General features: G+C 39.1%; 1 protein-coding gene and 1 non-coding gene across 3 annotated transcripts; both read left to right on the top strand.

Moving 5' to 3' along the window:
- Positions 1-2,489: 2,489 nt before the first annotated feature.
- On the top strand, positions 2,490-39,357 carry LOC115283860 (nuclear RNA export factor 2-like). Of its 2 annotated transcripts, none has more exons than XM_029930305.1 (22): positions 2,490-2,560; positions 3,956-4,053; positions 29,760-29,943; positions 30,174-30,327; positions 30,617-30,700; positions 30,816-30,920; positions 31,037-31,117; positions 31,237-31,306; positions 31,453-31,541; positions 31,658-31,765; positions 31,943-32,052; positions 33,888-33,924; positions 34,315-34,380; positions 34,466-34,521; positions 34,667-34,774; positions 34,894-34,952; positions 35,066-35,181; positions 35,274-35,316; positions 35,873-35,945; positions 36,457-36,639; positions 38,896-38,956; positions 39,094-39,357. In XM_029930305.1, the coding sequence occupies exons 2-22, from the start codon at positions 3,984-3,986 to the stop codon at positions 39,136-39,138; spliced, it is 1,902 nt and encodes a 633-aa protein (XP_029786165.1). In that variant the 5' UTR covers positions 2,490-2,560; positions 3,956-3,983; the 3' UTR covers positions 39,139-39,357. The 2 variants fall into 2 exon arrangements, with proteins under 2 accessions (XP_029786165.1, XP_029786164.1); XM_029930304.1 differs by lacking the exon at positions 2,490-2,560 and adding an exon at positions 3,114-3,167.
- Positions 20,332-20,438, top strand: LOC115284451. The gene has a single exon (XR_003905205.1). It is a non-coding gene; the product is annotated as a U6 spliceosomal RNA (small nuclear RNA).
- Positions 39,358-63,164: the final 23,807 nt, after the last annotated feature.

Below are 63,164 nucleotides of genomic sequence, written 5' to 3'. Positions count from 1 at the left end.
TATAGATGTTTATCACAGGCTTATCCCCCTCCCCAATGTATGTCAGAGAGTACTGACGGGCACCCATTGATGTAATTAAAAATTTTTTAATCCAAAAACATTCTTGGTAGACATTTCAGAGAAAAAAATAAATGATATGACTGTTAGGTCTGACAGGACAAAACCTGACTCTTATGAAGAAAAACTATAATTAGAACTATAGTGTTTGTCTTTTGGTGAAAGAACTTGAACTTAATCACCATCAACATGTGTAATTCTCATTTGAGCATAGGGCAGGCTAGATGTAATTCTTCTGTGTCTTAGACTGTAATCCATTCATCTCTAGGTAATTATAGAAACAAAGGTTGGGACAAGCATCAGGTCTTGATGTCAGATTCCATCCTGTGACTGTATACAGATGCTTCCTAAATCCAATTGGAAGTTTTATAATAGGTTTTATTTTAACTATGTATCTCGATGTTCATAATCTGCCTTTACATGTGTTCCATAAACAATTTTTCAGAATTATCTACAGAACACCAATTTGCAGAAATACAGTCACTCAAAAAATCACAAATTCCTTCAGTAATCTTAGAACTACAAACACACAGTCTGTTGTCCTATAAAATATTCAAATTTAACCATGGTGCAACATTTGGTCTGTTAAATTTTCTTCAGTTTATTTATGTAACTATGCTACATTACAAGGACTCAGCAAAATAATTCCATTGCTTGTATAGCATTAAGTTTGCCTAAGTCAGCAAACTGGAAATATTATATCAAATTGACATGGTTATACATACAAACTTTCAGTTTTACACAAATCAGCAAAAAAGGCATGGGTATTCATAAAACTGCAAAAAACTACATTAAATGTTCTTCTTCCCCTTTCTATGTTCTTTCTAGGAAAGCTCAAAGTATAAATAGAATGAAATCTAATTAAGATTCCACTAATTTTTACTTTTTGTAATTCAGGCAAGTGCCAGTGATGTTTAAACTCTGTAATATTTCTCTTTTGAGTATTTATTTAAAAGAAGGAGATATTTTCAACTAGCATCTAGCATTTTATACCACCTATTATATAAGCAAATATCTCATATATTAATACATTTCTATTTCTATGTTAAAATAAATCTAAGAGCTTTAATTAGCTTCAGTTTTCTTTGATTAGTTCTAATAACTTATAGTACTTGAAATTATTTAAGTGGCATTTCCTCCACTATCTCAACTTTTCAGAAACAGGATGGCTTTAGGGTTACTCTGAATAAGAAAGATTGAATTAATATTAATTTTCTTTAGAGAATCTGGTGGGTGATCAGAACACAAAGTCTGGATTGAGAGTGCCTGGGAACAATCCCTGGTTTGACACCTATAAATTCGATTTTTTTTAACGTTTATTTACCTGTAATCACTCCTTAGGCTTTTGAAGTAATCCCTATAATATGACAGTTGTTATGGTTTTATGGAGGACCTATTTAATTGCTATGTATTAACTTATGTGTTAAATTTCATATATTTAATAAGATAGGGTGCTTGGGTGGCTCAGTCGGTTAAGCCCCGGACTTCAGCCCAGGTCATGATCTCATGGTTTGTGGGTTTGAACCCCGTGTCAGGCTCTGTGCAGATAGCTCAGAGCCTGGAGCCTGTTCCAGATTCTGTGTCTCCCTCTCTCTGTGCCCCTTCCCCACTCATGGTCTGTTTCTCTCTGTATCAATAATAAACATAAAAAAATTTCATATATTATTAGAAAAATAAAATAGAATTAGCATATTAAAGAAGGGATAAGGCAGGTAAAGCCCAAGCTTTTGTACTGAGGAAGGTCACTTGGCATCACCACTATTACTAGGGAGCCCAAGAATGTGGGCAATCAGATCTCCAGGTCTCATGAAGAGAATGGTCTTCTGAAATATGCAGATTGTGAGAAGCTAACTGACATTGTGCCCAACTGTCACAAAGCAGTGATACTTGTGGATTCCTAAAGCTGTGGTCATGTGAATGCTGTCATCATGTGGACACTACATTTATGTGGCAAGCCCAAACCTAGCGGTAATATCAATACCATGGACTTCTACACCCTGAGTTTACCTGGTCTCTCTGGACCAGTTGCCAGTATGATCATGTGGTAGATTGAGCTCTTCAAGTCACTACAACATCGTAGACTCCTAAATCCTGCCTATCGTGTGTATTCTTCCTGTCATGTGACCCTGACTAGCTAATGGCGTGTGGAAGCCTCAGCTCTGGAAGTCATGTGGGTACCCTCCTTCTGATGGTAATATGGAATGCTATGTTCACACGTCAGGTTCAGTTGTCTGTATCACACAAGTTGATGGACTACCAAACTCCGCAGATCAGCAGCCATGTTGCTCTTACCATCACGTGACAGGCAAAGCCCTTGCAGTCACGTGAAGACTCCAGCTATCCAATCGCTGTCGGTCACGTATATCCGATGGTCACGTGTGCCAAATCGTCACGCGTGCCTCAGCTTTCTCAGTCACGCGAAAGTCGTCGAGGGTTCCTGAACCTGAGGTCGCTTAGATCTTTCCGCTAAGTGGACTCTGCCAGTCAAGACCGTGGAAATCAGGTAGACCTCAACAGCTGTGGGTTACGCGGATCCCGCAGTCATGTGATTTCCCCCTACAGTTGGGTGTGAGTGTGTGTGCTTTTAAGTGTTTGAAGAGTCTCCTGAAGTGTTACGAAACTTAGCTTTCTGACAAATCAGACCTATATGTGCAGACTTTTTAAATTGTGGTTTGGGGGCGCCTGGGTAGTTCAGTCAGATGAGCGTCCGGCTTCAGCTCAGGACATGATCTCACGGTTCGCGGGTTTGAGGCGCGCGTCCGGCTCTGTGCCGACAACTACCTCAGAGCCTGGAGCTGCTTCAGATTCTGACTCTCCCTACCTCTCTCTCTGACCCTCCCTCCCTCTCTCTCTGACCCTCCCTCCCTCTCTCTCTGACCCTCCCCTGCTTGTGCTCTCTTTGTCTCTCAAAACTTAAAAAAAAAAAAAAAAAAAAAAACTACGTAAAATTGCATTCTGACAAAGGGGAAACTTTCAAGGGACTCTGATTCAGGTACCGGCTTTTCCACCAACTTGTATACCCTGCCGTGGCAAGAAGTACTTGGGTAGGTGCGGCAGCAGCAAATACTACATGTTTACTTGGAGAATTGGCACGAAAGGATGTGGTAGAGGTTCGTGAACTTCCCTCAATGTCCGGCCTCTAGAAACGCGGCGCCATCTCTTTCCCCTTTCTCTTCCCCACCCCCACACCAAAGCTGTATTCTTGATACGTGTTAACTGTCTGTGCAGTATAATGGCTTTGTCTGCCTTCCTCTGACCATAGTGTTATCAAGGACTCCAGAGGCCTTCTAAAATGCTAATTTGTATAACAGACAAATCTGATTTTAGTTTCTGTCTGTTACTTGCTTCACTAGAAAAGAGGGAAGAAGACTTTTTAAAGAATTGGTCATTTTTTTCAATAAAAGTGTGAAAGTTCAACTATACTCACAAAAATGTTTTTAAGTGTGAAAGTAGCCATTATATGAAGTATCAAAATATATTTCTTATATTTATTTTGTAGTTCAGCAGTTTCTCAAACTACACATTGTGCACATATAATTTTGTGCTATTACTTTCTAAATGGCTTAAACTAACCTAACCAGACACTATTAGCTTCTAATTTTCGCCCTGATTTTCTATCCATTGCTTCTTAGACTCCTTGAAAACCCGCGCCCTCCCTCCTTTCCTTCATGTGGAAAAAATTGTCATTTTATTTAAGAAAAGCATATTAAGTAAAATTACAGGTGATACATTTCATAAAGACAGTGTAGGTGTTAGTGAATGAGTAAAATTCACCAAATAAAGGATTATGTTTACATTTATGGAGTTTTAAAATATTGTTTGATAGATGGTTAAGGAATATTTTCATGTGTAATATTTTTATTATATTATATCCACTTCATGTTTTCTCTCATTTCAGCACTCCCAAGTTTGATCTATAAAACACTATGTCTCAAAGACAGCAACAACAAAAAAGTATTGTTCCATTAAAGAAGTGTGAGACATACAGAAAGGAAGGTAAAAGAATTTTTATATTGTCATATTTTTAGGATAACTATGATAATATGCAATTTGAGTATCAGAGAGGTAGTGTGAGCCCATTCAGGCTGCTATAACAGAACATCATGGAGTTTACAAGAGGAAGGGTTGCAAAGTGAGCCAATTCATAGTATATTTTACAGAACCAAGTCTTTTTGCTATTATAAATTATATATTACTATGAAATATTTTCTGTTTGTTATAATTCTTTTGTGTATATTAGTATTACATCCAATAAATTGGATAATCTCTATTCTTATAATTTTCTGTAGACTTGAGTTTTTTAGGAAGATGGTTTTGTTTCTTCACTATTACGCATTTTAATAATTTATGTATACATGTCTGTATGTATTTATTTTGGTTTATGGCACTCACTCACTGCCTAAGAAATGCAGCAAGATGTTGAACAGAACTAATTATATGAGTCATCTTTACCTCTTGATTTAATATGGAATGCTTTTAATGTTTCACTATCATGTATGGTGTTTGTTGTAGTTTAAAAACAAACAAAACAAACCTGTTATTATTTTAAAGAAATATCTCTCTATTCTTGGCTAGCTAATAATTGTTGCTTAATCTTGATTGGTTATTGAATTTAATGGTATGGTTTTTTTCCCCTGAAGCCTTTGTGATGATTATCCTTTTCCTGCTCCTCTATCTTATTAATGTGTTGGATTATATTATGGATCTCCTAATGTTAATCCAACACTGCAAGCTTGGGATAAACACAACTTTATAATGTTGTATTATCTGTTTTAGCCATTGCTGGATTTGGTTTGCTACTATTTCTAACTTTTGCATTTCTATAGCTAATTAGGATTGAAAAGCAATTTTGTCTTTTTGTGCATTTTTTGTCAAGAATCCTCTTTCTATTAAAAATGAATACTCTTTAGGGGTGCCTGGGTGGCTCAGTCAGTTGTGTATCCAACTTTGGCTCAGGTCATGATCTTGCATTCATGGATTCGAGCCCGGCAGCAGGCTCTGTGCCTGGAGCCCATTTCGGATTCTGTTTCTCTCTCTCTCTCTCTCTCTCTCTCTCTCTGTCCCTCCCCTGCTCATGCTCTGTCTCTCTCTGTCCCTCAAATAAATAAAATAAAATGTTAAATAAATTTTAAAAGAATACTCTTTATATTATTATTTTCTATTCAATTTAAAAGAATAATATTTTATGACATGTGAAAATTTGAAATTCTATATGTCCATGGCATACATAAAGTTACATTAGAGCATGGCTTTTGGCAAACAGCAGCAGATTTGACTAGCTCCATCAACGACTAAAAAGCCTGCAAAGCCTCAAATATTTATGAACTGATCCTTTCCAGAATAGTTTGTTGAACTCTGGCTTAAGAGTAAGGGTTCTTAAAGCTAGTGCACAGTAACTGGTAAATGGCTGGAAATGCCTTTTACTAGCCCAGGAACATTTACTGTAGTCTCTTGTGACTTCATTGTGGAGTTTTTTCTTAGGAGTCCATTTGTTCATGGTGTGGCTCAGTTGTGGGAACTGATTTTTCAACCATTCAAATATGTAAAAGCTTACAGGGCCCACAGAAACAGGCCACAGGGTAGGTTTGGTCCATGGGCCAGTTTGCAAATTCCCTCCTCAATGCTAATGGAACTACTAGGTCTCCAAAACAACACTGGGGGAAAGATCAGCAAATGAGATGGAAGTCATTCTTAGGATCTTCTGGCAAGCCTAACAACAACAACAACAACAACAACAACAAAAAAAAAAACTAATACTTTAGCACAGTGGTTTTCAATCTTGGTTGCACACTGCAGTCATGTGGAGAGTTTTAAAAATGTAGTTACCTAGTCTGATTTCAATTCTACTTTAATTGTTGTGGGTGTAGCCTGGTGCTAGTAGTTTTTTTTTTCAATCTTCCCCAGTGGCTTTAGCATGTGAACAAGGTTCAGAAGTATCTGAACGATTTAAATGATTAGAATGCAAGTATTTAACAATATTTAATTTTGAAATTTATACTTGTGATTTTGGAATAATAATATTATATCAATAGATACATATATCATGCCAACAGTAATAAATACATAGCTATGCTGGAGGTATGAAATAAAAATTCTCATGTAAGAAAGAGAGAAGAATCTCTTTTTTAAAAAAGAAAAGAAATGGGAAAATACAGTGGTAAATCAGGGGTCACCAGTGGTAGGGTCAGGAAGGAAGCTAAACCATTGGCAAGGCCAGAACATGGTGTAGGTGAAAGCCAAACACTCACAAGCACAATGCTGAATGACAGTGAAGCTTTCTATGCAGGAGGCAGTCATAACCCAAGGTAAAGATGGAAGAGATAGAACAAACTCAATAAATCAAATTATTTTCACTAAGAGAGTATAAAAAAAAGAAAACATGGAAAAGGCTAAACAGAACCTGAAGAAAATATTTTCTAGAGGGATAAAGGAGTGGTAAAGGAAGAAATTATACCCGTTATCAAAGAATAGAAAATTTTACTGATTTTACTGATCAAGTAAAATTGCTGATTTAACATAAATATCAACTTTGATTTCTTCCTGATATCTCATTAAATCAATATCAAAGGTAAACAAGTACATACAATGGGATAGTACTCAACAATTAAAAAGACAAAAACATGGGTGGATCTCAAAAACATTGTGCTGACTTGAGGAAGCTAGACACAAAAGCACACAGAACATATGATTCCATTTATATGAGCTTCCAGAGCAGGCAAAACTAATATATAGTGACAGAATGCAGATCAAGGTTTACATGGAGCTTAGAGATGAAGAGACTAATTGGGAACCTCTTGATCAAGGTGGTGGCTAGTTCTAATCACGGATTTTCACATTTAAGTAGTTTGGGATCAGGATAAATTGGGTCAATCATCCAAAGTGTTGCAGCTTTTGGGGCACCTGGGTGGCTCAGTTGGTTAAGTGTGCCGCTTCAGCTCAGGTCATGATCTCACACCTCGTGGGTTCGAGCGCCGCTTCGGGCTCTGTGCTGGCAGCTCAGAGCGTGGAGCCTGCTTCTGATTTTATGTGTCCCTCTCTCTCTGTCCTTCCCCTGCTCATGATCTGTCTCTCTCTGTCTCTCAAAAATAAATAAATGTTTAAAAAAAACTTAAAAAAAAACAAAGTGTTGCAGCTCTCTAATCATTGAGGAGATAGGGGGATCTGATTATCAATAATAAATTGTAATAAATTGTTTCTATTGTGCTGTGTACTGAGTCAACAGGAGTAGTGCTTCTCCTCAACCACTTGACAAAAACCCCAACCCAGCCTTATATACAAGTAAAGCGTGGTCATGAAAGTATAAATATTCTGCATTCCAACCACCCATTTATTTTTTTTATTTTTTTTAATTTTTTATAATAGTTTATTGTCAAATTGGTTTCCATATAACACCCAGTGCTTCTCCCCACAAGTGCCCAACCACCCATTTATAAGCACAGTTGACATTCATGTTCTTTTACCTTGGCTTCTTTATGTTTTTATTTATAAATCAAAACATAGATTTTTACTAATATTTACTTCTGAGTAATATAACGTGCATTTTTTAAATTGTGGTAAAAAACACATAACATAAAATTTACCATCCTAACCATTTCTAAGTGGTTCAGTACTGTTAAGTGTATTCACATTGTTGTGAAATCGATCTCCAGAACTTTTTAATCTTGGAAAACTGAAACTCTTGGCCCTCTTCCCCCAGTCCCTGATAACTACCATTCTACTGTCTGTTTCTATGAATTTGACTACCTTAGATATCTCATAAGACTGGAATCCTGCAGTATTTGTCTTATTCTGATCAGCTTATTTCATTTGGCATAATGTTTCATCCATCTTGTACCAGGTGACTGGATTTCCTTCCTTTTTAAGGCTGAATAACATCCTACTATATGTATATAGCAAAATTTGTTTACCCACTGGTCCATCAGTGAACAGTTTGCCATCTACTTCTTGGTTTTTTCTGAGTAGTGCTATGAACATGTGTGTGCAAATATCTCTTTGAGACTCCACTTTCAATTCTTGTGAATATTAACACCCAGAATTGGGATTGCTGAGTCATATTGTAGTTCTATTTTAAAATTTTTGAGGAATCTCCATACTATTTTCCATAGAGGCTGTACTGTTTTGCACTTCCACGAACAGTGCATAAGCGTTCTCATTTCTTCACATCCTTGCTAACATTTTGTTTGGGTTTGTTTTTTGTTATTGTAGTTTTGTAGCCATCCTAATGGTGTGGGTGGTATTTCACTGTGCTTTTTGTTTGCATCCCTCTGCTGATTAGTGACGTTTCCTTCTATTCCTAGTTTGTCAAGTGTGGTTTTTTAAACGTTTATTCAGCTTTAGAGAAACAGAGTGTTTGGAGAAGGGACAGAGAGAGACGGAGACACAGAATCTGAAGCAGGCTCCAGGATCTGAGCTGTCAGCACAGAGCCAGATGCAGGGCTCAAACCCATGAACCACAAGATCATGACCTGAGCCAAAGTCTGATGCTAACCCTACTGAGCCACCCAGGCGCCTGGTGTATAAGCCTTTTAAAGCGCTGTTGAATTTGGTTTGTTCATATTTTGTTGAATATTTTGCACGAATATTCACCAGGGATATTGGTCTATAGTTTTCTTATAGTGTCAGTCTGGCTTTACTATAAGGGTAATACTGGTCTTATAGAATACATTTAGAAGTGTTCCCTCCTCAATATTTTGGACAAGTTTCATGTTGCATTCATTCTATATTTGATAGAATTCTCTAGTGAAGGCCTCTGGTCCTGGGCTTTACTTTGTTGCAAGTTTTTTGATAATTGAATCACTCTCTTTGCTCGTTATTGATCTGTTCAAATTTTCTTTTTGTTTTTAATTGAAGTTCAAGTTAACATACAGTGTAGTACTGGTCCCAGGAGTAGAACCCAATGACTCATAATTTCCATTTAACACCCAGTGTTCATCCCAAGTGGCCTTCTTAGTGCCCATCACCATTTGGCCCATCCTTCTACCAACCTGCCCTCCAGCAACCTGTTTGTTTGTTCTCTGTATTTAAAAGTCTATTATGGTTTGACTCCCCATCTGTTTTTATCTTATTTTTCCTTCCCTTCCACTATGTTCATCTGTTGTGTTTCTTAAATTCCACAAGTGAGTGAAATCATATATTTGTCTTTGTCTGATTGATTGTTTTGCTTAGCATAATACACTCTAGTTCTGTCCACATTGCTGCAAAAGCAAGATTTCATTTTTTTGATTGCCAATTAATATCCGTTTGTGTGTGTGTGTGTGTGTGTGTGTGTGTGTGTGTGTGTGTGTGTATCTCACATCTCCTTTATCCATTAGTCGGTGGACATTTCTGTTTTTTCCATAATTTGACTAGTGTTGATAGTGCTGCTATAAACATTGGAGTGCATAATTTTCTATTTCATTATGATTCAGTCTTGGTAGTTTGTTTTTCTAGGGAATCATTTCTTCTAGACTTTCCATTTCATTGGCATACAATTGTTCATAGTATTTTCCTATAATTGTTTTCATTTCTGTATTATCAGTTGTAATGCCCATCTTTCATTTTTTATTTTAGTTACTGGAATCTTTATTTTTTCTTAGTGAGTCTGTCTAGAGGTTTGTCAGTTTTATCTCTGACAACTCTTTGTTTCATTGATTTTTTCTATTGTTTTTCTCAAGAAAAATGAATGGTGAATAATTATTTTAATGTATTATTGAATTCATTTTGTTAGCATCTTGTTGAGAATTTTTGCATCCATGTTGATCAGGGATCATGGCCTGTAATTCTCCTTTGTAGTGGGGTATTTGTTTGGTTTGGGAACCAAGGTAATGCTAGCTTCATAGAATGGTTTGAGAGCTTTCCTTCCATTTATATTTTTTGAAACAGTATGAGAATAATAGGTATTATGTCTCTTTTAAATGTCTCATAGAATTCTTCTGGGAAGACATCTGGCCCAGGACTCTTGTTTGTAGGGAGACTTTTGATTACTGATTCAACTTCTTGATAGTTATGGACCTGTTCAAATTTTCTATTTCATCCTGTTTGAGTTTTGGTAGTGTGTGAGTTTCTAGGAAGTTGTCCATTTCTTCAAGATTGTCCAGTTTGTTGGCACATAATTTTTCATATTACTCTCTTTTAATTGTATTTCGGTGGTGTTGGTTGTGATATCCCCTCTTTCATTTGTGATTTTATCTATTTTGGGTTCTCTCTTTTCTTTTTGAGAAGTGTGACTAGAAGTCATCAATTTCTTTTTTTGTTTTCTTTTCTTAAAAAATTTTCATACAGCAACATTGACTTTATTTTTTGGTGTACAGTTCTACAAATTTTAGCCCATGCATAGACTTTTATAATCATCTCCACAGTCAGGATACAGAACAATTCTGTCACCCCCCCCAAAAAAAATGCCCACATGCTATAAGTCTATAGTCATGCTCTGCCAAACCCCAATGCCTGGCAAGCACTGATTCTTCATCATTATAATAGTCTTTGAGAATGACATTTAAATGGAATTATATTGCATTTAACCTTTTGAGACTGGCTTCTTTCACTTGGCAAAATGCCTTTGATATTTATACCAATTGTTACATGTATCAATAGTCCCCCCCACCTTGTATTATATAATCGTACCATAGTTTATCTATTTACCCATTGGAGGACATTTAGGGTTTAGTGATTATGAGTAGCTCGTTTTCATTTGTGTATGTACCTAAGTTTTTTTCTCTCTAAGGCAAACACTCAAGAGTGGGGTTGCTGGATCATGTGGTAAGTGAATGTGTAACTTCATAGGAAATTGCTAAACTGTTTTCCAGAGTGACTGTACCATTTTGCATTCCGAGAGCAGAGTATGAGAGTTCTGGTTGCTCTGGAACTTCTGAGCACTTGGTATTTTTTATCCTCGCCATATTAATAGATGTATACACACATCTCATTGTGGTGGGTTTTTTAAAATTTAAATTCAAGTTAGTTAACATACAGTGTAGTCTTTGCTTCAGGAGTAGAACCCAGTGATTCATTTCTTATGTATCACACCCAGTCCTTATCCCAACAAGTGTTCTCCTTAATGCCCATCACCTATTAGCCTAACCCCCCCCACCTGCCTCCCACCCAGCAACGTTCACTTTGTTCTCTGTATATATAAGAGTCTCTTATGGTTCCCCCCACTCTGGTTTTTTTTTTTGAAATTTTAATGTTTATTTATTTTTGATAGACAGAGAGACAGAGCCATGAGCAGGGGAAGGGCAGAGAGAGAAGGGGACACAGAATCTGAAGTCTGCTCTGGGCTCTGAGCTTTCAGAACAGAGCCTGACGCGGGGCTCAAACTCATGAACCACAAGATCATGACTTGAGCCAAAGCCGGCCACTTAACTGACTGAGCCACCCAGGCACCCCTCCCCCCACTCGGTTTTTATCATATTTTTCTTTTCCTTCCCCTATGTTCATCTATTTTGTATCTTAAATTCCACATATGAGTGAAAACATATGATATTTATCTTTCTCTGACTGATTTATTTCGCTTGGCATAATACATTCTGGTTTTATATCCACATTGTTGCAAATGCAAGATTTTATTCTTTTTCATCGTCAAGTATTATTCCATTGTGTATATGTATGTGTGTGGGTATGCCATATCTTCTTATCCATTCATCAGTCAATGGACATTTGGATTCTTTCCATAGGTTGGCTATTTATTGTTGATAATGCTGCTATAAATTTTGGGGTGCATGTGCTCCTATGAGTCAGCATTTTTGTATCCTTTGAATAAATACCTAGATGAGCAATTGCTGGGTCATAGGGCAGTTTTATATTTAAATATTTGAGGAACCTCCATACTGTTTTCCACAGTGGCTGCACCAGTTTGCATTCCAATAAACAGTGCAAGTTTCCCCTTTCTCTGCATCCTCGCCAACATCTGTTGTTTCCTGAGTTGTTAATTTTAGTCACTCTGACATATATTAGGTGCTATCTCATTGTGGCTTTGATTTGTATTTCATTGATGATGAGTAATGTTGAACATATTTTCATGTGTCTGTTAGCCATCTGGATGTCTTCTTTGGAAAGTGTCTATTCATTTTTTCTGCCCATTTCTTCACTGGATTATTTGTTTTGGGGTTTGTCAATTTTGTTTATTCTTTCTTTTTTTAATTTTTTAATGTCTATTTTTGAGAGAGACAGTACAAGTAGGGGAGAGGCAGGGAAAGAGGGAGACACAGAATCTGAAGCAGGCTCCAGGCTCCAAGCTGTCAGCACAGAGCCCAACATCGGGCTCAAACCCACAAACTATGAGATCATGATCTGACCAGAGGTTGGACGCTTAACAGACTGAGCCACCCAGGTGCCCAATTTTGTTTATTCTTTCAAAAGACCAGCTTTTGGTTTCATTAATCTGTTCTGTTTTTGTTTGTATGTTTCTATACTGTTTATTTCTGCCCTAATCTTTATTATTTCTCTTCTGCTGCTGGATTTGGGCTTTATTTCCTGCTCCTTTTCTAGCTGCTTAGAGCTAAGGTTAGGTTTTGTATTTGGGACCTTTCTTGCTTCTTGAGATAGGCCTGAATTGCAATGTACTTTCCTCTTGGAAGTGCCTTTGCTACATCCTAAATGGTTTGTTTGGACTGTTATGTTTTCATTTTCATTTGTTTCCATGCATTTTTTTTAAATTTCTCCTTTAATTTCCTGGTTAACCCCTTCATTCTTCAGTAGGATGTTCTTTAACCTGCATGTATTTGAGGGCTTTCCAAATGTTTTCTTGTGCTTGATTTCAAGTTTCATACTATTGTGATCTGAAAATGTGCATGGTATGATCTCGATTTTTTTATATTTATTGAGGGCTATTTTGTGACCCAGTATGTGATCTATCTTGGAGAAAGTTCCATGTGCACTCATGAAAGAAGGTGTATTCTGCTGCTTTTGGATGAAAAGTTCTGAATATATCTGTTAAGTCCATATGGTCCAGTGGATCATTCAGGGCTATTGTTTCCTTATTGATTTTCTGTCTAGATGATATGTCCATTGCTGTAAGTGGGGTATTAAAGTCACCTGCAATTATCACATTATCAATAAGATTGCTTATGGTTGTGATTAAGTGTTCTATATATTGGGTGCTTCAAATTGGGTGCATAAACATTTACAATTGTTAGCTCTTCTTGATGGATAAACCCCATAATTATGATATAATGCTCTTCTTCATCTCTTGTTACAGCCTTTAGTTTAAAATCTAGTTTGTCTAAGTATGGCTACTCCAGCTTTCTTTTGACTTCCAGTAGCATGATAGATGGTTCTCCATCCCCTCACTTTCAATCTGAAGGTGTCCTCAGGTCTAAAATGGGTCTCCTGTGGGCAGGAAATAGATGAATCTTGGTTTTTTATCCATATTGATGCCCTATGTCTTTTGATTGGAGCATTTAATCCATTTACATTCAGCATTATTATTTAAAGTATGGATTTATTGGCATTGTGTTATTTGTAGGTTTCATGCTTGTGGTGATATCTCTGGTCCTTTGTAGTATTTGCAACATTCCACTCACAGAGTCCCCCTTAGGATCTCTTGTAGATCTTGTTTAGTAATGATGAACGCCTTCAGTTTTTGTCTGGGAAAACCTTTATCTCTCCTATTTTTTTAAATGTTTTATTTATTTTTGATACAGAGAGAGACAGGCATGAGAGGGGGAGGGGCAGAGAGAGAAGGAGACACAGAACCGGAAGCAGGCTCCAGGTTCTGAGCTAGCTGTCAGCACAGAGCCTGATGTGGGGCTCGAACCCACGAACGTGAGATCTGACCTGAGCTGAAGCCGGAGGCTTAACCGACTGAGCCACCCAGGCGCCCCTCTCTCCTATTTTGAATAACAGCCTTCCTTGATAAAGAATTCTTGGCTGCATATTTTTCTTATTCAGCACATTGAATATTTCCTGCCACTGCCTTCTGGTCTGCCAAGTGTCAGTAGACAGGTCTGCTACTACCCTTAGGTGTCTACCCTTGTAGGTTAAGGCCCATTAGTCCCTAGCTGCTTTCAGAATTTTCTCTTTATCTTTTCATTTTACCAGTTTCACTATGATATGTTATGCAGAAGATGGATTCCTCTTACATCTGAAGGGAATTCTCTCTGCCTCCTATATTTCCCTGTCTATTTCCTTACCAAGATTGGGGAAGTTGTCAGCTATGATTTGTTCAAGCAAACCTTCTGCCCCTATCTCTCTTCTTTCTTCTTCTTCTTCTTCTTCTCCTTCTTCTTCTTCTTCTTCTTCTTCTTCTTCTTCTTCTTCTTCTTCTTCTTCTTCTTCTTCTGGAACTCTGATGATATGGATATTATTATGCTTCATTGAATCACTAAGTTCTCTAATTCTCCCCTCATGGTCTAGAATATTTTTATGTCTCTTTTTTCAGTTTCATTTTTTTCCCTTAATTTTATCTTTTATTTCACTTAATTTCCCCTTGTCTCTTCAATCCTTGCTGTCACCGTATCTAGTTTATTTTGCTCCTCATTTACAGCATTTCTTAATTCATCATGACTATTTTTTAGTTCCTTAATCTCTGCAGCAATAGATTCTCTGCTGTCTTCTATGCTTTTCTCAGGCCCAGCAATTAAGTGTATGATTATTATTCTAAATTCTTGATCAGATATATTGTTTATATCTGTTTTGAGAAATTCCTTAGCTGTCATTTTTTCTTAGAACTTTTTTTGGTTTTTTTAAATATTTTATTGTCAAATTGGTTTCCATACAACACCCAGTGCTCTTCCCCACAAGTGCCCTCCTCCATCACCACCACCTCTTTTCCCCCCTCCCCCTTTCCCTTCAGCCCTCAGTTCATTTTCAGCATTCAGTAGTCTCTCAAGTTTTGCATCCCTCCCTCTCCCCAACTCTCTTTCCCTCTTCCCCTCCCCCTGGTCCTCCATTAGGTTTCTCCTGTTTTCCTGTTAGACCTATGAGTGCAAACCTTATGACCCAGCAATAGCACTGCTAGGGATTTACCCAAGAGATCCAGAAATGCTGATGCATAGGAGCACATGTACCCCAATGCTCATAGCAGCAATGTCAACAATAGCCAAAACATGGAAAAAAGCCTAAATATCCGTCACCTGATGAGTGGATCAAGAAGATGTGGTATATATACACAATGGAGTACTACATGGCAATGAGAAAGAATGAAATGTGGCCATTTGTAGGAAAGTGGATGGACCTTGAGGATGTCATGCTAAGCGAAATAAGTCCGGCAGAGAAGGACGGAAACCATATCTTAGAACTTCTTTTGAGGAGAATTTTTCTGTTTCTTCATTTTGGTTAGTTTTCTGCCCCTTATGTGCTTTAAAACTTGTTATGTATCCTGTGCCTGAGAGCACTGCTATATTAAAGAGGGGTCATGGGGCGCTTGGGTGGCTCAGTCAGTTAAGCCTCCGACTTCGGCTCAGGTCAGATCTCACGTTTGTGGGTTCGAGCCCCGCGTCGGGCTCTGTGCTGACAGCTAGCTCAGAGCCTGGAGCCTGCTTCTGGTTCTGTGTCTCCTTCTTTCTCTGCCCCTCCCCCTCTCATGCCTGTCTCTCTCTGTATCAAACATAAATAAAACATTTAAAAAAAAATAAAGAGGGGTCATGCACTGTCCAGGGTCTGGCCCTTCAGGAGGTGTTTTTTAAAGTGTTACATGCTCTATGTTGTTGTGACTCTGGTTGCTTTATCTCCCTACTCTTAGTGATGGTTTGGATCCTCCAGCAGGTGTGTTTGATTTGTTTGTTGAAGTAACCTTGGAAAAAATATTTTAAAGAAAAGAAAGGGGGTGGTGGTGGTGGAAACGGCTGTATCCCATACAAAGAGAGAAAGAACAGGGGCAGGGAAAAAGAAAAGAAAAGAAAAATGGCCAGACAGAGAAACTATATGGCTTAATCCAGAGAGAGAGAGAGAGAGAGAGAGAGAGAGAGAGAGAGAGAAGAGGAGAGGAAAATAAAGAAGAAGATATAGAACAGGTATAAAGAGAATAGATTAAATATGTCTGCTTAAACAAACCAACAACCAGAATAACCAGACTAGAGAAGGGAAGAAATATGAAGGAGAAAAGGAAGATACATATAATATATTTTAAAATATATAATATATATATTATATATATATATATATTAAATAAGATTTGTCCAAGAATAAATCAGAAAATGCAAAACCACTGGGTGCCTTGGCACCAGTGGCAACACTGGCCTGGAGGAGGGGCTGTCTGGTTGGTCAGCGTCAATTTCACTTTGGTAGATACACAGTTACCAGGCGTGGAGGGGCATGGTTTGATGTAGGTTGGTCCTGCATCCACTGTGGGTCTGTCACCCGTTCCCTAAAGCCCCACCTTGTTGGTGATGGGGAGAAAAATGGCAACAACCCAGTCTCTCCTCCCCACACTAGGTGTCCCAAACCACTGTGTCCTGGCAATGCTGCAGGGGCACAAGCAGGCTATTTTTATGCCCCCCCCATAGTCTCCCATGCCTCCCTGGGGCTCATCTGGGGTTCAAACCCAGATGTCTTAACAGGTCCCGCTCCACGTGCACCCTGGTTCCAGGGAAGTGCTACTCCATCCCACTGATGAAAAGCCTCCTCACAGTGCTGCGCAGGGATGAACTAGGCAGTTTGTCCTGCTCCACCAACTCCTACACTTCCCTGGCACTCAGCTGGGATTTGAACTCTGATGTATTAAAGGCTCCCGCTCTGCACACCCTGGTTCCAAGGAGGTGCTGATCACCCTGCATGGCTTCTAGCTGGAGGGCCCAGGCAGGGTCCTTTGTCTTTTGAACAGCTGTGTACTTTCTTCCCACAGCACTCAAGGGAGAGAATTGCTTCCTCCCACGGTGAACTGCGCCTCTGAACTAGTAACTGGGTCCAAGACTGGCTCCTCTCCTCCGCAGGTGTGCAAACAAGGATGCTGGCTCGAGTGCAGAGAAAGCCCCACAGTTAGAGATTGGATCTTTCTCCGTTTTTTTCTGATCCCCATTCCATGGTTTTTCCCTCATCCAAATACAGTCCTACACTTCCACAGCCTCTCTTTCTCTTCCTTTTGTCTCTCCACAGAAGGGTATCCCTCCCCTCCACGCCTATGCAGCCCATTTTATCTCTCCCAATTTGCAATCACGCACCTATGGCCTGCCAGGTTGTCCTCATGGACCCCTGGAGATGTCTCTGTCACTCTGCAGCCCGGACTCTTGGAATTCAAAGTCCTCTGAACTCAACATTGCTGTGTTTGAGAAACGAGGGAAATTCAGGTCTCCCTACTTCTCCATTTTGGTGCATCTCCTACTCTTGTTTTCTTTTGACCTCCATTAACATGATAGATGTTTCTCCATCCCCTCACTTGCAATCTGCAGGTGTCTTTAGTTCTAAAATGAGTCTCTTCTAGGCAGCAATTATATGGGTCTTGTTTTTTTATCCTTTCTGATACCCTACATTTTTTGATTGGAGAATTTAGTCCATTTACATTCAGAGTGATTATTAAAAGATATAAATTTAGTGCCATTGCGTTATCTGTAGAGTTGGGATTTCTGGTGATCTTATCTGATCATTCATAGTCTTTGTTTCTTTGGTCTTCCTCTTTTCCCCACTCAGAGAGTCCCCCTTAGAAGTTCTTGCAGGGCTGGTTTAGTGGTCACAAACTCCTTTAGTTTTTGTTTGTCTGGGAAACTCTTTATCTCTACTTCTATTCTGAATGGCAGCCTTGCTGGATAAAGAATTCATGGCCTCATATTTTTCCCATTTAGCATGTTGAATATTTCCTGCCCCTCTCTTCTGACCTCCCAAGTTTCAATGGACAGGCCTGCTTCTAACCTTATGTGTCTACCCTTGTAGATTAAAAACATTCTGTCCGTAGCTACTTTCAGAATTCTTTTTATCTTTGTATTTTGCAAGTTTCACTATTAAATGTTGTGGTGTTGACCTTTATTTGTTGAGTTTAGAGGGAGATCTCTGTACCTCGTGGACTTGGATGCCTGTGTCCTTTCCCAGATTAGGGAAGTTCTGAGCTGTAATTCCTTCAAATAAATCTTCTGCCCCCTTTTCTTGCTATTCTTCTGAGACTGCTGTGATATGGATATTGTTTCATTTCATGGAACCATATAGTTTTCTAAGTCTTCCCTCATGCTCTTGTAATTTCTTTTCTCTCTTTTTTCACCTTCATTATTTTCCATAATTTTGTCTTCTATTTCACGTATTCTCTCCTCTGCTTCTTTCATCCTCACTGTCACTGTATCCAGTTCATATTGCATCTCACTTATATCATTTTTTAATTCATGCTGACTAGTTCTTAGGTCTTTGATCTATGCAGTAAGGGTGTCTCTGGTGTCTTCTTTTTTTTCCAAACCCAGCTAGTAGTCTTATGACTGCTGTTCTAAATTCTTGTTCAGATATATTGCTTACATCTGTTTTGAGCAAGTCCCTGGCTGTGAATTCTTCTTGACCTTTCTTTTGGGGATAAGTCCTCCGTCTTGTCATTTTGGCTAAGTTTCTGTCTTTTGCATGTTTTAAAAACTTATGTTTCCTGCACCTGAATGTACAACTATATTTTTAACAGTTTTTTTTAATCTTTATTTATTTTTGAGAGAGAGACAGAGCACAGGCAGGGGAGGAGCACAGAGAGAAGGAGACACAGAATCAAAACAGGTCCAGGCTCTGAGCTGTCAGCACAGAGCTGACGCGGGGCTGGAACCCACAAACCATGAGATCATGACCTTAGCCGAAGTCAGATGCTTAACCGACTGAGCCACACATGCGCCCGTGTACAACCATATTAAAAGGGGGTCATATACTCTCCAGGGCCTGGCACTTCAGGAAGTGTTTCTATTGTATGCTGTGTGCACTCACTCTCCTGTTACATTGTGGTTGCTCTTTCCCACCGGTCAGTCAGTTCTCTGCAGAGCTCCTCCTTGCTTCCAGTGGTGGATTGTTTGGATATTTAACTAAGTGTGCTGCTTTGATTTATTTAATTAACCCTAGGGGGAAAGGTGGAGTCAGGAAGCTTGATCTCATAAAATGAGAAAAAGAAATGGAACAAAAAAACAGGGAATCAAAAACTATAAGGCTGATTCCAAAGAAAAAGAAAGGGAATAAAAAGGGGGAAAAGCAGAAGAGAAACGAAGGAAAAAGAAAAGAATAAAAAAGCCTGTCTAAAAACAAGAGAAAGGGAAATGACAGAAAAAAAAGAAAGAAAAAAGATGTCTGTTGGTACCTGGGAGGTTCTGGCTGTGCTGGTCTAGAGGAGAGGCTGGCTGCATTGGCTCAGTCAGTCTTGCCCCAGTAAAGAAGCAGTTTCTAGGCAGAGAGGAGAGGAAGGTTTGGTTTAAGTGGGTCCTACTTCCACTGGGGGCCGCTGTGTTGCTCTCTGAAGTCCCACTGTGCTGGTGTTGGGGAGGAAAATGGTTTCACCCTAATCTCTTCCCTGACTGGGGATCTCAACCCCTGCTGTTCAAGCAGTCCTCACAAAATGGCAAGGACAGTCAGCTTGCCCCGCGTCACAACTCTCCTGTGCTTTTACTTTGGCACACAGCCTGGATTCAAAATCCAAAGTCTTAAAAGGACCCAGCGTGGCATAAATCTGCTCCCCTCCCTTTAGAGTAGGGCCTCACCACACTTCTGATGAAAGGCCTTTGACTGGCACCTGCAAGCTCTTTTGCCCTTGAGGAGGCAATATAAAGTCCCTTCCAAAAAGGACTCCAGGAAGGGGACTGTTCTTTCCCAGTCCACCCTGGAGATCTCTACTCTATGTTATTGCACTCCACAGCCAGCTCCTTACTCTTCGGGGCATGCACCACAGCTCTGCTTTGGAGAAAGTCACACACTTCCAAAACTTCATTGTTTGAGCTACAAAAGCTATCTGCAAAAAAATAACGGGAACCCTCAGCACTTCAGTACTTCTTGCTCCCCATTTCGTAGTCCCAAGGGGTTCGCTTGTTGTGCTAACTTGATGCTGCACTATCCTCACTGTTTCTCTCCCTTTTGTCTATATACAGAAAGGGTTTCTTCCACTCCACAGTGCTGCTGTTTTTCTCTCCCCCAATTCACATCCACACATCTCACACTTGCCAAGCTGTCTCCCTCCCACTGTGGAGGTCCTTCTGCCACTCCACAGATCTATTTTCTGGGTGTCCCAAGTAACCTGACCTTAATACAGCTGTGTTTGAGGGACAAGGAAAGTCTAGGGTCCCCTTACATCTCCACCATATTAATTCCTCCTACATTGTTTTTGTTTTCTCTATTTCATTATTCTTTGCTCTTATTTGATTATTTACTTTCTTCTGCTAGTTTTGGGTTTAGCTTGTCTTTTTTTCTAATTTCTTGAAGTATATTGTGCTCACTTCGGCAGCACATATACTAAAATTGGAATGATGCAGAGAAGATTAGCATGGCCCCTGTGCAAGGATGACACGCAAGTTTGTGAAGTATAAAGGTATGCTGTTGATTTGGGATCATTCATCTTTTTAATGTACACCTTTAAAGCTATAAACTTCCCTCTTAGCACTGCTCATACTGCATCCTGTAAGCTTTGAAATGTATTTTCATTTTAATTTGTCTCCAAGTACTTTCTAATTTCCTTTGTGACTTCTTCTTTGACCATTGGTTGTTTATGAATGTCAAATACAATCGTGTATTTTCCAGTTTTCCCTATACTGTTGATTTCTAGTTTCATTCCATTGTGTTTGAAAGAGATGGTTTGTATTATTTCAGTCTTCTTGAATTTGCTAACACGTATTTCATGGCCTTACACGCAGTATATCTTGGAGAATGCTCCATGTGCACTTGTGAAGAACATGTGCTGTTGTTGGGGGAGCATTTTGTGTATGTTTGTTTGGCCCAATTCATCTGTCCTGTTGCTCAAGTCCTCTATTTCCTTATTGATCTTTTCTCTGGCTGTTCTATCCATCATTGAGAGGTAAGTGGTAAAGTCTCCTGTTATTATGTTGCTGTCTATTTCCCCCTTCAAATCTATCAGTTTTCTTCATTTATTTAGGAAGTCTGTAGTTTAGTACTTATAACTGTTATATTTTCTTGGTGAATTGATCCTTTTACTATTAAATAATGCTCTTCTTTGTCTCTTCTAACAGTTTTTTACTTAATGTATATTTTGTCTGGTATTAGTATAGCCACTGCTACTCTCTTTTGGTTACCATTTGCATGTAATATCTTTTTCCATCCTTTTGCTTTCAACTTATATATGTCCTTAGACCCAAAGTGAGTTTCTTGTAGACACTATATAGTTGGATTTTGTTTTTTCAATTCATTCAACCTATCTATATCTTTTGATTGGGGAATTAAATACATTTAAATTTAAAGTAATAACTGATAGGGAAGGGCTTACTACTGCCATTTTCTTGTTTTCTGTATGCCTTGTAACTTTTTTGTCCCTACTTTCATCTCTCACTGTCTTCTTCTATATTTAATTGTTTTGTAGTGGTATTCTTTGATTTCATTCTCCATTGCTTTTGTGTATATTCTATAGATAGTTTCTTTGTGGTTATCATTGTAATTCCATAAGACATCCTAAAGTTATAGCATTTGTTTTGAATTGATAACAGTTTAACTTCAATTACATATGAAAACTCTACTGCTTTACACTTCTACCTTCCCTACTTTATGCTATTGAGGTTGCACATCATTTCTTTATATGTTATATATTCACTAACATAGATTTGTAGGTTTTTAAAAATATTTTTGTCATTTAAATTCTTATTGTCATCAAATGCACCAAAATTACAATATTACAGGTTACAATATTTGTCCATGTATTAACCTTTACTGTAGAACCTAATATTTTCGTAACAGCTTAGTGTTTTCTATCTACTATTTCTTCACTTTAACTTGGACTTCCTTTAGCATTTCTTATAGGGCAATTCTAGAGATAATGAACTCCCTCAGCTTTTGTTTATGTGGAAAGTATTGATTTCTCCTTCACTTGTGAAGGACAATTTTGCGGAGTATTATTGGTTGACAGTTCTTTTCTTGTTTACCTCAGTACCTATAATATATCATCTCGTTCCCTTCTAGCTTGCTAAGTTTTGGCTGACAAATCAACTGATAATATTATAAAAAGTTCACTTTTACATGATGAATTGCTTTTCTCTTGATGTTTACAAGATTCTATCATTGTCTTTGACTTTAGACAATTTGATAATGTATCTTAGTGTAATTCTCTTTGAATTCATCCTAATTGGAGTTCTTTAAGCTTCTTGAATCTTTATGTCCCTTTCTCTCCTCAGATTTGGGAAGTTTGGGGGCATTATTTTTGCAAGTGAGCTCTCTTCCCCTTTCTCCCTTTTCTTTCGTTGATTTCCCTCCTGCACATATTGCTCTTCTTTATAATGTCTCATAAGTCCCATACATTCTCCTTACTTTTTTTTTTTTTGTTCTTTTTACTCAGTGGTTTCAAATGACCGGTCTTCATATTCTCTAATTATCTTATCTGCCAGACCAATTCTACTGTTGAACTCCTCTTACAAAGTTTTCAGTTGTTCTTGTATTTTTCATCTTTAGGATTTGTGCTTTTTGTAGTTTTTATCACAGGTATTTTTTCCTGTTTCATCAAATTGTCTATATGTTTTCACTTTTAGTTCATTGAGGATCTGACAGTTATTTTAAAGTCTTTGTCAGACATTTCATAGATCTGCTTTTTATTTGAGTCAATTTCTGGAGTTTTGTTCTTTTAATTGGGCCATGTTCCCCTGTTTATTTGTAGGCCTTGTAATTTTTGCTGAGACTTGAGCATTAGAAAAAACAACTGTCTCTGCCAGTTGTTGTATACAGGCTTTATGAAGGGGATGACCTTCACTAAGGTCAACCTTTCTGGAAGTTCTAAGACCTTTCATAACTTTTCTTATCTCTTTTATTCTCCTTGGCATCTGCCTGTGAAATTGAACCTCTAAATTACTGCTCATCTCTGTTTTCAGCACTTTCTAAATTCTGATGCAAGTCAAGTAAGTTTTCTAATTTAAACAAAATAGAAATTAGTCCTAGATCAGTCCCCTAAGTCAGAATGTTGGATACATGGTCTACTCTTGTTTCCATCCTAAGGGAGAAAAGGAAATGTGGGGGTTTCTTCCAGTTGTTTTGTGGTATGTCACATAGGCAGAAGAGCATGAACAGTACTGCAAAACATGAATTTTCCTAACCCTTTAGCAAAAACCCCTTCTTGGTTTTAAAATGGCCTGGTGCTGTATCTTCTCAGTTGATCTCAAGTTCTTACAGAGGTATTTTGCTTCATATATTATTGTTAACTCAGTTCTCTGTGGCAGAACATAGACCTGTAGCTCCCTGGTCAGCTGTGTTCCTTACATCACTCTGTAATATACAGTTTTGTATCCTGATATTTTTTTCTTTCATATAATGTCATATAAGGTTCCAGAAGTATTCTATCTTACTTATCATATGGTGTCATACAAGGTGCCAAAAGTATTCTATCTTACTTATTTAGCCTATTACTTAAACCTGAACCATTTTTTGAATAATAATACATTTTTAGCAACAATTTTGGAACTGGGAACTTAAGTCCCCCTTCAAAACTTTTTGTATGCCTAATTCAGAGTCTAAGCTTTTTGCTTTGGTTCTCTAAATCAGTATGTCAGATTGTTTCCTACCAGGGCTGTCCTGTTTATTGTTGCTATTTTATAAAATACATTAATAGCTGACACAACAATCTTTTCCCATACACCCTTCCTTTTCCTTCTCATTTCCCAGAGGACTAATAATGATAAATGCAAATAACACACATTCATCCTTTACTAAATACTAGATGTACTAAGTACTGACCTAGTAATAACTAACTTATTTACCATGCTTATTAGGTCACAGGCATCTCTCCAGGTGTTTTCCATGCATTTCCATATATTAACTTAAATTGTCACAATTATCTTATGAGGCAAAACTATGACTATTTTGAATGTAAGAGGGAAAAAATGTGAGTCACCATGAAGTCAAAGTTACTTTCCTTGGACCATAGAATTTAGCATCACAATTCAGATCCTGATTAATCTGACCTCAAATCCTATGTCCATAACCAATAATGTGTGACTCCATGTTAGGGTTGAAATGAGCACTGGAATAGGACTTAAAGTCTAGTGTACAATGATGGGTGTCGTGTCTGGGAACAACATGCCTTGAACTCCAGCCTTCTGTCCAAAAGACTCATCACTGCATGCTGTTTCTGTGTACCATCTCTCCTTTCTCAGTCTGTGGGGAGCTGTTTCTCTCTGTGGTAACTATTTGGCTTGAAGATGAAGTAACAAAGAGACAAGTTATACATGAAAAGAAAGGAAAGTTTCTAGAAAGGTGCATATTGCCAGGATGAATTCAGATCCTCAGAGGACTTTTCCATTTGTGTTTCATTCTCTTACCAATAATAACCCTCACCGTTCTGGTCCATACATCCACCCCTTGGCCTTTTACTCTATATGTAGGGTACCCATGTCCCTTCTTTCCCATCTGTCCTTGATTCTGGGGACAATCAGTCTACCCTCTCTCTGTCAATATCAGCCACTCTCTGGTCCCATTATTTTTCTGTGTCAAAGAGACTGTATAACACAGCCATATAATTATAGGAATGTATTTCAGCAGAGAATATTTTGTATGATAAATTTTAAAAGTGAAATGTCTGAGCCAAAGTATAAGAATGACTTTTGAATGGTTAAACGTACTCTAGGAAATCAGACTCTCCTACACTATTAGTGGAGAAGTGTATTGGTGTAAATATCTGTAGGATATTGTCTCATAATTTAAAATATTTATGTGCTTCTTTTAGGAAGCTTTAGAGCATGGACTCAAATCTTGGAACCACCGTAAATCCCACACTGTGCTGCACTGGGTTTTTTTGGCCTCCACCATTAGGAATACCTTGTATACATAAATCTAATACTTTAAATTTGAAAATCAATTCAAATATTAAAATGACAAGGTGTTGGGGCGCCTGGGTGGCTCAGTCGGTTAAGCCTCCAACTTCGGCTCAGGTCAGATCTCACGTTTGTGGGTTTGAGCCCCGCATCAGGCTCTGTGCTGACAGCTAGCTCAGAGCCTGGAGCCTGCTTCTGGTTCTGTGTCTCCTTCTCTCTCTGCCCCTCCCCCTCTCATGCTCTGTCTCTTTCTGTATCAAAAATAAGTAAAACATTAAGAAAAAAAGTTTAAAAAAAATGACATGGTGTAAAAAAAATTGACTATGTATACATAGTCATAATACATGAAATGAAAATGTACATTAGGATCCAGTTTTCTGTGACAGTGCATTTTCCAACATGATTTGAAATATATGTATCTGTAATCTAATTATACAAATGTAAAACAGATAATATTAACACATATCCATGTGCGAGCATGTGCGTGCACACGCACACACACACACACACACACACACACGTACTTTCCTCTGAGACAGGGATGATATTGCTATCCAAAGCTGAACGCTCACAGACATGCATGTAGGTCCAGAACAATCTTTCTACACATACCAGACACCCAGGAAGCTATATGTGCTTAATTTAAGGAAAGTCTCTCTTCATTTCTGTCACCAGTTTACAAAATCCTCCTGCCTAAGATCAGAAAATCAGAAGTTTTAGCATTAATCAAGAAGGGGGTTATTCGCTCTATTTCTAATTGTACACTAATGAAAAAATACTAATTCTGCAAAAGAAACTAACGCATGCTAGTTATACAAACAGGTTATGAAACAGTTCTTCCGTCCATTTTTTTTTTCTGGAATAAATAGATGTGGGTAGAAATGGTTGAGATGTATGGATTCTCAAAGGTGGCTTTGTTGATCCCAAATCTACATTGTTGTCTACATTCATTTAACAAATAATTTGGCCCCAGTATATGCCAGACAGTCAGTTCAAAGTGACTCCTAACCTGCAAAACCTGTTACCTAAAAAGATTTCTATGGTTAAAGGGATAAAGAAGTGCTGAGGCATAGGAGCACATGTACCCCAATGTTCATAGCGGCACTTTCTACAATAGCCAAATCATGAAAAGAACCTAAATGTCCATCAACTGATGAATGGATTAAGAAGATGTGGTATATATCTACAATGGAGTACTATATGGCAATGAGAAAGAATGATATATGGCCATTTGTAGGAAAGTGGATGGACCTTGAGGGTGTCATGCTAAGCGAAATAAGTCAGGCAGAGAAGGATAGATACCATATGTTTGCATTCATAGGTCTAACAGGAGAGACCTGGCAGGGGACCATGGGGAGAGGAAGGGGGAAAGAGAGCGGGGAAGAGTGAGGGACACAGATCAAGGGAGACTACTGAATACTGGAGACGATCCATGGACTGAAAGGGGAGGGGGGGGAGGGGGTGATGGTCATGGTGGGGGGCACTTGTGGGGAGAAGCACTGGGTGTTATATGGAAACTAATTTGACAATAAACTATTATTTAAAAAAAGATTTCTATGGTTAGTTCAAGACAGATATCTCCACTGATTCTAAGACATCTGGACACTCCCCCTCCCAGCCCTCAAGCAGGAGTGAATAGCTCCTAGTCACAAAACATCATTCCTGGTCTGCTCACAGAAATCTGTCCTTGAGACCTGAAAGTTCACCATTAAAGAAGAACCAGCATAGTAGCTAGAGGAATACTTAGGGTGCCAAGACAGACCAATATGTGAGGACACGATTTCTGTTCCGACACTAGCATGGCTGAGAAATCCTGGGAAATATACTTAAGCCCTGTGAGCCTAATATTCGTGGTCTGAAAAGAAATTGTGGATACAGTTGTCATGGGGTTTCTGTGAGGAGGTCAAGGAAATCTAATGAGTCTGCCCAACACTGAGCAAGTGTTGGCTGCCATAGGGCAAGTGTTGGTTTACTTCTCATCCTGTTCTTTCCCTACCATAGCAGGGATGCCATTGCCATGTGCTCAGTAGCCTAGCAATGATGTAAGCAGAATTCCAAACTGACACAGGAAGTAGCCATGTGAACACACATGATGGCATAAAGGATACTCACGACCATTTCTCCATGGGAGGATCAGATGGTACATGGTGGTGCTTGAGGGGTAACTCAGGCAGCCTGGGTGAGAGGTACCAGCTGATTTGCAATACTCCTTTTATTGCCTTGATTCTGGCAGAAGGACGGCAAGACAGGGATTGTGCTGAGGTGCAAACCTTCAGTAAGTGGATATGCGTGTGCGCACACATGTGTGTGCACGTGGTCCTTCTGGCTGTTTAATCATGTGCCCATTCTCCAGTGAGATTCCCAAAACAAGGCTATGCCTGAGATTGCTTTGGTCTGAATCACCTTGATGAGGGAAGCCTCTGACATTGCTTAGGCACCCAACTTAGTCAGTCAGTCTGAGGATTGCTGTAGCTGTTGGCTGGCTCACTTTTACGCTTTCCCCTTGCCGATATTATTTCTGAAGTAATGTCAGTTCTCAAAAATGACTCTTATGCCCCCATACATCATATGTTGACCACAGGCCTTCATTCTCTCTTTTAATATTTGAGTTTTTCCTTTAATTGGTGGATTTTCAGGAAAAACTAATTGGGTCCTGCCATTTCCCTAAGGTCATTAATAAAGTTCCTCTTTGCTGTTGTTATTATTGTTTAGTATCATTATGAACTCATGGATTTTTAACATGTTCATGGCTTCAAACCATTGTTACATTGTTTTGAGCAGAGGACTTAAATGATTTGACTTATGCTCTACTGCTGGGCTGAAAACAGATGGTAAGGAAAGGAGCAAGGATGAAAGTAGAGGGACCAGCTTGAAGGCAGTATAATCCAGGAGATAGATGTTGGTGTCTTGGGCAGGGCGGTGGTAATAATGGTGATGATAAGAAGTGGCTAGATTCTGGATGTACTGGAGAGATGAGGTAAGAGAATTTCCTGATCAGTTAGATGTGTGGCGTGTGAGAGAAAGAGAGAGCACTCCAGGCTGCTTTCAAGTTTTGAGGCCTGAGCCATTGGCATTTCTGGGTCAAATTCTCTATCCATGTTTAATTCCACTTCCAGTGCCACATAGGAAAAGTCCCAAAGGTTGTGAGTAGCAGGACTGTCCTGACAGCAAGGCTACACAGTGAGAGCAATGACTCACCAGAGGAGTCAATCCGAGACCTGGTTATAATCAATACATCATGGAGCAATCAGCAGTGAACAGAGTTTTACTCATAAGCATGCCCTGAGACAGCATGGAGTAAATGAGGTACAAAATACACAAAACACAAACCGAGAGAGCCTTACATATTAGAATCCAAAAGGAAGTTGGTTTCTGCCCGTCTGGTTACCTTAATCCTCCCCCTACTGCCCACCCAAACCACTAGTATTATTATCTGATGGTATACTGTTTCAGTTGAACATAGTAAAAATAAAATACCCTTAGTGAATCCACTGTAGGAGAGAGAATTGGGACTCTTATTTCTGTAGATGCCAGGAAACTCCCAAATCTTTCCACATGGTGAATTATATATGTTGTCGGGGAGAACTTGCAGGGGGAAGGGTGAACATCAATAGGACGACTAGGGGTGAATACAGGGTGAAATAGCACCAAGACATGGTTTAAGTATACAATGTCCAAGAAAGTAGGCATAAGAGCAAAGAAAATTGATAAGAGACAGAAAGAGGCATTACATAATGATAAAAGAATCAATCCACTGGGGAGTCATCATGATCCTATATGTGTATGCACTAAACATCAGAACCTCAAAGTACATGAAGCAAAGACTGATAGAGCTAAAAGAAGAAATAACCATGTACGTAATTATAGTTTGGGCCTTCGACACCCCACCCCCTCAACAAGGCATAAAATTATTAGAGACAAAGCCAGCAAGGATATAGGACATCTGAATAACATAATAAATTAACAGGATCTACATGACATAAACAGAGCCCTCCACCCAATGACAGCAGAGTGAATTTTTCCCCAATATGGTTGTAACTTTCATCAAGCTGGGCCATCTCCTAGACCACCAAACAAACCTCAACAAATTTGAGAAGAATTGAAATCACACAGAGAACATTCTCTGACTATAAAGGACCTAAGCTGGAATACACTAATAGAAAGAAAAAAGAATCCCTACACACTTGGAAATGGTAGTTGACTTATCATTCCATTTTATCATTCAGATCCTTGTTATAGAAGAGCTGAATTTAGGAAAAGTTGTCTCCTAAGCTGAAAGGTATTTCAGGCTGGGTAAAAAGAAAGCTCACTATGGATGTTTCAAACTGAGTATTGTTAACGGCAAGACTGGAGGGTAAGGGACAATTTAGGAGGCTGTTACCTCAGTTTCATCTGACACTAAAGCTTATAATACACCAGCAAAGGAAGTACAGCTTGCTGATTAGGGGATCAGTTTGGTGGCTGATTGTATTTGGAAAGCATGAGAGAGATCGCCTCTCTTTTATTGGTGTGGTTGTTTAAGCCTGAGAGATGGCACAGTTCAGATGCCAAATATGGCTGGTTTCCAATCTAACCCATGGATCATACATCAGTTTTTGCCTGTCTGTTTGTTTTTATAAATCCTGCTTCATTCTTTAAAAGGTTAAATATAGTTTCCCCTCCCCTAACTCCTCCTTGGTTACCTCCTCCCCCTCCCCCAAGTTTCCTCCCCTGAGAGTGCCATCCTTCAAGTAAGAATCTCCTATCTGGAGAAGCAGTGGAGTTTCATTTCTGGGTTTTGTGAGATTGGACCCTTTAGGGCAGGTTGACATTTTGCTTGCCCTATAGCTTAAGACATACTACATGGTAAATGGACCAATGGTGTATCTTCAAAGTTGTATTTTTCTTCCCCCTTTTTAGAATCCAATGATGGTGGTAGCACACATCAAGGAAGACAGGGAGTTTGGAGTTCTTTGCAAGGTAATTTTGGCAAGAGGAACCCCCAACATGAATGTGATGGATATGAGCCTCAACTTTCACACAGCCAGGAGGATGATGGAACTGTGATAATGATGGATATCCAGGAGTACCCCCAAGTAAGAAAGTAAGTGACCAAGCAGCCTGGTTTGCATATAGCAACCCCTGGGACTATGAAACTCTTTCACTCTACTTGGTCTTCTTTTTCTTCTCTCACTGGATTACTGAAGAATGCTAGAAGTGGAATAATGGTTGAACAATACTACTTGTAGTCCTGGTGGCAGAGGGGTGAGAGTGAATGAAACTAAGAATTTCTTCACATTTATGGCCACTTTCCTCTCCATTTCCCCTGTGAAGCACTCCATATAGCAACCAACACAACAAGAGGAGAGTGAAATGTCATAATGAAGACCATACCAATATTACTGTCTGGAGAGATAGAAAACCTCTGAAGAGAGAAATGAGGGATAACACACAAAATGGAACCCCAGGAAGCTGGTTCAAGATCACTGTGAGTGTCTTGGCAAGATATGCATTAAATAATATCCTGAAACCTTATAAAAGGAAGACCGCATTAAACAAACTTACACTGATTATTTGTAGGAGAGTTTTCCAATGGAGAGAAAGAAGGTTTAGGAAATCCATATTTTGCACAAAAATAAGAAATAATTGTAGTGGTCCATTCTTTACAAGCCCTGTACTGCTCAGTAGAGGGCTGGAAAAGAACACTGTTGGGTCTGTTTTCCAGCATTAATTCCATGTTGTCTCTCCTCACTCCCATCCCTTCTTTTCACCTTTAGATTCCTTATGGGGGAAAGTATGACAAGACATGGCTATTGAATTCAATCCAGAGCCATTGCAGTGTCGCCTTCACTCCAGTGGATGTAAGAGAGGATGGTGAAGCCAGATGAGTGGACATAGTGAAAGGGGGTCTGGGGGGTGTTCACTGAGCAAAAATATTCTATCCTTCAACATTATTGCTGCCTCTCTCTCCTGTAGTTTCACTACGTGAAAAACCAGGCTCGGTTCTTTGTCCAGGATGCTGGCATTGCCTCTGCATTGAAAGATGTCAGCTGCAAGATTTGTGATGAGGAGAACCGAAAGGTATGTGTTGAGGGCACTACCTATACCTAGTACCAGGGCCAGAGGACAGGCCAGGAGCTGGTTTTCTTCTTCTTAATCAGAGTTCTTGGTGCTTACCCCACCTCACCTTCCTGCAGATATCGATCTTTGTCAATCCCTCTAATGTACCCTACTCTGTGCGGTATAAGTTGAAGCCAAAAGAAATGGAGCAGCTAAAGGTAATGCAGACTCAAGGCTCATTGTGTGCCACACCCATACCCACCTCCTCTTCCTTCAGCCCCTGATTTTCCTATCCCTATGAGAGCCTTAGAGTGGCTTTCTCTACCTTTCCCTGCAGCTGACCATGAACAAACGCTATGATGTCTTCCATGAAGTTCTTGACCTCCAGAGTCTCCGCTTTGATCCAGGTACAGTTGACAGCAATAATGCTAGGGCAAGTGAGGGCACAGGGATCTGCCTGGGAGGGAGACTGAGGGATGGTAATGTGGGGAGGGGTTGGTGCTAGCCTTGACCGCTCTCAGCCTTCTGATCGCCTCCTCTTGGTTTCCTGAAGACTTGGTGGGCCATGATATTGATATAATCTTGAATCGAAAAAACTGCATGGCTGCCACCTTGCAGATAATTGAAGAGAATTTCCCCAAGGTAAGGCCTTAGTTCCAGAGTTGTTATTAATATTTGGGGGTGGAACACATGGGGTGGGAGACAGATTTGTCTCTGAGGTCCTAGATAATAACTGTCACTCTCTTTTTCACCAAAAGCTGTTGTCCTTGAACTTGAGCAACAACAGACTGTATGGACTGGGTGACCTGTCTGACATTATACAGATGGTCCCCACAGTCAAGATCCTGAACCTCTCCAAAAACAAGGTGGGAAGAGGGAGCCATATCAAAGTTGGGGTTGATGGTGGGTGGTAGTGCTCATCAGAGTGATGACAGGAGGCAGAAGAAGGTACCTGTGTGGAAAGCTGGGGGCTGGGGGTTCAGGGGCCTGCCTGTCTCTCCTTCCCGGGAACTTGTCTGCCGCTTCCTCCCCATATTTCTCAGCTGACCTCGATGTGGGAGTTAAACAAGATGAAAGGGCTAAAGCTTGAAGAGCTTTGGCTAGAAGGGAACCCTTTATGTGACACCTTCCCAGACCAGTCCACCTACATAAGGTCAGTGTGAACCTCTGTCACTCTTCTTGGGTAACTTCACCCATGGGATCCTGAACTATTCTTGACAGTGCCTCTCTGCAGGTGGTGGCATCCCTAGTCCTCTAGGAGTACCACAAGCCTTGCTTCTCTGTTTGTGTCTCTGACCTGCTTAGCGGTCTTTTATCCTCTGAACTGCTTGTCTCTTTAGGTGCTCTGGCATCTGTTTCTAACTCTGCACTTAGCTTTCTCTACCCACCTATGGTGTACTCCAAGAAGCAGGGCTCCCTCTCCTCACCAGAACCAGGAGTAGGCAGCCTTGAAACAGATGCTGGTGACCTGAAAGAAGGGTCCTCCAGCCCTGAGCCTCATGCTGAGACAGGCCTCCCTGTCTCTGTGGTGATATGAAGATTTCTTCAACTGTTCTGAGAGGGGCTTTCCTTCTTTTAAATGAAATGTTCTCCCATTTGTCCCACGTTTCCATGGTGGCTTTTGTGCCTCAAGGTTCTGGATAGCTGCTCTCATTACATCCATTTCTCTGGCCTTATGTCAGGAACTGAACCTTCATTGGGAGAAACTAGGGTTCCCTGAGTCAAGGGGCAAGAAGTGGACCACCACCAGTGAACAGAGGGCTTCCCAAGGCAGTAATGGAAGGCAGAGCGTAGAGGTGCTTGAGAAGAGAGCAGCACAGGCCTCTTAGAGACACTGTCCCTCCCCACCTCCCACATATGTTGCATAATCCAATCTGGTCCATTGGAAGAGCCCTGGGTAGCCTGACATGGGTATAATCTCACAGGCAAAGAATATATTGAGACAGGCACAGGTGTACTGGGACCATCAGGAGGGAAGGCAGTGATAATTAGAGGGGGACATGGACCCTCAGGCCCATGCTGAGCTGGGGCTTGACCCTCTACTCCTTCTGGGGAAAGTGTCCTTCCCCCATTGCTGCCTTATTCCCCATACCTAGCTCAGGCTGAGGTCACACAGGTGACAAAGTTTAAACCAGAATCCAGTGGGCCCCCATCCCAACACCTGCATGTTTTCTACTCCTACATCAGGTGCCAGGGCCAGCCAGGGAAGATGAAGGAAATGGCTGCAGCTGGGGAGCCATTTCCCCCTTCTTCTCTCTTCCTCCCTGCCCCCCACCACCATAGTAGAGTTTTTTTTTTCCTTTTCCTTTGCTTTGTTTTCTCTTCCTCCTTTGTCTCCACTCCCCTATGTCTCTCTCACCTCACCCCTCTCCCCTCCTACCCTCAATCTCTCTTCTGTCTTCATCACCCTTCCTCTCCCTTTCTGCCTTCTTCATCTTGCCTCACTCACCTCTCGGCCTTTGCATTCTGGGCCATCCCTGGGAGGTGTCATGGTCCTGCAGAATGCTGGGACCCTAATGAGGTAGTAGAGCTATGGGTTCCCACTCCATTTCCTCTTCTCTCTGGAGTCTTCAGTGGGAGCCTGGAGGAAGGAAGAAAGGTAGGGAAGGGAAGAGCCCTGGAGGCTGGGCTCCAAATGTTGCTTCTGGTGTCACTGGAGATGGGAGTCAGGACAGTCTAGGTTGGAGATACCCAGCAGGATGATAGAGAAAGGGATAGAGGGAGAGAATAAGAGTGGTAGGGAATATGAATGTGAAGCTGTGAAGAGAGATAAGAAGGCTATGCCTTCAGAAAATCCATATGGATGATGTTCAGTGCTCAGCAGAGTAGTGGACCTAAGCCTCTTGAAGTCAGAGACTGAGATGGGTAAAGGACTGCTGGATGGGCAGAAAATACTGGTCTTTGTTTATGGAATCAGTGTTTTAACTCAAAGGAAGAATTGAAACCCCAAGCTATCAACCATTTCTTTCTATTTTTGGTCTTGGACAGTGCCATCAGGGAATGTTTCCCCAAGTTGTTGCGTCTGGTAAGTGCCTACACTCGTCATTGTCTCTTACTAACCATTGATCATCTCCATATCTGCTCTCAAACTCATTGGGTCTTGTCTAGATTACATGTTTCCATGAGACCTTTATGCACTAGGGAACATGGACTCCTGAAAAAGACTTCCTGGAAAAGTGTACACACACACACACACACACACACACACACACACACACACACACAGTGTTGTATAAAATTGTAGAGACTTCCAGGACCCCATGATGAAAACACCCACTGTAATCTTGCCCACAGAATTTCCAGTGCCCTTTCACACCTGTCTTCTGACCCTCACCTTCTCCTGGGCCCATCATTTTCCCTGATTATCCAGGGTCACCTCCCTGGTCCCCACTGCAGACTTCCTCTTCTTTTCCAGGATGGCCAGATGTTACCCCCTGCAATTACTGACAGTGATGTCCCACACTTAATAAAGTCCAGCAAGGTGAGGAAGTAGGATCAAGCAACATTTGGGGTATTACAAGGGACACTTTATCAGCCACATAGTCTCAAATGTCTTTTGATTCCAGGAAAGCTCCAGAAGTAATGAGGAACTGAAGAGTCTAATCCTGCAATTTCTGCAGCAGTAAGTACTTTAGAGACCACAAGAAATGGGGGCTGGAGGCTGAGAAAGACTGGACCACCGCAAAACAGGTCTGTTCATGGAGGTTCTCAAGTCTCATTTGAGGTTCAGACCCCAGAGATACACTGTCCTCATTGCTCCCCCACAGGTACTATTTGATCTATGACTCTGAAGACCGTCGAGGTCTCCTCAATGCTTACCACTACAAGGCCTGCTTCTCCCTGACCATTCCCTTCAACCCTGAAGACCCAGCCCCGTAAGTAGCAAACTCAGACTCTGATCCTGGATTGTGTGACTTCCAGTGGATGCAGGGCAGCTCCTGGAAACACCCACACTGGCCAGACCACCACCTCCTCTTCCTCTTTCTCTTCCTAGAACCAGCTTGTGCGAGTACCTCAAGGAAAGCAGGAATATGAAGAAGATCAAGGACTCCAGTGCGTGTGTGATGGGAAATATTTGGCAGGGAAAGAGGATGTGAAGGGGTAATCATAGAGTGCAAAGTGTGGCAACCCCTGACCTTCACTTGTTTCTCTTCTTCCCTCCATAGACCTGCGTGTTCAGCTGCTGAAGCATACAAAACATGACATCGTGTGCTCCCTCTGTGTGCTGCCCAAAACTCAGCATGACATCAACTCCTTCATGGTGGACATGTGGTTCCAAACGGTGAGTGCCTGCTTCCTCCCAAGGGTAGCTCTGGAAAGCTATAGGTGGGTTGAAAGTTTAGGAGACTTAGCACCTGGACTCTTTCCTTATAGGAGATGATGCTCTGTTTCTCGGTCAGTGGGGTGTTCAAGGAAGGTGAGTATATGTTGGACCCCCTCCCCAGATGCGACACTGCTCCCTTCCCTCTGGCTGGGCTCCCTCTCAACTTTCTTTCCCCTTCTCTTCCTATTGCAGTGTCTCTTGCCTCCACTCCACTCCCAAACCATCCCAATCTGACATGGGTCCATGCCTGTCTACCCTACAGAGCTCAGGCATTAGGGACACAGGCAATGTAGCTTGATGGCTCTCATCCCGGATCCTTACTCTGAGAAGTGGGTCCCATTAATTAACTTCCATGTTTCCTCACGTGCAAGATGGGGCTAATAAGACCCATCTCTTGTGTGCCTGTGAAAATGCATGATATGAATTTGTAAAGTGGTTTTCACAGGGCCTGGTACATAGGAAATCTCTGTCACTGGGAGCAGATTGTTCCTATTGTTGCCCTCCTCATTCCCAGCATCCTGACTTTCAGGGAACAATTGTACCCTTCAACATGAGTATCAAGTTAGACCCTGGCTGGAGAATGCTATGTAAGCATGTGAAGCATGTTAAGTTCTAATGGGGTATTGCTGTTTGTTGTTTGTTGTTGAAGTGGAAGGAAGGTCTCAGGATTCTGTTCGTGCCTTCACCCGGACCTTTATTGCTACTTCTACCGAAAATTCCAGGTGAGTACTGTGTTGTGGGTGGAAATACCCAGTCTAGCTGGGGTTCATGGCTTTGGGAATGTAGCAGTATATATCCTTGAGGTTTTGTCAGTATTGTGGAAAGCCATTATTGCCTAGTGGTTAAGAGCACGGGCTCTGGAGTCAAAGCACTGGGTTATCTTCCTACCCCCAACATTCACTAGGTGAGTGACCTTGGACAAATCACATAACCCCTCTGTGAAACAGCATCTTCCTCTGAAAATGGTATTAGACTATACTGCCCTTTGGGCTGTTTTTCATAATAAATGCATTGGGGTTAATCCTACAAATCAAGTGAAGCTAGTAGACAAACTCTCCACAGGTGCATCTGTGGGAGGGCTAGAGTTGCCAGCCAAGGATGCTGGGGGGGCAGACAAAAGTAGGTGTATGGAATGAATCTGGTTGCTGAGAGACAGTGGCAGCAGGGTCATTGTTAGGGGCGTGGTGTTGTCAATTTGTCAGTTGTCTGAGTGTTGGTCCATTTTTCCTCCAGTCTATGCATCGTGAATGATGAACTGTTTGTAAGAGATGCCAGCCCCAGTAAGACTCAGAGTATGTCCTCCATCCCAGTGTCCCCATCCACCTCCAGCTCTGTGTTCACCCTCTCCAAGGAGCAGCAGGAAATGGTGCAGGCTTTCTCCATCCAGTCTCAGATGAAACTCGAGTGGTCTCACAAGTGAGATTGGGTATACAGGGGAATAGGAGGGAGCTGGGAGAGTGGAAGAATAAATAATGGGAAAGCATAGACAATTTGAAAAAATAAGTATTTGGATATTTTGTTTCTCAAGAAAAAGACTTATGAATAAAGTGTCATAATTTTATGATGATTCATATAAAAAAATTTAGAAACACTATAATGTTATATGACAAGACTTTGCGTATAGAAAATCCTAATAATCCATGAAGAAACTATTAGAATATAGATAAACAAGTTCATTCAGCAATGTTGGGATAAACCAAAGGCCTAAAAATTGAACAGACATGCTATGTTCATGAATTGAAAAACTTATTAAGATAAAAACAGTATTAAAAATGGTGTACAGATGCAACATAATTCGTATCAAAATCCCAGTTGGCTGCTTTACAGAAATTGATAAATTGACCCTAAAATTCACTTTAAAATGCAATGAATTTAGAATAGCCAAAACAATATTTAAAGTGAAGAATAAAGTTGGAGGACTCACAATTCCCAATCCTCACAATTTTGAAACTTACTGATAAGGTACTATAATCAAGACTGCCTATACTAAAATTTGGATAGACATATACATCAATGAAATAGAATTGGGAGTCTAGAAATAAACCTTGACATTTATAGTCAATTGATTTCCAGCTAAGTGCCAAAAAATTTAATGAAGAAAAACTAATCTTCCCAACAAATAATTCTGAGACACCTCGATATTCACATGCAAAAAAAGTGAATTTTGACCCATGCCACACATATTTACTCAAATTGATTAAAGACCTAATATAAGATCTATAACTATAAAAACCTCTTAGAACAAAACATAAGTGTGTAACTTTCATGAAATTAAAATATATAATGGTGTCATATATGACACCAAAACATAAGCAATCAAATAAAAAACAGACAAATAAATTTGACTTTATCAAAATTAAAGGCTTTCATGCATTAAAGGACACTGCCAAGAAAAAATAAATACAACATACAGAATGGTAGAAAATCTTTTCAAATCTCATATGCAATAAGGTCTCCTTTCAAACATATCTAATAATTCAATGATAAAAAGACAAACAACTCAAATTTAAAATGGGGAAATTATTTGAATGAATATTTATCTTAAAGAAGATATACAAATGGGCAACAAGTACAGGAAAACATACCCAACATCATTAGTCATTAGGGAATGCAAATCAAAAACAATGAGATACCACTTCACACCCATGAAGATGGCTATAGTCAGTGAAATGGAAGATGAGCATAATAAGGATGTGGATTAATTAAAACTCACATAGATTATAAGTATGAGTGTAATATGGAGCAGTAGTTAGGGAAACATTTTGACAGTTCCTTAAAATGTTAAATGAAGTTACCATATAAACCAGGAATCCCAATATTAAGTATACACCAAGATAAATGAAGATATGTTCACTCTAAAATTTGTGCAGGAATGTTAATAGCAGCACTATCTATAATAGCCAAAAAGTGGAAACAACCCAAATGTCCTTCAGCTGATGAATGGACAAACAAATCTACCATATTCGTATGGTAGAATATCATTCAGTCATAGAAAAGAATACAGTTCTGATGTATGCCATGACATGGATGAATCTTGAAAACATTATGCTAAGTGAAAGGAGCCAGCCTCAAAAGGTCACATAGTGTATGATTCCATCTATATGAAATGTCCAGCATAGACAAATCCACAGGGACCAAAATCAGATTAGTGGTTTCCAGGGTGTGGGGAAATGGGAGGAATAGGGAATCATGTCTTATATCTAAAGGAGTTTCTTTTTGAGGTGATAAAATTATCTGGGAATTAGATAGTGGTGATGATTGAGCAATATTGTGGATATACTAAGAAAACACTGAACTGTACACTTTAAAATGGTATGTGCATGAAAAATAATAATAACAAAATGGTATCTACATTATATCTCAATAAAAAATTGCTGGAAACTTGTACTTTTAAAATTTCCATTTATCTTCTTGAATGTTTCTCTTTATCAATATATATTAAGCTCCCATGTTCTTTTGGAGAACTCTGATTCTCTGTTTTGAAGTCTAATGGTCATGGCATTTTGTAACAAATGTGATACACATTTTCAGTGGGCCTTTCTTAATCATTACACATAGTGCTCTTACTGGTGGTATATGCGTCCCAGCAAAAAAGTGGCATAGATTTAGCATGGCATGGTCAGCGTCTCTGTACTGTGGTACTAAGGGAGGTCATCTGTTCTCCTACTCCAGGTGCCTTCAGGACAATGAATGGAACTATATCAGAGCTGCTCAGGTCTTCACTATGTTCAAGGTGAGGTCTGAGACCATTAAGTTGGTTACAGATCGGTGCTTCTCGGCCTTCAGGAGGCCAAGAAGGTGGAGGCTGGGTGTCCTGGGAATGAAACTCTGGTATCTGGCTCTTCAGACATCCCAATTCCTTCCCTTCAGAATGAAGACAAGATCCCAAAAGAGGCCTTCAAACAAATCCCCTAGAAGAAGCTTTGGATGTTCACATCATCTTGGTTCTATTTTCTCCAGCCTAAGGGAATGTCCATGGCTGAGTGAGGATGGAGGCCTGGCTGACCAAGAAGCCAAAATTACCTTTAATGTGCAAACCAAGTAACATAACCACCTGAAGTATTAGTTCTGTTTATTCACCCCACTCATGATTGCTGTTTATCTTCTTAATAAAGAGTGGTGCTGCACATTGTATGATGTGTGTCCTTGATTGCTCTTCCCCATCCTTGCCATGAGACAATGGGTCCCAGACTGAAAGGCCCTGCCCTCTCCTCTACATTATTCACACTGGCAGTCCCTTACAGGTACACCAGGCTTGACTTCATAGGTAGTGTGTCAATAAATTTTGATGAGAATGGACACACACTGCTTTCAGGGATTGCCTCTGGAAACAGTGTGGCTCAGTTAAATGCTCTGCCTGGAGGCCTACAGAAGCAGGCATGTGACCTGGAAATACAGGGGCTTCTCAAGGGTTGCCTATATAGCTAGTTAGGTCTGTGGAAGGAAGGAAGATGAAGATACACCTATTTCACTTCTTTTCCTAATCATTTGAATGCATTCAAAGGCATATCATCAATAATTGTACGGTTTGCACACAGGTGAATGGGAAATGGGCCTTTTCACACTTCTCATCATGCTTGCATTTGTCTTCTCATCCATCCACTCTACTGCCCCCTCCCCCTTCCTGAAGGTGCACTGTGGAAGGGAACTCATTTTAGCACCTGAGAGTGAGGGAAAATCAGCCTGCCTCTGCCCCATGCATTTCTCAGACCGCTGAAAAGAATGCTCTGTGTCCATGAGCTGGGGGGTGGAGGTGGAGGCAGTTCAGACATTTAGTTTCACTTCCATACAGATAACAATAGCATGGAATATTACATTATTGCCAGTTCTGTAGGAACTTTCTCAATGACAGGCAATTAGAAATTCAGAATTGCAAGCAAGAGTTGAAAGGGACATTTGTGCAATTTATTGTCCACACTTCTGTAACATTTGGACTTTAGGCCACCAGCAGGCATTTTTAGAGTTTTTGAAATTAACAGTACCAAATTTCAAGTTGCTGTCCTATAAGGGATGACACAGGTGAGGTACCACCAGTTTAAAAATTATTCCTCTATTATCAGGTCTCACATAAGTTATTTTCTGCCACTTGCCACTTTTCAGTTCTTTATGTACATTTACAGGAGGAATCCATAAATTGGTATGTGCATTTCTTGAAAATATGAACTAAGGGAATAACTGCTCCATGCAGTGTCTCAGTGATCAAAGACAAGAAGTGCAAAGGCAGACTGCAGTGCACACCTTCCAGCCACATCATGAGGAATAGATGCAGGCTCACATGTTAGCAAGCAATTGCAATATCTGGCTCACATTAGGCTCTCCAATCTGTCTGAGTTCCCTCGTGGGCAGAGACCATGGTACCCATCTCATGGCCCCTTTACTTCCTCTTGCTACATCATTACATATACAACATTAGGTTTCCACATCCTTGGCCTCATCCCCTAGCCAGCTCAGATGCCATGGTCCTCCAGTCATTCATTCTCCTGCCAACCCTCCCAATTCCCTTGGTATGAAAGCATCAAGTTTATGGACATCTCCAACGAGATGAACTTCTCACAAAGGCTGCTGCTTGAAATGGGTGGTGAACTCTTCCCTGTACCCTATCAGGACCCAGAAGCCCCTGTGAGGAAGGAACCCCAGAAGTAGCTACAGGAACTCCATGAGGAGTGAGTGGCCTTGATGAGGACTTTTTCTATTTCCAAGTAACTTCTGTACCTTCCCTATAAATCCTTCTGATGCAAGTTTGTTGCTCTCTGTTCCCAACACTTTGTCCCAGATCTTGCTCTGAACTGATACCCTCATCCCTAGGATCTATGCCTGGAAACTGCACCTTTAGCTCTAGTGTATAACATCTGATTATCATTCTAAATATGGATTCTATTTATGTGCTTATAAGGTCTTAATGTGACCATTTCTTTAATGATCACAAAATATCTCTTCAGGCACTGCTCCTTATGATTCTACCACCCTATAACCTCTGTCCTGGAGAAAGTCAGCCACTGGATGTGAACACATCACACATTCAGCAACTATATACAAGAGCAGAAATCTTAGACCTAGATCATACAAAATTAGGCACTGTTCCACACCCTCAGCAGTATAAAATAAAGCATGGAAAGGTGGTGTCTCACTGTTCTTAGCACGCTAACTTACATCAAAGAGAGGTAATGATGGTAGGATGGCATGATTTCTGGGGGTTAGGAAGGACAAGTATATGCCTTCAGGCAAAGGCTCTGAAATTTTGCAGTTTTGACAGGATCCCAGGTGTGATGTTTAATTTTATGTGTAAATTTAGCTAGACTGTGGTACCCACATATTTGTTCAAACACTATTCTGGATTTTTCCGTGAGGATAGTTTTAGATTAGACTAATATTTAAATCAATATACTTTGAGCAAAAGAGATTATGCTTCATTATGTGAGTGGGTCACATCGAATCAGTTGAAAGGCCTGAATAGAAAAGACTGACCGCTCTGAATGAAGAGGGAATTCTGTGAAGACACCACCTTCAAACTTGAACTGCAGCCCTTCCCTAGGACTCCAGACTTTCCTGCAGTTTGGGAGCTTGTCAGGTTCCACAATAGCATCAGCCAACTCCTTAATTCAGAAAAGAAAAGAATGAACAGCTGTACACCAACAAATTGGACAACCCAGAAGAAATGGGAAAATTCTTAGAAACATACAACCTACTAAGATGGAATCAGGAAGAAATAAAAAAAAATCCAAACAGATCAATTACTAGTAAGAAGATTGAATGAGTATGAAGAAAACCTCCCAATGAAGAAAAGTTCAGGACTAGATGGCCTCGCTGGTGAAGTTTACCAAACAGTTATAGAAAAATTAATGTCAATCCTTCTCAAAACTTTCCAAAAAGATGAAGATGAAAGAATACTCCCAAATCCATATTACCATGCCAGCATTACCTTTATATCAAAACTCAAAAAGGACACTACCAGAAGAGAAAACTACAGGCCAACAACATCCTTGATGAATTTAGATGCAAAAAAATATCAATAAAATACTAGTAGAGGCAAGATGACAGAGAAATAGGGAGCTCTGAACGTCCCTCCCACACTTCTCAAACAAAGAAGGGCTGAAGCCAAAGGACACTGAACCTCAAGAGTCTGGGAGGAAAAGATACAGAGTCCACTAAGAAGACCACCTCATAGGTGTGTGATTGCAAACTGGGGAAGATAAAAATGGCCAGGACTGGAGGCATGAAGGGGAGGGAGCCCCCTCCGTGGAGAGACAAGGGGAAGAGAAAGAGCAACTGAAACTGCTCATAGAACTCTCCGTGGAGAAGAGAAAAAACTTGGCCTGGGACAGAGAGGGATCCTATCATCCTATCTCTAACCGCAGGATGTTCAGAGAGAGATCCTATCTCTAACTACTGCCCTTTCTTTGGGCTAGGTGCCCCGGTCCCAGTCGACACCAGGAGGAACTGTTCCCCTACTCCCCCTACTCGATCCCAGGCTAGGAAGCAGCCCAGCTCGAAAAGAGCATGGAAGACACCAGAGAAGCTATTGATTCAAACATTCTGAACCTTAAAATAGTTATGATGAATTTGAAAAAATGCTATAAATTAGATGCATAATAAAATGGAGACAGCCACTGCATCGATTGAAGAGGCAGAGAGGAGACTAGGTGAATTAGAAAACATGATTATAGAAAAAGTGGAAGTGAAGAAAAAGAGAGATAAATTGATCCAGAGCAAGAAAGGAGAATTTGAGAACTGAGTGATGCAATCAATGGAAGAATATCCCTATTATAGGAATTCCAGAAGAAGAAGAAGAAAGAGAAAAAGTGGCTGAAGGAGTACTTGAAAAATTATAGCTGAGAAGTTCCCCTATCTGGAGAAGGAAACAGATATTGAAATCCAAGGGGCACAGAAAATTCCCCTGAGACATAACTTGAATAGATCTTCTGCAAGATATATCATAGGGAATCTGGAAAAATATAAGGATAAAGAGAAAATTCTGAAAGCAGCTAAGGATAAAAGGTCCCAAACCTACAAAAGGAGATTTATCAGAGTAGTTACATACCTATCTAATGAAACATGGCAGGCCAGAAAGGAATGGCAGTAAATCTTCAATGTGATAAACAGAAAAAATATGCAGCCAAGAATCTTGTATCCAGCAAGAATAGTAGAAGACATAAAGGTTTTCCCAAATAAACAAAAATTGAAAGAATTCATCACCACTAACCCAACCCTACAAGAAATCCTAAGGGGGACTCTATAAGGGAAATGTTGCAAAGAACAGAAAGTACCAGATACATCACTACAAGCATGAATCCTACAGAGAACACAATGAATCTAAATCCATATTTTTCAATAATAACACTGAATGTAAGGGTACTAAATGTTCCGATCAAAAAGCATAGGGTAGCAGGATGGATAAAAAACAAAATCCATCTATTTTCTGTCTACAAGAGACTCATTTTAGACCTGAGGACACCTTCAGATTGAAAATGAGGGGATAGAGAACTATCATGCTAATGGAACAGACCCATAATTAGTGAAGAAATTGAATCAATTGTCAAAAATCTCCCAACAAACAAGAACCCTGGACCAAGTGGCATCCCTGAAGAATTCTATCAGACATTTAAAGTAGAATTAATACCCATTCTTCTCAAGCTATTCCAAAAAATAGAAATGGAAGGAAAATTTCTGGACAATTCTATGAAGCCAGCATCACTTTGATTCCGAAACCAGAGAAACCCACTAAAAAAAGAGAACTACAGGCCAATGTCTCTAAAGATATGGATGCAAAAAACTTCAACAAGATACTAGCAAGTTGAATTCAACAGCATAAAAAAAGAATTATCCAGCATGATCAAGTGGGATTCATTCCTGGGTTACAAGGCTGGCTCATTATTTGCAAATCCATCAGTGTGATACATCACATTAACAAAAGAAAAGATAAAAACAATATGATTCTGTCGGTAGATGCAGTAAAGCAGTTGATAAAATACAGCATCCTTTCTTAATTAAAACCCTCGAGAAAGTCAGGATAGAAGGAACTTACTTAAACATCATAAAAGTCATTTAAGAAAAGCCCTCAGCTAATATCATCCTCATCCTCAATGGGGAAAAACGGAGAGCTTTCCCCTGAGATGAGGAACACGACAGGGGTGTCAACTCTTACCACTGTTGTTCAACACAGTGCTGGAAGTCCTAGCATCAGCAATCAGACAACAAAAGGAAATAAAAGGCATCAGAATTGGCAAAGATGAAGCCAACTTTCACTTTTTGCAGATGACATGATACTCTACATGGAAAACCTGACAGAGTCCACCAGAAGCCTACTAGAACTGATCCATAAATTCAGCAATGTCGTAGGGTACAAATTCAACATACAGAAATCGGTTGCATTTTTATATACCAATAAGGAAGCAACAGAAAGAGAAATCAAGAAACTGATCCCATTTACAATTGCACGGAAAATCATAAAATACCTCGGAATAAGCCTAACCAAAGATATAAAAGATCCGTATGATGAAAACTATAGAAAACTTATGAAGGAAATTGAAGAAGATACAAAGAAATGGAAAAATATTCCATGCTCATGGATCGGAAAAATAAATATTGTGAAAATGTCATTACTACCCAAAGCAATCTACACATTCAATACGATCCCAATCAAAATTACACCAGCATTCTTCTCAAAGCTAGAACAAACTATCCTAAAATTTGTATGGAACCACAAAAGACCCCGAATAGCCAAAGTAGTATTGAAGAAGAAAACCAAAATGAGAGAAATCACAATCCCAGACTTTAGCCTCTACTACAAAGCTGTCATCATCAAGACAGTATGCTATTGGCACAAAAAAACCAGACACATAGACCAATGGAATTGAATAGAGAACTCAGAATTGGACCCATAAATGATGGCCAATTAATCTTTGACAAAGCAGGAAAGAGTATCCAATGGAAAAAAGGCAACCTCTTTAACATATGATGCTGGGAGAACTGGACAACAACTTGCAAAAGAATGAAACTAGGCCATTTTCTTTCACCATACACAAAAAGAAACTCAAAATGGATAAAGGACCTGAATGTGAGACAGGAAACCATCAAAACCCTAGAGGAAAAAGCAGGAAACATCCTCCTTGGACTAAACCACTGCAATTTCCTACTTGACACATCCCCAAAGGCAAGTGAATCAAGAGCAAAAATGAACTATTGGGACCTCATCAACATAAAAAGCTTCTGCACTGCAAAGGAAACAATCAAGAAAATAGACAACGGACAGAATGGGAAAAGATACTTGCAAATGAGATGTTGGATAAAGGGCTAGTATTCAATATCTATAAGGAACTCAACAAACTCCATGCCCAAATAACAAATAATCCAGTGAAGAAATGGGAAGAAGACATGAATAGACACTTCTCCAAAGAAGACATCCAGATGGACAACAGGGCATGAAATGATGCTCAACGTCACTCATCATCAGGGAAATGCAAATCAAAACCACACTGAGATACCACCTCACACTGGTCAGAGTGGCTAAAATGAACAGATCAAAAGACTATAGATGCTGGCAAGGGTGTGGAGAGATGGGCACCCTCCTACACTATTGGTGGAAATGTAAGCTGGTGCAGCCACTCTGGAAAATAGTGTGGAGGTTCCTCAAAAAATTAACAGTAGAATTCCCCTGTGACCCAGCAATAGCACTGCTAGGAATTTACCCAAGGGATACAAGAATGCTGATGCATTGGAGCACATGCACTCCAATGTTCTTAGTAGCACTTTCAATGATAGCCAAATCATGGCAAGAGCCTAAGTATTCATTAATTGACGAATGGATCAAGAAAACGTGGTTTATCTACACAATGGAATACTACATGGCAATGAGACAGAGTTAAATCTGGCCATTCATTGCAACATGATGGAACTCGAGGATGTCATACTAAGCGAAATAAGTCAGGCAGAAAAGGACAGATACCATATATTCTCACTCATAAGTGGAAGAGGAGAAATTTAACAGAAGACCATGGGGGAAGGGAAGAGAAAAAACATTGGGGAGATGGAGGAAGGCAAACCATGAGAGACTCTTGAATGCTGAGAACAAACTGAGGGCTGACAGGGGTGGGAGAGAGGGGAAGGGGGGTGATGGGCATGGAGGAGGGTACTTGTTGGGATGAGTACTGGGTGTTATATGGAAACCAGCTTGACAATAAAATATAAATGAAAAAAAATGAAAATAAAATACTAGCAAGCCAATTCCAGCAGCACATTATGGGATAATTCACCATAATCAAATAGGATTTATCCCTGGGATGTAAAGATAGTTCAACATATGCAAATAAGTAAATGTGATACATCACATTAATAGAATAAAATAAAAAAAATTATGGGATAATTCAATAGATGCAGAAAAAGCATTTGACAAAATCCAACATCCGTTCATGATAAAAGCTCACAACAAATTAGCTATATAAAGAACTCAACATAACAAATGACATATATGACAAGTCCATAGCTCTCATAATTAACAAAGGTGAAAGATTAAAACCTTTTTCTCAAAAATCAGGAATAGGACAAAATGCCCACTTTGATTACTTTTACTTAACATAGTACAGAAGTTCTTGCCAGAGAAACTAGGTGTCAAAAATAAATAAAATGCATAAAATTGGAAAGAAATAAGATATCTCTATTTGAAGATATTATTTTATACAGAGATAATCTTAAAGATTTCACCCAAAGCTATTGGATCTAATCAATAAATTCAATAGTGGTAGGATACAAAATTAACATACAAAATTCAGTAACATTTCTATATACCAAAAGTGAATTCTCTGAAAAAGATATAAAAACAATCCCATTTACAATAGCACCAAAAGCAATAAAATACTTAGGAAGAAATTTAACCAAGGAGGGGATAAGTCATTACACTGACAAGTACAAAACCTTGATTTACAAAATGAAAGAAAACGCAAGTAATTGGAAAGGTATCCTGTTTCATGGATGGAAAGAATTAATATTGTCAAAATGTCCATACTACCCAAAGCCATAGATACAATGCAATCCCTATCAAGAGTCTAATGGCATTTTTTTACAGAAGTGGAAAAAACAATCCTCAAATTTATATGGAACCACAAAAGATGCTAAATAATCAAAGCAATCCTAAGAAAGAAGAATAAACTGGGAGACTGATTTTAAGCTATATCACAAATCTATAGTAATAAAAACTACATGGTTTTTGGCATAAAAACAGATTAATAGACCAATAGAACAAAACTGAGAACCCAGACATAAACCCAAGTATATACAGTCAACCAATATTTGACAAGTAAGCCAAGAATACACAATGGAAAATAAGTTATCTCTTCAATAAATGGTGCTGGGAAAATTAGATACTCACATATAAAAGAATAAAACTAGACTTCTCTCTTATACTATAGGTTTTGTAAGACTTAAAACCATAAAACTCCTAGAAGAAAACATAGGGGGAAAGCTCCTTGACATGAGTGTTGGCCACGATTTCTTGGGTATGACACCTTAAGTGAAAGCAACAATATAAAAAAATAAGCAAGTGGAACTAAGTGGAACTACAACTAAGAGCCTCCTGCACACGCACGTGCACACACACACACGCGCGCGCGCGCGCCCCCCCCCCACACAAATCAAAACAAAACATAAAGTCAACCTATGGAATGGGAGAAAATTTTACAAATCATATATCTGATAAAGGGTTACTATCCAAAACACATAAAGAACACATGCAACTCAATAATAACAAGCAATACAATTTATAAATGAGCAAAGGTCTAAATAGATCTGTTTCCAAAAAGATAGAATTGGCCAACAGATATATGAAAAGGAACATAACATCAAAAATCATTAGAGAAATCCAAATCAAAACCACACTGAGATACCACCTCATGCCAGTCAGAGTGGCTAAAATGAACAAATCAAGAGACTATAGATGCTGGCGAGGGTGTGGAGAAATGGACACCTTCCTACACTGTTGGTGGGAATGTTAACTGGTGCAGATGCTCTGGAAAACAGTATGGAGGTTCCTCAAAAACGATCCATAGAACTCCCCTATCGCCCAGCAATAACACTGCTAGGGATTTACCCAAGGGATACAGAAGTGCTGATGCATAGGGGCACATGTACCCCAATGTTCATAGCAGCACTATCAACAACAGGCAAATCATGGAAAGAGCCTAAATGTCCATCACCTGATGAATGGATCAAGAAGACGTGGTGTATATATATATACATCCTATATATATATATAATGAAGTATTTCATGGCAGTGAGAAAGAATGAAATCTGGCCATTTGTAGCAACGTGGATGGACCTCGAAGGTGTCATGCTAAGCAAAATAAGTCAGGTGGAGAAGGACAGATACCATATGTTTGCACTCATAGGTCTAACAGGAGAACAGGAGAAACCTAATGGAAGACCATGGGGAGGGGAAGGGGGAAAGAGAGTTGGGAAGAGAGAGGGATGCAAAACCTGAGAGACTAATGAATACTGAATATGAACTGAGTGTGGGAGGGGGAGGGGGGAAAGAGGTGGTGGTAATGGAGGAGGGCACTTGTGGGGAAGAGCACTGGGTGTTATATGGAAACCAATTTGACAATAAACTATTAAATAAATAAATAAATAAATAAATAGAATTTTTCAGAAAAAAAGACTTTATTGTTTTAGAGCAGTTTTAAGTTCACAGCAAAATTGAGGGGAAGATACCACCTGCTTCAAACATGCCTACCTTCCTTCATTATCAATATACAGAGTGGTGCTTTTATTCCCATTGATGAACCTATATTGAGAAGTCATAATCACCCAAAGTACATAGTTTATATTAGGGTTCACTCTTGGCGTACACTCTACAGGTTTGGACAAATGTGAAATGACATGCATCCATTTTAAAAATTTTGATATTTGTTGAACCATTACAACCGTCCATTTTCCAGTTCTTGAACAATGCACTTTAATACGTAGCCTTGGACATGCCACCCCTGTTTCATATTAAATAATGGAAATACCTGGTCCTTCTCATGAGCTTTCTACAGTCTTCCTTAATCTGTATGTCAACTAGTCTGTTCCCAGCACTGATGAAATTACAGCACCACAGAACAATTACATTACCTGGCAATGCGAAGCTCACCTGCACATTTATCCTTTTGAATGGCTGGGAGTAGGGCTATTTAGAATGAATGACACAGAGATGTATTCAACACTAAAGGTGCCACTCAGTGTTCTGATTCCTTTCAAAGTAGTGTTTCATTTAATCTTCACTACAACTACAACTTTAAGGGACAAGTACCATCCTTATTCCCATTTAATATGAGAGAAAATGTGAGACTCAGAGAAAGGAAACTGCTTACTAAAGATCATGCATCCTAGGGCACATGGGTGGCTCAGTTGTTAATTGATTGACACTTGATCTAGGCTCAGGTCATTATCTCATGGTTGGTGAGATTTGAGCTCCACATTGAGTTCTATGCTGACAGCATGGAGCCTACTTGGGATTCTCCCTCTTTCTCTCTCTGTCCCTCCCCTGCTTGTGCTCTGTCTCTCTCTCCCTCTCTCTCTCCTCTCTCTCTGTCTCTCTCTCTCTCAATAAATAAATAAATATTAGAAAAAAATAATGCATCCTGCAACTAAAGGTGCCCGTGGTCAAAGACATGCCCCGAAACATGTTTCTATGTTATATTTCTTTTGTGTTAGGGCTGAGGCCAGCACAGGGGAAATGACTCACCCAAGATCCTGTGGTTTGCCAAGGGCACGGGTCTCCTGAGGCTATTCTTCTGTCCAGTAGACCTTTTATTGCTTTGTTTCCATGCATGTTCTCTTTTTCTGAGGCCTGGTTGGAAACTGCTCCACCAGTAACAAACTACGAGGCAAAGGAAAGAGACATGAAATCACCTGGAATAAAAGCAACTTATTTTCTTATTTCTTACCTTTCTCAAAACTTCTTGCTTAATTCATCCCACAACACAGGAATGACACCAAAGTTCATGCACCAGGTAGATGACTATACATTTATCATCCTTGGCTACATTTCTGGATACTCTCTATGAGAGATATGCTCTTTAGTTTACTTAAAAGTCAGCTCTTTTAGCCCAGATGTTCATCAACAGATGAATGGATAAAGAAGATGTGGTACATATAATGGAGTGTTACTCAGCAATCATAAAGAATGAAACATTGCAATTTGCAGCAATGTGGATGGAACTACAGTATATTATGCTAAACAAAGTTAGGAAAAGATAAACATATGACTTCACTCATATGTGGAATTTAAGATACAAAACAGATGAACAAAAGAGAAGGGAAGAAAAATAATATAAAAACAGGGAGAAGGACAAAATAGAAGAGACTCTTAAATACAGAGAGCAAACTGTGGGTTGTTGGAGGAGTTGTGGATGGGGGGGTGGGCTAAATGGGCAAGGGGCATTAAGGAGGACACTTGCTGGGGTGAGCACGGAGTGTTATGTGTAGAGGATGAATCACTGAAATCTATTCCTGAAATCATTATTGCACTATATGCTAACTTGGATGTAAATTAAAAATAAATAAGTAATTTTTTTTTTTACAAAGTCAGCTCTTTCATGAGCAGGAGGAGGCAGGCTGGGCAGTACGAATGTTTGTCAAGTCCTACAATGTGCCAGATGTTTCTATAGGTTTTTTCCATTTCTCCCCACCAGAGCTCTTAGAGGAATGTATTGTTATCCCCATTATACAGATGATAAAAGATAGGCCTACAGAGTCTCTGGAGTCACCTATCAACTCTTCTGGAATTATGTCCACATGTGTACTCAACATGATACTTATTATAGAGATGGAACCTTGTGTCGGGAGTCCCACATATAGAAACCACACGGATGAATTGGTCTATGAGGTGTTAAGCAAGGCTGATGTGAAAACAGAGCTGTTGCTAGTTTTGGAGGGTGGCCCACAAAAATGTTGTTGACATTTACACAAGGACTTTAATCAACAGTACTTTATACATTAACTGAATCCTTTTGGTATTCAAATTGTGTTCATTGTTGACACTATTCAGATTAGGGTTCAAGAGTTATGAAAGTTAGGTAACTTTCCCCAGGGAAAATAACTGTATAAATTAATGCTCAGAAACTCAAAACCTGGAATTTCACAAAGTGCCAGTGTTTTTCTGCTCTGTTATGTGGGTACGGGGTCATTGAAGCTAAGTGTATCATATAGGGTTTTGCTTTAACAATGCTTTACTGCTTTTATATTTGAATATATATATGGTGGTATATGTATGATGTAGCCTATATATATGTATATATACACTGCATATACATATCTATATATATATGCTATACAGATGGTTTCTTTGGCAAAATTTAAAAGGACGAAGTATATAAAAAGGTGGGAGAAAATATTTGGAAGACATATTGCAGATATGAGGTTAACATCTTCACTCTTTCAACCAACAGAAAATGAACAACATTACAACAGAGAGTGTTCATTCAAAGCAACACAAAATCCTTAAAATACCGATGAAATGACAAATGAGCTCTCATCCTAAGTGAAACATATAAATAGCAACACAATATGTAGATAGTCATCACAAGTTTGTAAAAATATATATTTTATATTTAATAAATATCTGTGCATCTTATTAGGATATATCCTGGAAAAATCGACAGAATATGCATCTCATAATTAATAATAAGTATCTTCTGGTTGGTGTGGGAGTCCTGGCTAGAGACTTAATATCCTGATATATTAATTTGGCAAAATAAATAAAATCCCCAAAATTTTACTCTTAAATACTGGTAATGGAACACTCTTCGATAAAATAATAATGACCCTTATTCTGAAATGACTGGTTTACTTCTTTTTTTTAACTTTTTTAAAAGTTTATTTATTTTGAGGGAGAGAGAGCTGAGGAGGGGCAGGGAGAGAGGGAGAGAGAATCCCATGCAGGCTGCACACCATCAGCACTTAGGCTGATTCAAGGCTCAGTCCCACAAACATGAGATCATGACCTGAGCTGAGATCAAGAGTCAGACACTCAACCAACTGGGCCACCCAGGCGCCCTGGCTTTAATCCTGTGCTGAGAAGGCCAGTGGACAAAACTGCCTAGGGTCAGAGCAAAGAAGCCACAATGTACACACATGTAATGCCCCTAGAACAGTGGTCTGGATCTCAGAAGTAAAAACTGAGTGTCAGTATATGTCATCTCCCTAAAGGCAGAAGGGACTGGTCACAACTCAGTAGTGTAAATCCAGGGTAGGTGCCAGACCACCTCTTCCCAGAGAGTATCCATAAAGTGTCTGGGCAGGGGAAAATATAGATATGGGAGGTAGATATGGGATCAGTTCAGGGTTTTGCACAACACATTTGCAACATAGTTTACAGACATAATTAACATGCCATTAATTTCCATATAAGAAAATCTCACTACCCGAAAGATTCATCTTCACATATGCCAACAGCTAATTCAGGGAAGAAAAGTGAATGGCAATCAAATATATGTAAAATTGCTCAACCACACCAAAAACTAATGAAAAATAAATGTAACAGAAGCACTGAGATATATAAAAATATAAACAAAATATTGAACATAATGTACATGACCTAATTTTTGAAAAATTTATATTTTCATAAGAACATACATACGTCTTATTTTGTTATAAACAAACCCACACAAACATACATGGGGATTATTAACAAATATTTAAATGGTTATTTTGAGAGGGGAAAGCGAAGTTGAAGAAGGGGATACAAGTTAATTAATCTCACAAATGTATATTTCTCCTATGTTTCCAGAGGCTTGGGGAAACGTGCACTGATTTTTAATTAACAAAATAACTAAGATAAAATTTTGACAGCATAAGATAAACCTAGTTGTCTCTTTATTTACAAAATTAATGCTTAAAATTTTATTTTTGGACGTTAGACGTGTTACATATATTAGAACACAAAAAAGCTTACGCATAGCTTTACATGTATAACCACGCACATACACGCATTCCATCAGTTGAGAGAAGGGCCAAACTTCCTGTCACAGGAGTTAATATCCATGGGCTCTGTCTGTATCACCACTGAATACCACCAGAATTAATTATCCCAGATTTAATGAACCCCAGAAAATTTCCTCCAGAGGGTTTCCAGAAGGAAAGCCTCTTTTTCCTCTCTAGCTCCTTTTCAGGCCTCTGGCTAGTGAAACCAAACTGCAATTCTGGATGCGGCCACCAGATGGCACTAACTAAATTTTATTTTCCAGTGAAAAAATACTCATTTGGCAAGATGAACAAATTCTACTTTGAATGAAGATTATGAAACAGTATGTAAAGTAAAACTGTGATTAATTCCTCATTCAGCAATAAACACTTTTCAAAACACTCCTTCAAAACATTGATAATTAATTGACAATATCAAATGAATTCATCATAAAAATCAATGAGATTTTTTCTAAATGTTAATGTTTTTTTATTTATCTTTGAGAGACAGAGACACCAAGAGCAGTTGAGGGTCAGAGAGAGAGGGAGACACAGAATCCGAAGCGGCTCCAGGCTCTGAGCTAGTTGTCAGCACAGAGCCCAAGGCAGGGCTTGAACCCACGAACTGTGAGATCATGACCTGAGCCGAAGGCGGACGCTTAACCGACTGAGCCACCCAGGCGCCCCAAAAATCAATGATATTTTAAGATGAAAAGATGTTTGAAAATTTAGAGAGGAAACTGTTCACATATACTGCAACAAACCAAGAACCCTCTTGAATCATGAAAGAGGTAAATAAATGAAAACCAAAAATCTCATAGACAACTAAAGGAATGAAATTAGACTTATGAAAAGATATCCAACAACAATAAACCTACAAATAGAAGTCATGATAATTTATTCTCAGCCAAAAAAGATAAATTGCATGATAAAGTTTGCTGCCATTCTATTCTTACAAAAAAAGTGTGTATATCTGGTCATACATATTGTGCATCTGTATATATATTGTACATATACATTTGATAAAAGCTTTTGCAGAAGGTGTCCCACACCATCATCAAAAGATAGCTCAGCAGGATGAAAGGATGTAGATACCAGATCATTTCGTTTTCCACATATACATATCTTTACTGTTTGATTTCGATCAACTACAAACATAATTAGTGTTATAATTGAGAAAAATAAAGGAGATAAATTTTGGAAAACAACAAACAACTTGTTATGATTTGATCCCTGGCCTGGAAAGGAATTCATAGTTAATTGCTAAGTTAAAAAAAAAAAAAGAGTACATGAGGTATATACAGTAGAATCCCAGTTATTGTTGATAATACACCAAAGTAAAAACATATATTTATATGTGTAAGTACAAGTGTGTCTAAATGGATTGGCCAAAAATAGCCACATGTTCTCTCTCTCTCTCTCTCTCTCTCTCTCTCTCTCTCTCTCTCTCTCACACACACACACACACACAGATACACAATCCCTCAGAGAAACTCACACAGGCCGCATTCTCTTCATAAAACAGAGGCGGAACTTCCCGTCAGAAGTTCAGAGAACAAGGCAGCATCTGACTCTGCAGGAAGGCCTGCCTATGCCATTCAAGTCTAGAGCAAGGCCTGTTTGGTGGTCAGACCAGAGGCCCCTCCCTCCCCAAATCCTTGTAGAGCCTCCTCCAGAGATACTGAGAAATGTAGTTCTGACTCTGTCCAGCAGGTGGTGAGTATCTCAATATGTTCCCTTTGTTGCCAGGGAAAAGTCAATTTTTGCAAAAAGAGACAAAGACAGTATGAAATGAAATAAATAGTCCTAAATTTATTTTTAAATTCACATATATAGAGAGGAATTTATATATTTACATATATATGTATATTATTTTATTTTATTTTTATATAACTGAAAGCATATATATACCAGTTTCATTTGTTGATCATGACTCCTAAAGCTGAGTCTCTCACAACTATTCATTTATTTAGCACATATATGTGGGTCACTGGTAGCCTGAGATCATGTGTCCATCCCACTGTTCTTTCTGATCCCCAGACTCGCATTTCCAACTACCTACAGGACATGGTCACTTGGAGAATAATGACTACAATTCCTTTCTACGTGTATGGAGTGAGTATGTGTATGTGTATGCGTTTCTCTGTTGTTAAACTGAAGACTAAAGAATCAGACAGGATAACTCATTAAGAAATAAAAAGAAATGGCAGGGGTGCTTGGGTGGCTCAGTCGGTTAAGCGTCCGCCTTTGGCTCAGGTCTTGATCTCACGGTTTGTGGGTTCGAGCCCCGCGTCAGGCTCTGGGCTGACAGCTAGCTCAGAGCCTGGAGCTTGCTTCGGATTCTGTGTCTCCCTCTCTCTCTGACCCTCCCCTGATCGCGCTGTCTCTGTCTCTCAAAAATAAATTTAAAAAAATTAAAGAAATGGCAAAAATATCCTTTCCTCTTTTCAAAGACATCAGGAAACATATACTACAATGAGAAAAACAGTACCAAAGCTGATAAATATGTGTACATTTCATTATTTGTGTTTATATTTTCATATGTTCTTTACTACAGTTATGCTATTTCTTTTTCTAAAAAAAATATTTATTTTTGAGATAGAGAGAGACAGAGCGCGAGCAGGGTAGGGGCAGAGAGAAAGGGAGACACAGAATCTGAAGCAGGCTCCAGGCTCTGAGTTTTCAGCACAGAGCCCAATGTGAGGCTCAAACCCACTAACCGTGAGATCATGACCTGAGTCGAAGTCAGACGCTTAACCGACTGAGCCACCTAGACACCCCACAGTCATTCTATTTCTTTTACATCAAAATCCCATTTTTATAGAAAGGAGGACTCTGGAACTAACATTTTTAACATTTCTTAAAGACCGAGTATGTGCCAGACACTTTTTATAGCTTATCTGATATTCTCCCTCAAAATCCTGTTAGGCAAGAAATTTGCAACTCAGCAATATATATTTCCTTCACTACTATTTTTCATTCATATGTACATATGATAATAGAGATGCAATTAACTATTTATGAAAACACTGCATTGCTGAAAGGGCTGGGGGAAAAGCAAAAAAAAATAGTCGCCCCCCACCCATCGACAACCACTCATATAACCAAAACCACATGATGGAGAATGGTTGGGTGGAGGGCAAGACTAACCTGAGAGACTGTAAATATGTTCAAGGGAACAGATAGTGCTGGAGTAGGCAAAGCCAGGTGCAGTCAGAGCCCATGAGGAAAACCAAAGCAGTTACATAGAGATAAAGGCTCTACGTAGTTCTGCTGATCTAAGTGCATAGTGAGCAAATTTGGGAACCACTGTGCTAGAAGATAATCAAAGTGGAATTCTCAGTTTAATGATAAATGTATAAGTTAATATTTTCAGTAGAGAATTTATTGACTTTTCATTGTTGACATTCACTTCTTCACTTTAAACTAATACTCTGTTCTCATGCCTTCTGCCAAATCATTTTTGTTCCCAGTGTCTGAGATTGAATTGTATCATTTGGAGAATAAGGATACTTTGTATTCAGCCATAGTTATTTTGAGAGTTTAATAGCGAATATTCATAGTGAGACTTTTCTTGGAGGGTGGGGGTTCAAATATCCTTTAAATAGGAATAAAGGAAACCTAATTCTGTTCTCAGTTTGCATGGTCTGTGTGTATATTACCAACAAGCAAATCTGTTATCACTCAATCTTTTATTAGTGAGTGCATTAAAATAAAACATTTAAATTTGAGAAAAATTATTTGGTAGTAAATTCTGTTTTTGTATGCTTCCTGCTTACTTTCACAGTGAGATTTTTGAAGTGGTGGTTTTTTTTTTTTTTTCAGAATCAAATGATAAGTAGGTTTCTTTCTCTGTAAACATTGTCCATGTACTAGAAGATAAAACTTTAAAAATGAGGTTAAAACATGTTTGGAGCCTTTCACATTGATAAGATTTTAAAAATAGTATTCAAAGCTCAGCAAAGACTAGTGCTGACTTTTCTGTATTCTAGACATCCGGTTGACATTTCCTCCTTCACTATGTGAACTTGTGACTGAGGTATGCATGAATAGAAAGTTATTTATTCCTAGTCCTTTCTCTCTAACATAGTTTATGCCTTTGATTTCCTGACCTATGAAGTAAAGATTATCGCTCCTTGCCAAAAAGGAGACTGTGGTCATTATACAAGAGCCTATAAACTGAGAACCTGTGTACGATACAAGAAAGCCATATTTATACTACTCATCGCATGTAAAAACTGAGAAGTGTTCTTATTTTAGGAAACCTCTTTGGGGGCTTGCTGTAGTGTCACCATTTTTCTCACTGAATATTATATTTATCTTTGATAGTTCTGAAATTTTGGTGAACATTTTCATTAATCTTCGTAATAACCCAAGCAATGAAAAATCTCCTCTGTATCTGGATGAAGTATGTAATGCCAGCTTTTTCATGTTTCTGCTTTTAATTTCACTCTACTTCTTTTTCTACTTCTTATTTTCTAATTGACTTTCTTTATACAAAGATCTTTTGATTTTAGCTTATCTGGTTTTAGATGTCTTATATTCCTTCAATTAATATTAGTTTACAACAGAGGATAAAAATTGGTGACCTAAGTACCACAACTTGTCCACATAATGTTTAATTATTTAGATAGTTGTCAACAGGGGCGGCTGGGTGGCTCAGTTAACTGTCCAACTTCATCTCAGGCCATGAACTCACGGTTGGTGAGTTCGCGCCCTGAGTCCGGCTCTATGCTGACAGCTGGGAGCCTGGAGCCTGCTTTGAATTCTGTGACTCTCTCTCTCTCTGTACCTCCACTACTCACCTGCTCTCTCTCTCTATAAATAAAAAATATTTATCTCTCTATAAATAAAAAAAATTTATTATAAAATAAATAAACATTAAAATTTAAATGCCAAAAAGTAGTTGTCAATATCTAAAAATTGAGAGATTTCATATATAAGTACAGCTTTCTGACTTATCTTTAAAAATAAGATTTGGCCACATGAAGCCTACATTTTTATGTTTCCTCAGAAAAACAACTGGCTGGAGCTGAGAGCAATTTCCTCATTAGCAGTTTACCATAATATTTATCACTCCCTGTTGTATGAATCCCCACAGTGACACAGAATGTTCATTTCTATTTTAGTATTAATGCTATTACCTCTTACGGTGAATAGAAAAGTGAAATATTTCTTGCCTTTATTTAACCAAAAATGGGGGAGTAAAGATTGACAGTGTTGTTCATTTCAAGAAAACTAGAGGAAGGGCATTTACCCAAATAAGCAAAAGTTTTTCCCTTTATTTTTATATACCCCAACTTTCATTATTTATGTTACTAATGTGGCCACCATAGGCTTTGAGTTTAGCTTTGTGGAGTTAAAAGTTTTCCACATGATATCACTAATGTGCCACACAACCCTTCTGAGGAGAATATGATATATATGCACATTCTAGAATACTTAAACACTTAAAGGACAAGCATATTTGAAGTGACTTTTTTAATGGAAGATTGAAAGAATGATAGGATATAATAAACTTTCATTTTCCATGTTTAGGACTGTCATATTGTCTTATCAAGAAAAGGATTATATTCTTCCTCCTGGCAGATCACAATGCAGTAGTTGAATACAATACATATCAAATAAATTCAATTCTGTGCCAAGTTACATCTAGCCATGATATTTTCCCCTGACCCAATGAGTGAAGTTACACAGGAATAGCATTTCAATTGTGCCAGATCACTTTTAGAGATAGATATTGGTCTGAATTAGGAAACTTTTAAACAGGCTTTGCCTGTTTTCAGAATGGTTTGCTTAATGCCTTTACAAGAATCATATTGCAAATATTCAACATATTAAGTGCCTAAAATCTTAGGGCATGAACTTAATAGATTTGGATTGTTGGTAACAGAAGCAACTCCTGCTGCTTTCTACATTTGTAACTTTTATTTGTGAACCATGGGAAAGCATTAACTTAACTGCTAAATGCCCTTTCTCAAAATTTCAGATACTTATTTGTCCGTATTCCCTGCTGGTCCTTGTTCATGTCCAGTCATTTAGTAATGTCATGAAAATAAATTTATTTATTTACCTGTGCATTTGTTTCTGTCAATTATGCACAAGTAATATCTGCTTTGGTTTAAAAATGAACACATGGTCTGCAATTCCACTCCTAGGTATATACAGAAAAGAATTAGAACAAGTGTTCGACAGAGACTTGAATCTTAAGAGCAACATTATTTATAATAGTCAAAAGGTGACAATTACCCTCAAAGACCATCAACGGATGAATAGAAAAATGAAATGTGATATGTACATATAATGGAATATTATTTGTACATTAAAAAGTGCTGAGACATACTACCACATGGATGAATTTTGAAATCATCATGGTAAGTGAAAGAAGCCAGACACAAAAAGTCACATATTGTTTGATTCCATTTATATGATGTGTCCAGAATAAGCACAGCCATATAGAGAGAAAGTACATCAGTGGTTGCTTAGGACTAGGGGAAGAATGAGAGGATAAGAGAGTGATAGCTAAAGGAGACAGAATCTCTATTTATGATGATGAAAATGTTCTAAAATTGACAGTGATTGGTTGCATTTGTCTGTAAATATACTAAAAACCATGGAATTTGTACACTTTAAATGAGAAATTGCATGGTATGTGAATGCTGTGTCAACAAACGGTCACAAAAAATATAATTTTTTAATTTTTTTGGTTCATCTATTTAGAAACAGAACACATCAACAGGGGAGGGGCAGAGAGAGAGGGAGAGAGTGAATCTTAAGCAGGCTCCACCCTGTGAGCACAGAGCCCAATGTGGGGCTCAAACCCACCAACTGTGAGATCATTACCTGAGTCGAAGTCAAAAGTTGGATGCTTAATCTACTGAGCCACCCAAGTGTCCTTAAAAATATAAATTTTTAAAATAAGCACATGAGCCCATTGGCTTTGCTTGCTAAACTTTTAAATCAAGTTTTCAGACAGACTTACAGTTCAACTGTATCAGGGAAGAAATTTTTGTTTTGTTTACCGCTGTATCTGCTACATCTAGAATAGTGTCAATAAATTCACTTTTGAAAACCATGGGTAATTTTTCAATATTTAAAATCATTATCCAGAAGAACATAAACTTCAAGATGTCATGAATTTGTATCTGTTTTCTTCACTGCTGATTCTCCTGACCTTGAACAATGCCTGGCACAAAGTGGGAACTCAACAAATATTTGTAAAATTAATGTACTGCTTTTCTGTCCCCAGCTCAATGGAAAACTGTGTCTCAAATCCAACCAGACAATAAAATGGTGGGAGAGAAACTTAAATGAACTGGTAATGAATAAAAACATGTCATTCAAAGCAGAAATGACAATCATATATGTGAAAAGTTTTTCAAACCTCCTAAAACTTGAGGGTATTAAAGGAAAGCAAATACAGACTGATCCTGCACTTTTCACTTGCTAACACTAAGGCTTCTGTCACCACTGCACTAGGATATTTTGCACACCTCCCTTAAAGACATACAACCACAGCTGGAGAGACAAGAGGTTTTGGGCTTTGTAAAAGTGGAAGTGCATTAAAGCTGGTCCTAATAGCTGGTTGTCCTGATGGTGGGGCCTGGTAGTCACACATATTACAGAGATCCCCTCTTCTCCTTACACTTGACACCCCCATTGGGATGTGTGTGTGTGTGTGTGTGTGTGTGTGTGTGTGTGTACATACTTATGTGTCTGTTATAGAATGAATCAGATCCAGATCTTGGAAATCCACTTCGACCAGAACCTCTCATCTTACATCTGTTCATCAAGTAAAATTTAGTTTAGAAAAGGTCTGCACCTGATGTTATTGAATGAGTGCCTGTACATTGTTACCTTCATTGCCAAAAGGAGGAGACAGTGAAACATTAAACTGATGTGGGGAAAAAAAGACATCAAAGATAACTTGAAAATCCACCCCAAATCCAGACTTTTGCATGTAATTCAACTGAAGAATGAGAGGTCCAATGAACTTTCCAAGATGATACAGTTAACTAATCAGAAAAGGCTGGGATCTTATTATCAAAAATAAAGTGTACTCACTGCTCTACACAGTGAGTATGTTTATTTCACCTGATTTATAGCTATTGGATTTACAGTTAAGGCTCCATGGATCCTGAAAGGAACATAGGGTTGGCAGTTAGAAGGACTTTCGTTCTTATCTCTATTTGTCCACTTAGTGAATGTATAATCCCAGAAAAGATAATTCACTGATTTGTGCCCTAGTCTCTTCATCTAGAAAATGGAGGTGATGTCTCCCACACCACAAGAATGTAGAGGATAAAACTGACAGGCCAGACAAGGTAGCAGCCACCGAGCTTAGCACACACTAGGCACTAGGGTATCACTCAGCTCCCAAGCAGGCAGAAGCCATGTATGTCTTATGTCTTAACATTTATGCTGCTTCTGTATGCCTCAGCACAGCACAGTGATTAAATGCAGAAAGGGCAATGATGTCTTCCAGGAGGGAATCTCTCATGGAAAAACTAGTGTAAGTATGAATTTGGCTCCTGAATTCTACTGCCAATGCTCTTGCTGACCTTAACATAAACATCCAGATCAGCCAATTCCTTCTGTTCAACCCCCATGGTCTCAATGCACATCAGCCTTCTGCCTCTGCTAAGCAGCCTTAATGCCACAACAGGCCATTGCTTCAACAACTCTCCTGTCAGTTTCCTGAATTCTCTCACCCCATCATCCTTTTATCCCAACCACTACTTTAAAAAAAAACCACACACTATGAGGAGTGCCTGGGCGCTCAGACAGTTAAGCATCTGACTTCAGCTCAGGTCATGATCTCATTCCTGTGAGTTCAAGCCCTGTATTAGGCTCTGTGCTGACAGCTCAGAGCCTGGAGCTTGCTTCATATATTGTGTCTCCCTTTCTATCTGCCCCTCTACTGCTTGTGCTAAATTTCTCTCTCTTTCTTTCTCAAAAATAAACATTTAAAATATTAAAAACCCACACACTATGAAGCACATAATGTATTATTTATCAAGCAAAATCTTGTAAACAGGACAAAAATAAATTCCCAGAAACATTTTAAGATCAGAGGTTATGCAGATTTTATGTTTTAAATTTTATTTAAATTCCAGTTAGCTAACCTAAGGTATACTATTAATTTCAGGTGTACAATATAGTGATTCAACAGCTCCATACATCATCCAGTGCTTATCACAAGTGACCTCCTTAATGCCAATCACCTATTTAACCCATCCCCCCACCCACATCCCTTCTGATAACCATCAGTTGTTCTCTATAGTTAAGAGTCTGTTTCTTGGTTTGTCTCTCTCTTTTTTCCCCTTTGCTCATTGGGTTTGTTTGTTTCTTAAATTCCACATATAAGTGAAATCATGGGGTATTTGTCTTTCTCTGACTTATTTCACTTAGGACAATGTCATGTCATTGCAAATAGCAAGATTTCATTCTTTTTTAGGGTTGAGTAGTATCCATTATATATATATATATATATATATATATATATATATGTGTGTGTGTGTATTCACAATTTTCACAAATCAATCATATACACACACATATCACTTCTTTATCTATTGATCAGTCAGTGGACATTTGGGCAGTTTCCATAAGTTGGCAATTGTAGTCAAAGCTGCTACAAACATCCAGGTGCATGTATCCCTTTAAATTAGTACTTTTGTATTCTTTGGTTAAATACTAGGTAGTGCAATTGTAGGATCACAGGATACTTTTATGTTTAACTTTTTGAGTAGTGTCCATACTGTTTTCCACAGTAACTACACCAGTTTGCATTCCTACCAACAGTGCAAGAGGGTTCCTCTTTTCCACATCCTTGCCAACACCTGTTGTTTCTTGTGTTGTTGAGTTTAGCCATTGTGACAGGTGTGAGGTGATATCTCATTGTAGTTTTGATTTGTATTTCCCTGATGATCAGTGATTTTGAGCATCTTCTCATCTGTCTGCTAGACATTTTGATGTGCTCTTGGAAAAATGTCTATTCATGGGGTTCC

Source organism: Suricata suricatta, chromosome X (genome assembly GCF_006229205.1).
Source record: "Suricata suricatta isolate VVHF042 chromosome X, meerkat_22Aug2017_6uvM2_HiC, whole genome shotgun sequence".
NCBI classification, from domain to species: Eukaryota; Metazoa; Chordata; class Mammalia; order Carnivora; family Herpestidae; genus Suricata; species Suricata suricatta.
Note: the sequence above shows the minus strand (reverse complement) of the source record. Positions and strands in the feature narration are given on the sequence as shown.

Excerpts from the sequence above, each read along its gene's own strand:
- LOC115283860 (XM_029930305.1), top strand. The coding sequence starts at position 3,984 with ATGTCTCAAAGACAGCAACAACAAAAAAGTATTGTTCCATTAAAGAAG. Across the intron at positions 31,307-31,452 it reads GAGTCTCCGCTTTGATCCAG|ACTTGGTGGGCCATGATATT; the intron begins GTACAGTTGACA and ends GGTTTCCTGAAG. Across the intron at positions 33,925-34,314 it reads TCCCCAAGTTGTTGCGTCTG|GATGGCCAGATGTTACCCCC; the intron begins GTAAGTGCCTAC and ends CTTCTTTTCCAG.